Source organism: Pistacia vera, unplaced genomic scaffold (assembly GCF_008641045.1).
Source record: "Pistacia vera cultivar Batoury unplaced genomic scaffold, PisVer_v2 Contig198, whole genome shotgun sequence".
Taxonomy (NCBI): Eukaryota; Viridiplantae; Streptophyta; class Magnoliopsida; order Sapindales; family Anacardiaceae; genus Pistacia; species Pistacia vera.
The window spans coordinates 623,894-695,982 of NW_022195999.1; the positions used below are offsets into that span (position 1 = coordinate 623,894).

The following is a 72,089-nucleotide window of genomic DNA, read 5'->3' on the forward strand; positions in this document are numbered from 1 at the left end:
GTAGAAGAAGACGAAGAGGTTGTTGCTGCTGATGCTGAAGGTGTGTTGAATAATTTTGGAAGATAAGGAAATGGCTGAAGAGAATGATGGAGAGGGGGGATAGAGGTTATCAGTCCTGCTTTTATTTTGGGTGTATATAGGACATTTATTTTTTTGTATATAATGTTGTAATTTAATGTGATTAACACATTTCAGATTTGTACAAAAGAAATTTAGTATTTCTTTTCCTCTTTTGAGTTTGAGTTTATTTAGTATTCTTGTTACATGGCATTGATGTGTTCATGCAATTAGGTTGTCAAATTCAGAAGAAACTATGGAATTAATATGTGTTGGTGATTTTAGTTTGTCAAAATTCAAGAGAAAAGCTGGAAAAAAATATGTACTGCCCATGATTGCTTAATTGATATATAAGCAACTACATATATCGCTTAAGCGACAAAGGGTTTTCTATACAGGATTGCTTAAGTGAGACAATAAATTGCTTAGGTGATCGTGCATCTAGGAAGATCTTTATTCTGCCATGGACTTGATTGTTAAAGCTATCCAAAATCGCTTAAGCAACTAAGGGTAAAAATGAAGAATCGCTTAAGCGATACCATAAATCGCTTAAGCGATCGTGCATCTAGGCAGATCTTGATTATGCATTAAACTTGATCGCTTAAGTAATACCAAATCGCTTAAGTGATCAAGGGTAATAGAGAAGAATCGCCTAAGCGAGACCATGAATTGTTTAAGCGATCATGCACCTAGGCAAATCTTGATTCTGCCTTGGACTTGATCACTTAAGCAATACAAAATCGCTTAAGTGACCAAGGGTAAAAATGAAGAATCGCTTAAGCAAAACCATAAATTGCTTAAGTGATCGTGCATCTGGCTAGATCTTGATTCTGCCTCGGACTTGATCACTTAAGTGATTCAACCAAGGGTAAAGCGAGGAATCGCTTCAGCGAAACAGTAAATCGTTTAAGCAAAATAGTAAATCGCTTAAGCGATCGTGCATCTGGACAGATGTTGATTTTGTCTTGGACTTGATCACTTACGCAATTGTCGAATTGGTCGTCACGGCCACAAAATTAAACCTAAATACCGTAGTTAGCGGTAAGCAGGGTCGAATCCACAGAGAGCAAGACTAATGACCTAATGTATATTTGAGTTAATGAAAGAGAAATTGGCATAATGATTAATAAAAACTAAGGAAACTAATTACTCGCAGGAAATTAAAAAGCATCAAATAAATTACTAACTAAAACACAATATTAAAAGCGTTGCCGCTACGGGTTCGGTTTGACTCAAGACCAACTCTTACAATTCCTCTCCTCGCTCTTCAATTTCCTAAACCTACAAGGCTAGGCAAATCAATAAAAATATCTCCTGGAAATCTAGGTATAATCTATCATGTCTCCCCGTCGTCTTAGTTACAGATCGATTGGTTAAAGATTATCATCGACTAACCGAAAAAGGCTAAACCCTTAAACACCACTAGTTGGCACAACGTTAACAAGTACAACCTATCAACTTGTATCATCCTATCAACTAACTACACAACAAATGCATTCCTAGTAGAAATGATATTAAACGCTAATACAACTTGATTGCAATCAGTACCAAAGCAGTTTAAAGTCATGATAAACATTCAATAATCTCAAACCGACATTCAATTATGCGAAAAGTTATATATCAATAAACCTTCTCTATGGACATTATCAATTCAGCACGTTGGGCATCAAAATAATATTAAAGCATCACAAACAAACTGAAATGAAAACAAATATAATCTAAATACAAGAAACTTAACCAAATTTCCAACATTCGGGCTCATCCAACTAGTTGAGAGCTGATGAGGAGAGCAATGGAGTATATCTCGATCTCGCCTACACCGTAACTAGGGGTGTTTCGAGCCGAGCCGAGCCGAGTTTTCTGCTTAACGAGCTCAGCTCGTGAAAGAGAAAAGTCGAGTCATAAATTATAAGACTCGGCTCAGCTCGGTAATGATTTTAATATATTTCGAGCCGGCTCGCGAGCCAGCTTATCAAGCTGACTCGCGAGCTAACTCCAAATAATTCTGTTTTTTCTTTTTTTTTTTTTAAATTTGTTGGGCAACACTGCGCATTGATTGCTGAACTGCCATAAACCCAAATAAATGCCCTGACAACTTGCCCAATGCTCAAAGACTTTGGAATTCCTTTTACAGCTTGTACTTCTCCACTACACAGAAATGGGAGGCTTAATTTTAGGTTTCAACATTCAAATATAAACTCTCTTTAACTAATCATAGCAATAGAATAAACAAAACAAAGATGCAGACCTGTCAATGTTGATTAAGAAAAGAGAAGGTTGCCTCTTTCCCGCATAGGTCTCTCCCCAATCCTCCTCCCAATCACCTTGACCCTTCCAGGTACCATAATCCTTTCCCCCTACTCACCGATTAAAATCCCACGAAAATCAGACGAAGATGATTCAAATCCGACGAAGATTATTCAGATCTGATGAAGATGATTAAGATCTGACGAAGCTTGAACGAAGATGATGGAGATCCGACGAAGATCAAACGACGATGACGAAGATCCTACGAAGCTGACAAAGATCCGATGAAGATCCCATGAAAATGCAATGGAAATTTGTGTTGATGATAGAGAATAAAATCGTTAGTTTGGGAGAACAAATTTGATTCAAACTTTTACAGCAAGGGTTTTAATGGCGAAGGATTTTGACAATTTGGGGATTTTAATAACGGGGGCCCTTCTGTTATTTTTTAAAACTTGTATTGCATTATTTTTAATTAAATCCTAGTAGTTCAAAAATTCTCAAAAAAACACCTCGGTATTTCGAGCCAGGCTCGGCTCGCGAGCCTAACGAGCCAAGTCGAGTATGGCTCGAACTCGGCTCGTTCTGTCTCACGAACCGAGTAGAACCGACTCGTTATCAGACGAACCGAGCTGTTAACGAGCCAGACTCAAGCCGAGTCAAGCCGGCTCGCGAGCGGCTCAGTTCGTTAAACAGCCCTAACCGTAACAGACAACCAGGAACTCAGTCGCTCATGTTGGTGTCGACGGAGGCTGAAACGGTGGAAACGAAGCTGATCATGGCAGAGACGAAGTAACCGACAACGATATGGTGCGAAGAAGGAACGAAAATGACCAACAGACAGCCCGGAATACGAACAGTTGCACTCATCGGAAGACGTTAATTTTCCGACAGGTCTTCCAGAAAATGGTGGCGAAAATGGGATCCGAAGGTACCGATGGAAAACTCTAGTGATGGGGAGTTCATATCAAGTGCTGGGAAGATGAAAGGTCACCGGAAATGGGAGAGATTGCGGCTGGAAGGTGAAGAGGTGCGACGGCTAAATGGCAGATTCCGACGATTTTTGCGACAGCTAAAGCTTGCAAGTGATAGATCTGGCAGTGGGGAGGGAAGATCAGCCACCAGGAAGCCTAAGCGTCGCCAGAAAATGCCAAAATCACTACTTGAATGAGAAGAGTCACGGCTGAAAGATGAAACGTCGTGGCAGCGGCGATGGTTATCATGGTGGTGATCCGAGATGATGAAGATGATAAGTGCAAGTGGAATACAAAGTGTCGTCAGAGCTCGTCGAAATCTGATAGGAGAAGGTGAAGGGTTTTGGTGGGCGGCAGCCACCCAATTTGCGACCATGCACTGCATTTTTATACAAAATATGGTAAATTTCCATTTGGTCCCTACATGATTGAAAAGTGATAAAATCAACCTCTTGAAACATGACATTGTACCCCCTAAATAGCATAAATGAGACAAAATCACCCCTAATCCATAAACCACAACCTAATATCAACTCACACCATTTCCAAATTCATCCCAAATATGCTAAATTAGTAAGAACAACTCAAAATATGATTTTTATACATAAATTCATAATTTCTCTTAATTGTCTCAACATAACTTCAATTCAATTACATATGGGATCTTTTTATCAACAAAATAGAGTCACTTTTATGACTCTAACACACTCCCCAAGTTACTCTTTGCTCGTCCTCGAGTAAAGTCAAAGGAACTCTTTCAACATTCTCGCCAAACCATACACAACCATATTCATCAACACCCAAGGCATTCATCAAAAGGTAAAGTGAAGAATTTGAACACAACAAGCAAACAACACAATCCTAAATAAAGAACTAAAGTTTATGTCAAGATTTGCCTATCTCCATTCAAGTTTCTCAAACACACATTTCATATTCATATCACAATGTTAAAATGTCATACAAAACTCCCCAACTTATGTACATACAACATACTGCTCATTTTCCACACAAGATTTTGACATATAATTTCTTTTTCATTCATCACCTTTTTTTTAATTTATTTTTTTCTTATCTTAACTTCTTAAGCTTTCTAGAAGGTCCGTGTAACGGGCTTTAGGTCAATGACTCCCAAACCAAATGGCTATAGGGCACTAAATATAAAACACTCCTCGGACTTACTCACCCGAACCAACCAGGCTACAAGCCAAGACTTATATATATATATTTTTTTTAAATAAAGCTCATGATCTATATAATGACTTATTAAGCTTTCTAGAGGACCTATGTAACGAGCTTTAGGCCAACCGCTAGATAACTTCAGAGGATTAGGTGTAGAACACCCCTTGGGCATACTCACTTGAGTCAACTAGGCTACAAATCAAAACCAAATCATCAAGCAACATTTAAGCACTTTTAACACACGCAAGATAATAAATGAAACTTTGCTCCATGGGCATGTAAAGTATGTGGGAGACTTGCATAAACACTAAAACACATGACATTTACTCAAAACGATGTCTAACCACAATTATGGACAAATCTAGCACAAAATAGAACCAATAGTTCAATGTTTAAAACCATGTTGTAACACACCATTTTCAAAAACCTCACAAAACCTTTCAACTAGCACATCAATTGCTTCTAAAATGGTGATTATGCATGAATTCATGAAAAAATTTAAAAATAACTCACTTTAGTTCACTTTAACCACTTTTGGACTTACAAGAGTAAGATTCAACGTATTTTCAACAAAAAATATCATCATGCCACAAAAATATGATGCACAATCCATTCAACACACAATCTCCACAAAAACATCATCAACAACACTTCCTAACAATATTTTTCAACAACACTTCCCAAAAATAAGATCAACAACATACTCCACAAAAATAAAAATTAATCAACACTCCCCAACTTAAAATGACATTGTCCTCAATGACCCATAACTACAAACATCCTCCCCAACTTAGCATCAAATGATCTCGAATGACAATATGATCAATAACATTAAAATCGTCCAACATATTTGAGAAACAATAAATCTAACACTAACAGCATATAAGGTGGAGAGATAAAACATGCGGAATAATGGTGGGGTTGTCACCAGCGGAGTTTGTGGAGCATGCGTAAGCATAGCCTTAGACTAGTTAATGAGTTTCCAAACATGACAATTCCTGCAAAGACAAAAACAACAAGAACATAAAAGCAATAAAAACATATTTAAAAAGGTGGGTTGCCTCCCACCAGCACTAAGTTTTAAGTCTTCAGCCAGACTGAGTGCAAACATCAAGTTCAAGGTGGTTGAAACGTTGGTGGTGCCTTATATAACCCTCGCCATTCAGCAACAAGTAGGGTATCACGAGTTCCCAAGAAGGCATATTTGAATTTAATACGCCATTTGCATGTGCACAAATCTTTTAAGAACTTAGCATAGGCAGGTATGAGCTTCACGACATCAAGAAGTGGAATATCAATCAGCCCTTGTCTAAACAGCTCGACTATTTCCTCAATCCTAGTAGTTTTCTTAAAGTTGGATGCATTATTCGACTCTAGGTATTAAGGACAAGGTTCTATCGGCATGTTAAATACAGAGGATGGTTCTTTCTCCCCAACTTCCTCGTTTTTATGTCTCGGCACACCTAACTCTATGGTTGGTTCTCTTTCACTCATCTCGGCTTGGTTTCCCTCTAAGCTCTCTTTCTCTCCAAACTCAACATATAATTCCCTCTCAAGCCTAGCTTGTTCATGACACCCTGTTTGGTGAGGTGCACCATTGGGATTATCTACAAGTTGACTCAGCAAATGACCTTCCTCTCTCTTATAAACCACTTCAGCTATTTGACCAATTTGAGTCTCTAGCTTACAAATAGATTGGGAATGGGAATGTAATATTTGATAATGCTGCTCTAAGTCATTGAACCTAGCATTCATGTCATCTTTTTGTTCTTGCATGGTTTAGAGCATTTGAGCCATCATTGATTCCAATGAACTTGGCACTGGAGTAGGCTGCTAGACGGGGGGCGGGATTTTAGGTTGGGCAGTTAGTTGGACCAAATACATGTCCCAATAATTGCCCTGTTGATTGGAAGAACTATATGGCATATTATGGGAGACATTCTGATATTGTTCATGCTGCCATGCAAAATTAGGATGGTTATGCCACTCACTACCAAATGTGTTCGAATACGGATCATTCCGTCTTTGGAAACTTTGTGCATCTTGCACTTACTCCTCAAAAGTGTAGGGAGCTGGTTCCTCAAATATGTACTCAAAAGCTAAAAAGTCTGAAGGCATAGAAAAGACATCCTGACTTGGCCTACCGGAAGTGGTTGCCTAGAAGCTTGCCCTTGTATGGATATGAACGTGTCAAATTGATAGGCTAAAGACTCCAACTTGGAGTCTATATCGTCCAAAGGAGAAAACTCATAAATGCCACCATTCCTAGGCGGCTGCCCTATGATAGGAATCTTAGAAGCTAGATGGTTGTGCATGGGATACATATTATCATCCATCCTACGTGCTTTCTATTTTCAAATCCAAGGGTACTAAAATTGGTTGATACGACTATCTACCAAGCATTCATTACAAGTGTACCAAAGGTTCCACCAACAACCATAACATCAAAATTAAAAGAAAAAGAAAAAGAAAAATAACTAAAAGCAAATTCAAAAACCACACATAAAGAAAAGTAAAGCTAAATATGATAACACCCTAAAAAATAAAAAAAATAAAAAAAAAATAAAAAAATTATCCACACAATCAACATACTAAAACTAACAGTCAAATAAAAAGAAATTATTACTAAATCAAAAACTAAATCCTATGAATAAAAACAAAATATACAAAACTAATACAAATATGCAAACTGAATAAACACAGAAACATGCAAACATCACACAAATGATTAACAAGAACTAAAGCTAAAAAGATTAGAAAATATCACAATCAGGTCACGCTTAAACTTTGATGCACATGACACACTGCAGCATTTCCCCAATTGCGATCTTCCTGCAAAATAAAAACAAACACGAATGAAATTGTCCTAATGAAAACTAAAGAACGTAGAAAAATTAAAGTATTTACAAACCCAAACACACAAAAAGTCAAAAGCATGTTGCTCCTCGACAACGGCGTCAAAATTTTGTCGGACCGGTCATCAAGGCCACAAAATTAAACCTAAATACCGTAGTTAGCGGTAAGCAGGGTCAAATCCACAGAGAGCAAGACTAATGACCTAATTTATATTTGAGTTAGCGAAAGAGAAATTGGCAGAATGATTGATTAAAACTAAGGAAATTAATTACTTGCAGGAAATTAAAAAGCATCAAACAAATTGCTAACTAAAACACAATATTAAAAGCATTGCCGCTACGGGTTCGGTTTGACTCAAGACCAACTCTCACAATTCCTCTCCTCGCTCTTCAATTTCCTAAACCTACAAGGCTAGACAAATCAATAAAAATATCTCCTGGCAATCTAGGTATAATCTATCATGTCTCTTCGTCGTCTTAGTTACAGATCAATTGGTTAAAGATTATCATCAACTAACCGAAAAACGCTAAACCCTTAAACACCACTAGTTGGTACAACGTTAACAAATACAACCTATCAACTTGTATCATCCAATCAACTAACTACACAACAAATGCATTCCTAGTAGAAATGGTATTAAACGCTAATACAACTTGATTGCAATCAGTACTGAAGCAGTTTATAGTCATAATAAACATTCAATAATCTCAAACCGACATTCAATTATACGAAAAGTTATATATCAATAAACATTCTCTATGGACATTATCAATTCAGCACGTCGGGCATCAGAATAATATTAAAGTATCGCAAACAAACTGAAACGAAAACAAATATAATCTAAATACAAGAAACTTAAACAAGTTTCCAACATTCGGGCTCATCCAACTAGTTGAGAGCTGATGAGGAGAGCAATGGAGTATATCTCAATCTTGTTTACACCGTAACAGACAACCGGGAACTCAGTCGCTCATAGTGGTGTCAACGGAGGCTGAAACGATGGAAACAAAGCTGATCATGGCGGAGAGGAAGTAACCGACAGCAATATGATGCGAAGAAGGAGCGAAAACAACCAATGGACAGCCTGGAATACGAACAGTCGTACTCGTTGGAAAATGTTAATTTTTCGACGGGTCTTCCAGAAAATGGTGGCAGAAATGGGATCCGAAGGTACCGATGGAAAGCTCTAGTGATAGGAAGTTCAGATCATGTGTTGGGAAGATGAAAGGTCGCCGGAAATGGGAGAGATCACGGCTAGAAGGTGAAGAGGCGCGATAGCTAGATGGCGGATTCTGGCGGTTTTTGCGGCGACTGAAGCTTGTAAGTGCTAGATCCGGCCGTGGGGAGGGAAGATCAGCCACCAGGAGCCCAAGCATCGCCGAAAAATGCCAAAATCACGGCTGGAATGAGAAGAGTCGCGGCTGGAAGATGAAACGTCGCGGTGGCGATGATGGTTATCACGGTGGTGATATAAGACGATGTGATAGGTGCAAGTGGAATACGAAGGGTCGCCAGAGCTCGTCGGAATCTGATCGGAGAAGGTGAAGGATTTTGGTGGGCGACAGCCACCCAATTTGTGACCATGCGCTGCATTTTTATACAAAATATGGCAAATTTCCATTTGGTCCCTACATGATTGAAAAGTGATAAAATCAACCTCTTGAAACATGACATTTTACACCCTAAATAGCATAAATGAGACAAAATCACCCCTAATCCATAAACCATAACCTAATATCAACTCACACCATTTCCAAATTCATCTCAAATATGCTAAATTAGTAAGAGAAACTCAAAATATGATTTTTATACATAAATTCATAATTTCTCTTAATTGTCTCAATATAACTTCAATTCAATTACATATGGGATCTTTTTATCAACAAAATAGAGTCACTTTCATGACTCTAACAGCGATCCCAAATCGCTTAAGCGACCACGAGTAAAAGCGAATAATCGCTTAAGCGAGATAGTAAATTGCTTAAGCGATTGTGCATCTGGACAAATCTTGATTCTACCTTATATGTGATCACTTAAGCGACCAAGGTTAAAAGTGAAGTATCGCTTAAGTGATCTTGATTCTGTCTTGGACATGATTGCTTAAGCGACCAAGGGTAAAAGTAAAGCATCGCTTAAGTGATCTTGATTCTTGCTTGTACGTGATCGCTTAAGCGACTAAGGCTAAATACACAGGATCGCTTAAGCAAGAAATGAAATCTCTTAAGCAATCCAGTGTATTTGAATTATTTTTATTATGTCTTTCACAAGATCGCTTATAAATACTGGATCGCTTAAGTGATTCCCTTCTTTTTTTTTCTTTTTCTTTTTTTTGGAGTAGGTTGTCAACCCTATATTAAGTGACGTTAATGTGAACCTCGGACATTCACAACATCACATGATTATTAATGTTAATTTTAAGCGACATCGGTTAGTAACACTTGTTAAGGCCAATTAAGAAGGATTATTTGCGACCTAATTCCATCAAAACATATTAAGGTTATAACCGTATAATATATGGATAAATGTCATAGCGCACGAGCGTGACATGTTAGTAGAAACGTACATGATTTCATAAATATGGATGATGTATTTGAGAATGATTAGATTGAAATAAGCTTGAATTTTGATTGTATGATTAGTTCAATGGACCATGATCTGTCTTGTGTCAATTGATTTGATTATTTATATCACTTAATCGATTTTTTTTCAAAATTATATTTTAATTAAATTAATTCTTTTATGTCTGTACATAAACATGGAAAAGAAATATTAAAATATAGAATGATTCTATATAATACAAATTTTAATGTTTTTAAAGTACCAAAGTAAATTACCCTTAATCGCTTAAGCAATATATGGTTTCGCTTAAGCAACCCTGTCTATTTAGCTTTGGTCTTTTAAGCGATAATAAATCGCTTACGCGATCTTGTCAAAGGCAAAATAAAGGTCATCCGACTAGATGGGTCGCTTAAGCAATCCAGTATGTTCAGCCTTAATCACTTAAGCGATCACGTCCAGTCGCTTAAGCAATTCTTCACTTTTACCCTTGGTCGCTTAAGCGATCGTGATCATGTCCAAGGCAGAATCAAGATCGCTTAAGCGATTCTTTACTTTTGGTCTTGGTCACTGAAGCGATTCATGGATCGTTTAAGCAACCAAAGCCATTTTGCTTCTTATCTCGCTAATCTTTTGATATTGTGCACGTTTGAATGAGAAATTATATTTCGTATCATGGGTGAGCTCTATATTCAACCATAACCATCCACATTTGTGAAATGAGGTATGTTTCTACTAACATGCCACACTCGTGACTGATTCAGTAAATTGATTGATTGATTGTCTTGATATGACAATTATGTTGATAATATTTATTTTGCTTGTCTTACTTTTTTGGGCAGCAATCAGTGTCATACAGAGGTAATATGTGAAATTTTACTTACTTAAACCTTTTTTAAAATTGATGAAAATGAAAAATAATTAATTTGATTTAATACGTTATAAAGGATGAATTATTCAAGGTAAATATTAAATTTAAAACATAAAAATTTGAAAACAACTCCTCTTCAACGGTTGGCCTTTGCAAATCTCTCGATTTCACTCTTCTTCTTAATGACATAGCTACAAATACAGGGAAATAAAATCAATTTAATGCACCAAAAAAGAAAAACATATTAACTTCATCAGATAGCTTAAGCGATCTGCTTGTCAGATCTGCATATAAGAAAATATCGTTTTCGTTTAAGTGACCTTACGTCGCTTAAGTGATTTGGTGGTCACATATCAGATCTGAGCAGCAGATCGCTTAAGCAATCTAGTGTTCAGATCAGATATGAGCAGCAGATCATTTAAGCGATCTTAGGTCATTTAAGTGATCTGATGTTTAGATCTATAGATAAGAGCAGTTATCTACAGATCTGAACATTAGATTGCTTAAGCAACCTAAGATCGCTTAAAAGATATGTTGTTTAGATCTGTAGATAACAACCGATCGCTTAAGCGATCTTATGTCTCTTCAGCGATCTGATCTTATCTGCAGATTGCTTGCTTTCTTGCTACTGATCAATTCAAACCTAATTTTCTGGATCTGCATGTGATTGATTTTGGTAACTGCTTCTCTTGTGGCCATTTGCTTGCAAATTTAGCATTTATTCATCCTCCGGGGAACCTCACAGACTGATGGTATACTCTTAACTCTTTTCTCCAATTTTTTGTCTTCTTGAATGGTGGATGGATGATAATGTGAACCAACTCTGGCGACACCACCCACTGCTCTTCTGGAGGAACTGGATATATCGTTTCTGAATAAGCCAGCATGTAGTGATTTGCCATGTAAACAGGGGAGCAAAGTTCCATGTAAATTCTTGAACCAAAATCCAGCTTTCGTTGGTGTTTCAGTGCTACTAGTGCATGAGGACAAGGCAAACGTTGAATGTCAAGCACTTTATAGCTGCAAGTTTTACTAAGAAGGTTAACTAGAGCATCCAGACCATTGTCGTGTATAGTGAACTCTTGATTATTAAGAGGATAGGCAAATAGTGCATTTGACAGTTCCATGCATTCTCTGACGGAACAAGGGTTGTGGTAAAACTATCTGATTCCGTACGATACTCATGGAACCACCATGACAATGTCCTCTGGATTTCATAAAAAATGGCAACTATTGGAAATTCTCTTTCTATTAACAACTTCGAATTTATAGACTCGGCTATGTTCGTGGTCATGACATCAAACCTTCTTCTAAGAAAGTAAGCTCTATTCCATCACTCAAAACAACATCATGCTCAAGATATTTAGCAATTCTATCATCCTTGATTTGGATTTGCTGGAAGTGCTCCTCGAACTCATCAACTTGATAAGCTTTTACTGCCATGTAGTATGTATGAAGGAGGCCAACACACTTAAACTTTTATTTTATGTTCTCATCAAGGTGCCTCATACAGAATCTGTGATGTGCTTAAGGGTTAATAGTGGCAATCCCCTTCTTTATAAAGTTATGCTTATCGGATATTATGCACAACTCGTCACTGTCAGGCACTATCGTACGTAATTGCTAAAAAAACCAAGTCCATGACTTGTCGTTCTTAGAGTCAACCACACACCATACAACGGGATATGTGTGATTCTTGCTATCCTGTGCTGTGGCCACCAACAATGTACCTTCATACTTTCCCATCAAAGAGCAATCATAAACAGCCAACACCTTTCTCATGTTTACAAAACCCCTTATAGCAGCACCATAAGCAACAAAAAAAATATTTAAACCTCGTATTCTTGTCCCACTTCAAAACTATCTTGCTACCTTGGTTTGTCAACTCAAGCATATAACAGTACGCTTCTAATACTGCGTACCCATGCTTTGGCATGCCCCTCACAAAATCCTATGCATGTTGTCTCACTTTCCAGCATTTCCAATAACTAACAACGCATCCCCAACTCTATGCGCACAAATCTCTTAATGTCCTTAGGAGATAGACATTTCCCTTCAACAAATTGACTTTTGACAAATTGTCCAATAACATCAGTGGAGGCTTGTCAATGCTCACCTGAAATATGTCCCAAACCACATGTGTGCTCACGGGTATATGTGCTAACAATAAATTTTTTGGACTCTACCAAGCTTCTACAATAAACCTGCCACTTGCACCTTCGGTCACAACATGCAACCGTCACTACCGATGAATTAGACTTTTTGGTGATGAACTCAAAATTACCTCTCACGGCAACAAGTTTTAGCTTCCTCACCAGTGCCTCTTTGTTGTCAAATAAATAACCTATGTGCAAGTCTGATCCATCAATAAAAACATGAGTTGATTCACTACTACCTGCAATTGCCACCTCTGAACCTACATGAAGGACCATAATGTTCTTTTCCTCACAAACTACACCTTCTGCATAATCTGTATTTAAAGGAAACTCTACATCTGTGGGAACATGTACGGGGTCCTTTTCCTCAACATTTTCATTCTGCCGCACATGACTAACCTTTTCTATAGTGTCCTCTTCACCACCCAAATCACTGCCTACTCTTGATTTTTCAACTAAGAAATCAATGCCCTCGTAGTTCAAATTAAAACCAGCATTCTCTCCACCAACTTCCTCGCTATCCCTTTCCTTTAAACCAACTTCCAATGGTTTATCTACAAAAGAAACCCTTAAAATCGGCCTCGAACCATTATCACCCACATCAATCATATATAACTTCATACCTTCATCCGACTTTAATATAGCAGGAGGTATCTTATAATGTTCAGGAACTCTGCTTAAAACATACTTCACAACTATATCACTACGTGAGCAACTCAAATCACCTCTTCTAATTATTTCATCAATCAACTCATCAAAACTAACCTTTGTGTTCACATCAATTGGTATAACTTCTTTGCTCTTCCCAATCCACTTCCAACAACTTTCTTCCTCTGCCTACTCACCAAAATATTCAACACCCAAAACAACGTGTCACATGTCTAATAATAGCCAAGTACCTATAATGCAAGAAAAAAAAATATTATTAACTGATGTATTAAGGGTTGAAAGATTTTAAAAAGCATTTGCAGAGTCGCTTGAGCGATCTGGTGTATCGCTTAAGCGATCTGGTATATCACTTAAGCGATCTGGTATATCGCTTAAGCGATCTGGTATATCGCTTACTAGATCACTTAAGCGATCTAATATAAACAAGTCTGTTCGCTTAAGTGATCTTCTGTCATTTACTTGATTGCTTAAGCGATATGCTACCATACACTAGACTTATAGCAGATCTCTTAAGCGATCTTCTGCCATATACCTGATAGCTTAAGCGATTTACGATCTGTTGCATTATACCAGACATATCAAATCGCTTAAGCGATCCATCATATCTAGAACAGATTTTTAGTCATCTCCACCTACAATCGGTGCTACCACCCCCAGCTATCCACAATGTAAGAAAATATTCAACAAATTTCACTCCTTTCAACTTGCATTACATCAAACACAACCCAACAACCTAAACAACTAAATCAAAATCATAACTCAAACCTAATCCATCATTAAATCTTTGTAATCAAAATATAAAATGGAAAAGGGAGATACACATACCTGGACGAAATGTCAAGAGGAGGAGGAGGAGGGAGATCTATGGCAAAGAAGATGTCAATGGCGAGAAGAAGAAGATGTAGACGAAGCTTAGAATAAACAGCAACCAGGGGAGGGATGCGTTAATGGCAGGAGGAAGAAGATGAAGATGAAGATGTTATGTTTGGATTTGTTTGCAAGAATTTCAAGTTTTTTGGGATATATTTAATTTTTAAAAGATTACACAATACTTCATTAATCCTAATTAAGTCATGATTAGTGTTTAATTGTCATTAGTTTGCCTTAATAAAAAATAAGATCATTCAGTAAAGACTAAAAAACTAGATGGCCTTTTAGTTAAATTTAAAGCCAATATGGCCTTTTTAGTTTTTAGTCATTTGCCCCCCGTATTATGGAAGCTGCACAATTAACTATGGAAGGCGAACGCGAAAACCCGATAAACTCCACAACTAACGGAAACATTCTTAGAAGAACGCTTATTAAGGTTAAGTGGTTAAGACTTAAGAGAAGCCACAGGAGGGTATTTTGTTATTTGAAAAGTATAAAATTTATTATTCCTAACAATTAAATTACTTATAAAATAATCATTAATATTATTTTGTATGTAGAATTACAACACAACTTCAATAAGATATACTACAAATTCATTCTTTTATGATATTTGATGTTTGAAAATAATAATTAAATTATACAACGTAAACATCCAATAATATAAATATTTCGTTCATTATTAAATGAACTTCCCAAAATGCCCCTAAAAGAAAAAGAAAAACACAAGTACATATTTTGAGTGATATTATTTGTCCCCATCTTTTATCTAATAAAACTCCAATTCTAAAAATATTTGATGTATTATAATTTTATCCTTATCCTTATATGAAATTACTTTAAAGTCAAATACCTTGAGGTATAAAAAAGAAAAAAGAAAACAATTCATACCAGAAATATTAATTCCCTTTATAAGCTTCAACTCTAGGTTAATACTTGATTTGAAATAAATTTCAAAATTTTAGAAGGTATATGAAGTAATGGAAATAAAAGTATATCATAAATTGATGAGGATAAAGATTAGAAATAAAATTATAATCATAATTTTGTCAATTTTTTTTGGTTTTAAATAATTTAACTTTAATAACCATGCAATCAAAAAAAATTAGTTTAAATGGCAAGTTGGCAACTATCTACTCCACCCTACAAATTCAAATGTTCTTAATAACATATACTTTATTATAAACATAATTAAAATTTTGAAACAAAATATGTATTAAAAAGAAAAGAGTAAAAGGGTAATGCTTGAATGAATTGGGGTATAAAAATAAGTTAGAAAATTTTAAAAATTCTTAGTGCATTATATTTATTAAAAAAAAAAACCCATATATTTTTTCTTTTTCACATCTAATCAAACACAATGATTATGTAGTTATATATATATATATATATATGGAGAGATAAATTTACAAGTTCAGTAAAACAAATTAGGTCATACTATATTTACTTAAATGATTTTAATATTATAATTAATTAGTAATATAAGATTTTATCAAAACAAATATCTAATGAGAGTCAGCTATCAAAAATTTCTCCCAAGTTCAAAAGTTTATGCCATGAAAGAATTCAAGTTCAACTAAGATTGAAGAGCTTCCGAATTTATCTATAGAGATGTGCATGTACAATGCCTTTACACTCTAAAATTCTACAGGATTTACTTTTCCAGGGCTGCGTGGAACCTTAATATATCAAAACTTGACCAAAATTCTAGCTAATTTAACGGAGAGATTTTGGAGATTATATTTTACTAATGAGAAGTAGTAACATTCAACTTCTATTCTTCATGGAGACTTCCACTTTCTTTGAAATTCCTGAACAAAACAACTTCTGTTAAGCTAGAAAACTAGTTCAATCTCAATACTCCAAAGTTTTCTTTATATGTGATCCGGCTTTTATACTTTTTGTATTGATATCGTAAATAACTCAACACAGAGTGGTAGAAATGGAGCTCTGGAGGATTTGCAGGCTGTTTCTGCTTGCTGCTTTGGTTTCAGGAATTTGTATTTTGGGTTGTGAGGGAGAGGATTCAGATTATATGTCAGCTCTTGGAGATCCTGGAATGAAAAGAGATAGTCTTAGGGTCGCCATTGAGTCCTGGAATCAATGCAATGAAGTCGGTGAAGAAGCTCCGAACTCGGGAAGTCCCAGAATGGCAGATTGCTTTAACCTTATTGATCAAGGTCAGACAATTTATCCTGTAACACCTTAGGATTTGTCTCTTACCCCACCTCAAATAGTGGGCTCAAAGCACGTCCCCCTTATTCATTGAGACGAGTACTAATATCTACTTTTGATTCATTTTCAATGATGAGTCAAAGGGACACTCTATAAGTTAGAGAGAAATCCGAAGACAATATCTTGGGACGGGATGTTATATATATTTTCCTGTAAATTACAATATTCTTTTTCTTTTGGTTGCTAAACTTATTTGTCTTTATTCCTGCAGTCGAGGTGAAGCATTTGGTGGATGAGAAAGACAACAGGCTTGGAATATTGAACGTCTCCTATGCAGGAATAAAGACAAAAAGTGTTGATAGATATGCTGCAAAGAAAGAAATCTACTTGGGAAACAAATGTCAAGTGGACGACAGGCCGAGGCCATGGCAATTTTGGATGGTGATGCTCAAGAGTGGTAACACAGACACATATGCTTCAAGGTGCCCCAAAAATGGAGAGAGATATGGGCCATTTCCAATGGAATCTCGGTTTCCGTGCTTCGGCGATGGCTGCATGAACATGCCATTGATGTATCACAACTATACCCGTCTGATAGGGGACAATAACAGTAGCTTAAAGGGTAGTTTTTATGGGACATGGGATTTGGATGCTAATGTTACTGATGGAGTGTTACCCGGAAATGGCACTTCTTATTATAGTGTCACTTGGGAGAAGGATATTGGGAAAGGGAGTTGGATTTATCACCATTTGTTGAAGACATCACCAAAATATCCATGGCTGATGCTTTACTTGAGGGCTGATGCCACTACAGGATTCTCTGGAGGTTACCATTACCAGACCAGGGGAATGCTGAAAATAGTAAGATTCCTTAAAAAAAAAAATTGAACCTTTTTTTGGTCAAATTTGTTGCATAACATCAGACCATTGTTTCAGGTTCCACAGTCACCCAACTTCAAGGTGAAATTCAGATTAGACATAAAGCAAGGAGGGGGTCCACATAGCCAATTTTACCTGATGGACATCGGAAGCTGTTGGAAGAACAATGGCCAGCCTTGTGATGGGAATGTGACTTCAGATGTTACTCGTTACAGTGAGATGATTATAAATCCTGAAGTAGGATATTCCTGGTGCAAACCTGATGATTTTAAACACTGTCCACCTTATCACACGCTTCCGAACAGGACCCGCATCAATCGGACAGATGTGGAAAACTTCCCATATGATGCTTATCATGTTTACTGCTCTCCAGGAAATGCTGAGTATCCTGAGGAGCCATTCAATCTCTGTGATGCATTTAGCAATCCTCAACCTCAGGAAATCCTGCAGATTCTGCCACACCCGGTTTGGGGCAACTACGGATACCCAACAAAGAGAGGCGAGGGTTGGATCGGTGATCCGAGGACCTGGGAGCTTGATGTTGGAAGATTATCTCAATCACTTTACTTCTATCAGGATCCTGGTGCAGAACCTCTAAAGAGACACTGGCCATCAATAGACTTGGGGACTGAAATTTATGTTAGTAGTCAGGAACAAGTTGCAGAATGGACTGTTAGTGATTTTGATGTTTTAGTACCAAAAGAATGAACAGTTGAGAGTTTCATTGTCAAATTAGTAGGATTCGGAAAAGATTTTTTTAGGTTGTTAAACATTCTCTAGCCACAAGGAAGTCAATAGTAATAATATTGTTCTGATCTTCTCTAGAACTTCAATCTTCAGAAGTCCATCTTCAGAAAGGATGATAAAAATAGTGAACTTCTTTCACTTTGGAGCAATGGAAATTTCTAAAGCAATGAGAAACAAATTATTTGCATTTCTAAATTCAATGGATATAACATATAATTACACAAGGACATAAATAGTCTCTTCCAAAGAAGAGAACCCAATAACCCCCAAGAATCCCCATTCCCAACCTAAGGGCCTCTCATCATATTAGCAATGGCATGACACGTTCTAACATTAACATAATACTCAGCTAAGACAATCCATATTGCACGGTTCCCACATTCCTATGTGCAGCTACAGCAACAGCAGCAGCACCGACTGCGCCAAACTGGGATTGAGCCTGTAGCAACTTTGCGTCGATGGTGATTCGATCAGTCAATTGATCTACTTTGGCTTGTGGTTGGTGATATGGATTGGTGTTTACGTCAACCGGCATGCCAGGAACTGGTTTGGCAGCCATTATGTACTGTTGGGGTTCTGCTTTAACATGGGAAGAACCCCTACCAGCCTCAACTCCAGACTTCTCTTGATTCAAGCTGTTGGTCCGGAAGAAACAATGAGGTGAGACAGTTTGCGGAGGAAGGACTGCATTTCTGTAAACTGTCCTTGCATCATAGGTATCTTTAACATTTCTGCCACTCTCATATGGTACAACCGAACCTACAACTCTCCCCGGTTTTGCTGTAAAGAAATAGGAAAGGAAGTGTTAGGAAGGAAGATGCAAGAGCAAACCAAGGAAAAACCAAGTCTAGCAGGATAAAAAATGCTACTCCAGTTCCAAGCCTCATCATCCCAAAACGGGTTTCTATATAGTGGCACATACTAGTAATTTATTATTACACCAAAGGAATGAAAGTGTTGACTACCTAGCTAATACCCAAACAAGTCAAAATGCTAGAAGTCTAGCAGAATAGTTTCTATGACCCAATGAAAAAGACAATCCCAAATTGCGTTCCTGTAGGGCATATCTAGTGGTTTTGGTAACCAAACCCAAACCCAAATGGTTCCCACTCAGGAACCAGCTCCACACACATAAACATGATAAGATGGTGAGTGGTTATAGAGACCTGATATGGAAACTTGCCTAGTGGATACTAATAGGTTTTCAACTGCTACAAACTAAATAAACTGACAAACCCCAATATTTCACAAGTATGAGCTGTTTACTCCAATTAACTGCCAATACTGTCTGACTTAAAGCTAGCATAAGCCAGAAAGATCATATGCAAAAGGAAGAAAGCTGAGAGAAAGAAAGAGCAAGCCCTTCACACCTGTTGGAACTCTAGGTGGAGGCCGTAAAACCTTGGACTGTGTTCCGGACATCGCATCTGTTACTCTAAAATTTCTAGAAGCTTCATTAGTCATTTGGCGGTTGTCAGTGGAAGCCGCATGCTGCTGTATGTTAGGAGGGACTGTACTTGAGTGAACCGTAGACCTGGAAACAACAGACAGTTAAAATAATTGCATCCACTAGAACATAAGTGACACAAAGTTTAACTCTGTAGCAATTAAACTGTTTCATCATTGGTTTTGAAATTCATACATAAATGTATTAACTGTATGCATTCTTTTGGCTTCCCCTCTAGCCTAATCAAAAGAAATAACTAAGGAGAGATGTAGAAAATTCACATTCAATTGGAAAAACTAATAACATAAAGACCATGATATTTGACTGCTAGCATTACCGTGGAAGTGAGACATGCTTTCGTTCTGGAGGAATCACTGGGCCACTTCTGCCACTATTTTCCTCAAGATATGCAAATTGCTTTCTGAATTGGCCTATGGCACTGCAATAATAGATACATTAAATTGTCAACAAGAGCTAAAAAAGAAATACAAAACAAAATTTAAAAAATGAAGAAACAATTAAGGCTTTAAGTAGAAAGCAATAGAACCTGGGATAGAGAAAATTTGTGCCTTCAGTTCCATTCAGGTAATCTTTGAGCAGCTGAGGATGGTATTCTAGTATCTCCCGNAATAGTAATAATATTGTTCTGATCTTCTCTAGAACTTCAATCTTCAGAAGTCCATCTTCAGAAAGGATGATAAAAATAGTGAACTTCTTTCATTTTGGAGCAATGGAAATTTCTAAAGCAATGAGAAACAAATTATTTGCATTTCTAAATTCAATGGATATAACATATAATTACACAAGGACATAAATAGTCTCTTCCAAAGAAGAGAACCCAATAACCCCCAAGAATCCCCATTCCCAACCTAAGGGCCTCTCATCATATTAGCAATGGCATGACACGTTCTAACATTAACATAATACTCAGCTAAGACAACCCATATTGCACGGTTCCCACATTCCTATGTGCAGCTACAGCAACAGCAGCAGCACCGACTGCGCCAAACTGGGATTGAGCCTGTAGCAACTTTGCATCAATGGTGATTCGATCGGTCAATTGATCTACTTTGGCTTGTGGTTGGTGATATGGATTGGTGTTTACGTCAACCGGCATGCCAGGAACTGGTTTGGCAGCCATTATGTACTGTTGGGGTTCTGCTTTAACATGGGAAGAACCCCTACCAGCCTCAACTCCAGACTTCTCTTGATTCAAGCTGTTGGTCCGGAAGAAACAATGAGGTGAGACAGTTTGCGGAGGAAGGACTGCATTTCTGTAAACTGTCCTTGCATCATAGGTATCTTTAACATTTCTGCCACTCTCATATGGTACAACCGAACCTACAACTCTCCCCGGTTTTGCTGTAAAGAAATAGGAAAGGAAGTGTTAGGAAGGAAGATGCAAGAGCAAACCAAGGAAAAACCAAGTCTAGCAGGATAAAAAATGCTACTCCAGTTCCAAGCCTCATCATCCCAAAACGGGTTTCTATATAGTGGCACATACTAGTAATTTATTATTACACCAAAGGAATGAAAGTGTTGACTACCTAGCTAATACCCAAACAAGTCAAAATGCTAGAAGTCTAGCAGAATAGTTTCTATGACCCAATGAAAAAGACAATCCCAAATTGCGTTCCTGTAGGGCATATCTAGTGGTTTTGGTAACCAAACCCAAACCTAAATGGTTCCCACTCAGGAACCAGCTCCACACACATAAACATGATAAGATAGTGAGTGGTGATAGCGACCTGATATGGAAACTTGCCTAGTGGATACTAATAGGTTTTCAACTGCTACAAACTAAATAAACTGACAAACCCCAATATTTCACAAGTATGAGCTGTTTACTCCAATTAACTGCCAATACTGTCTGACTTAAAGCTAGCATAAGCCAGAAAGATCATATGCAAAAGGAAGAAAGCTGAGAGAAAGAAAGAGCAAGCCCTTCACACCTGTTGGAACTCTAGGTGGAGGCCGTAAAACCTTGGACTGTGTTCCGGACATCGCATCTGTTACTCTAAAATTTCTAGAAGCTTCATTAGTCATTTGGCGGTTGTCAGTGGAAGCCGCATGCTGCTGTATGTTAGGAGGGACTGTACTTGAGTGAACCGTAGACCTGGAAACAACAGACAGTTAAAATAATTGCATCCACTAGAACATAAGTGACACAAAGTTTAACTCTGTAGCAATTAAACTGTTTCATCATTGGTTTTGAAATTCATACATAAATGTATTAACTGTATGCATTCTTTTGGCTTCCCCTCTAGCCTTATCAAAAGAAATAACTAAGGAGAGATGTAGAAAATTCACATTCAATTGGAAAAACTAATAACATAAAGACCGTGATACTTGACTTCTAGTATTACCGTGGAAGTGAGACATGCTTTCGTTCTGGAGGAATCACTGGGCCACTTCTGCCACTATTTTCCTCAAGATATGCAAATTGCTTTCTGAATTGGCCTATGGCACTGCAACAATAGATACATTAAATTGTCAACAAGAGCTAAAAAAGAAATACAAAACAAAATTTAAAAAATGAAGAAACAATTAAGGCTTTAAGTAGAAAGCAATAGAACCTGGGATAGAGAAAATTTGTGCCTTCAGTTCCATTCAGGTAATCTTTGAGCAGCTGAGGATGGTATTCTAGTATCTCCCGGTATATTAGTTCCCTAATGTCCTCCTTTGTCACCCTTCGCCTCTCAAATTCAAATTCCAACTTTGAGATAGGCTGACAAGAAGGTTCTCTCTCAATTTTGGACAGGCCTTTAAAGTAGGGATCAGCCAGTGCCTGTTTAATCAAAAAATTGAAAAGCCTAAATATTATGCAGAAATAAGGTGTATGCCCTAAAGCTCCACTTATTAGCAGGTCCAATAAATCATTGTAGTGACATTCCTATTGCAATAAATAGTGCAAAAGACAAACCTCTCCAGCAGTAGGCCGATCCTTCGGGTCAAATGCTATCAACCTTTGCAATAGCCTAAGTGCTGAAGGATCTAGATTTGGGAACTTCTGTGCTAATGGCACGGGAGGTTTCTTTCGCATTTCTGTCAAGTATTTCCTTGCTTTATCATTTCGAACCTGCATTTGTTCAAAATAAAATTTACTATCAAGAAGTTGGGAAAATAAAAATAAAAATAAAAAAATGGCACCATAACAAACTATCAAGAAAAAAAATTGAAATAGAAAAACAAAAAAGAAACGAGAGATGTATCATACTCCGGCAATGGTTTCAGGTGAAGGTGTTCCAAGAAGATCAGTGATCACATCTAATTGATGGACAACACTTTTACCAGGAAATAATGGCTTCCCAGTCAATACCTCTGCAAATATGCAGCCAATACTCCAAATATCAATTGCAGGTGTATACTGCCATGAAGAAAGTAATACAAGTCAATGAGTATTAAACCAAAATCAGAAAATTGACACTGCAAGGAAACCGCTCCAGAGATACAGATATAACCTGACACAATTACCTGAATGACAGACATTTCAACTTCCAGGAGAGTTCATAGTCCTCCCTGAACAACAATTATTTTAATCTAGCATTACTGCTTACTATAAAGCACTCAAGCAGTTCATAGAGAAATAAATGTGTTGCTTCAGTACTATGCCATAGCTCATAACAGAGACACATGCTAGCAGTTTCAAATACATCTCACTGGTTATCACTCATTCAAGTTAAAATAAAAAACAGATCTTGTGTAAATCCGGGAGATGCTACAGAGATCCATCTTCGTATGGGTAAGTAGTGAATTGAACAACAGAACTATACCAAATTAACCCATTGTACAACTATCCAAGCTCCAGTCAATTCTAATATAATCTAAAGAAGGGAGATAAGCCAGAAGATGACACATTTTGGGCTAGCCATACCTTTGAAAAGAATGATCCACACAGCTCTGGAGCCCTATACCATCTTGTAGCGACATAATCCTGTGAGGCACATAAGGAAAATACAAATAGCATTAAAGACAATTTCGTAAACACTCCCAGAATCAACAAACTCCAAATTACACAATACATTGACATACAATAAGATTGCAGATGAATCTACTGTAAGTACATACCGTCCAAAAAACTGTACTTGGAGTGTCACTAAATGCAACTCTTGCAAGTCCAAAATCACAAACTTTGAGTTTGCAATTGGCATTTGCCAATATATTTTTTGGTTTAAGATCACGATGGTACACATTAGCTGCAACCAAACAACAAAGAATCAGAAAAAAGTCTGCAAACACTTTGAGAAACACCCCTCCTGTCCAGAAAATAATTCTAGACATGAAACTGACTGATCATATCAACCATAATACAAAGAATTTTTTTTTTCTTTTTTTTTTTGGGGGGGCGGGGGGCGGGCGAATCAGAAAGGATTACAATATGTAAGGGCGGCTGCTAGCAACAACAAGAAGTTATTAACACATGCACAAAATAGAATTAATTGCAGAATGAAGAGAACAAATTAACTCAATTAACACAAACAAGGGGAAAAGATAACCTGTATGCATATACTTAAGTGCACGTAGCATCTGGTAAAGAAAAAATTGATGGTGTTCACGGGTCAAGTCATCATTAGCTTTGATGACTTGATGAAGATCAGACTCCATGAGCTCAAATACCACATATATGTCTTTAAACTCCCTCTTCGATGGTGGCAACATGATGCGCTTTATTTCAACAATATCAGGATGCCGTAAAAGCCTAAGTAACTTGACTTCACGCAGGATACGAATGGCATCAGAAATATGCTCAAAAACATCATGTATCTTCTTGATTGCCACTTTCTCTCCAGTATGCGTGTCAATCGCAGCACAAACAACTCCATAGCTTCCCTTCCCAATAACTTCCAGAATTTTGTATCTGTTGGCATCACCGTACTCAGTGAAAAAATCCTTGTCTTTCAAGTCCTGAAGCATTAACAGAAATGGAAACAAAAAATCAGACTTCAAAATAAATGAACAAGAACACATGCAAGCAAATGTGGGTATAGAGACAGAACCAAACCCTAACTATGCAAAAATCCAACACCGAAATTCCTAACTTTCTAAAACACGAAGACCCTTGAATTCATCAGATGAAGAATGACAGTTAAGACGATGAACAAACCCGAATAATAGAAGCTTAAAGTTTCAAGAACAAATTCATGTACAAAGAATCATAATAGCTTAACAATATTTGCCATCAAGAAATCAAGCATAGAATTTAATGAACTCCAGTTATTCCCTCAAATTACCAGTAGAATCTGAATCGCGGTAGCACTTCCTATTCAACCATACAAATAATAACAATTGTTACCCATAGATTTACAACAACATTGCAAATAATGTTCAGAATTATGAGCTATGTTAACTTCATCCAAAATTTAACTGTTAACGAACCATGAAAACAAGACTGAGAAAAACATTAACACATTTGCAGAGAAACTAAGTATAACAAGAATTTCTAGTTTCTATCTGGTCTACTTTTAGGATCCCAACAAAAAAACAGAAAAATAGTCCAGATAAAATAAAAATTTAGGCTAAGTGAAGAATTCATGTTTGTTTTTTATCAACTTCCTCGGGGATTCAACAGAGGAAAACCCATAAACCAGATCTAATCATCCTCTAACTTTGTCGGCAACCAAACAGACCCAATAGAGAAAGAGAGAGAAAGTAACCTTCTTCGGCTGATCTTGCTGCATCTTTGACCCAAAGATCTCTTCTTTCTCCCAAATTTCTTCAAGCAAAGACTAAAACTTCTGGGAAAAGCAAAAACTTTCTTGGAAACCAAACGAAGTTGAGTAAATTTGAAAAATTAACCGCACTTGCCCCAATGAGACCTGCTTCGGATCACAAGCCCTGATTCGAATTTCCTTCTTGAAACAACAACAACCTCCTCGCTCATTCAATCACACAACACCCAGTGAAGATATCTCCAAAATAATGGTTTAAGATGACTAGAAGATAGTGAATTGTGCAAGATCTGAATATAAAGAAGGAGAGAGGACGAGAAAGAGAGTATAAATGTTGTGGGGGTGTAGGTACTATTACTAATATATATAGGGAATTAATATTTTTTTCTTTTTTCTTTTTTTCGGGGGTGGGGTTTTGTGGTAGTACCTTAGTGGGTACGGAGACTGTGAAGGAAATACGAGAGTGCCCTTTTTGGTAATTTCCCTGGTCACCGAGCCTGCTGAGTGCTTTCTACCTAATTTTTATTTTTATTTTTTTATAATCTTTATTGAGCTTCTTTATAAAATAATTGAAAATTATTTATGGCTATAAATTTATCCACGTAATCGAAATTTTGAAAAAAAAATATATAAGTTATTGGACTTGATTATTTTAAATTAATGAAGTTTAATATTGTCTAAGCCTACCTTGAGTTTAATTAATTAAATTGATTAATGAAGATTGACTTAGACTCTTTCATCTCAACATAACAAGTTCAAATTAGTAAGTTAAAACGTGACTATCATATTTAGATCTTTTCAAAATCAAAATATATTTATTTATTTAGATTATATATATTAATTAATATTTAATTAACCTTTATAAGTCTTCGAAATTTTCAAATAGTTTCCAGCTCAAATTTATTCTAATTGACAAAATAATTAAATATTTCAAAAGAATTTCATAAAATATACTTATGCTACTCAATAATGAAGAATTAGGATGAATTTATTAAGGCTTTTTTTAAAAACAAAAAAAAAAAAATCATTGTTTACTTTATATATACTTGTTTTATTTACTAATTTCATTTTCTGAAACATAGAACAGAATTCAATAACGTGTTTTTATGGTTTTCATTTTAAAAAATAATAATAATGAAAATATGTTTAAATTTTGAACATATAAAATCAAACTTCTTATTTTCATTCTCGATTTCCTTTTTTTTCTAAGAAATAAATAAATTATAGAATATTAAATATTTAAAGTTTGAGCATATAAAATCAAACTTTTTATCTTCATTTTCGACTTCGTTCTTTCTAAAAAATAAATAAATAAATACAATATTTAAATTTTGAACATTTAAAATCAAACTTATGAATTCGATCGTACAGGATCTAAAAACAACATCGAATTCTACCTTTAAAATGCTGAAGAAACGTAAAGCATAGTAATATATCTAAATTGACCAAATATACCTACTAAGATTGATGGATTATGTATATATTTAAAGTATTACCTAACACAACCTAATTTATACTGTATATAGTTTGGGCGTTTGATTGCAAAAAGTATTGGTTTAGGGATTTATAGGAAAAGATATGGATGATGAAATGTCGAGTTCCCAAACAGCAAGGATGTAACTCTCAACGTGACAACCCCAATTGCTCTATTCTACCAAGCTTCATTTATATTTATTTTATTTATTGAGGCATGAGTGGAAGAATAATATAATTAAATATTAATATGCTTAAGTTAGGTGTAAAGCAATTTCCTTTTTAATAAAGATTATGCATAATCTTTTCTATACATTAATAATTAATTAAGCTACCACTAACTCAAGACTATTTTCTGCATTTATGCTATTAGAATATTCCATAAAAGTGCATTCCAACATTCTTTCATTTATATTAATATATAACATTAAAAACTTCAAGAGGATCGTATTCAATAATTTCTTCATATATATTAGCATTTCTCTTAAATGAAGATTTTTTTATTTTTAAATAAGAACCTGGTTAGATGGTATTGATAAACAGTTTATTATTTTGTTAACATTTATAAACAAATAATCTTTCTATTTGTTTGTATCAATATACACCAATTTGTAATGTTTTGTCTTTATAGAAACCATGTCATATGATAGTGTAATATCAATTTACATAAATTGAGGTTGTTCTCCATATTTATTTTATTCGTATTGGCATTACATTAAAGGTAATAATTACTCTTAACAGTAATAATTTTTCAGAACCACGCCTGATGGTAAAAGAGTAAAGTGGTCTAACATAAATTCATGAGTTCAAGTCTTCTAGGTATTAATAGAGGTGACTATTGAAAGAATTTAACCAATCGTTTTCTTTAGGATCCCAAAAGATTAGTTGAGGTGCACGCAAACAGACCCTGATCACCAAAAAGGAGTTGGAATAATGAAAAATAGATATTTGAAAACCATTTCAAGTTCCTTAATCTTGAAAATAAAAAGATTATTCAAGAATAAAATTATAAAATAAAGGCTTAAAGTAATATGTTAATTTTATGAAAATGATTTATAACATAGTTTGTGAAAGTTTGTATACGTAAGAAATAGAAATGATAGAATACGCAGAAGGAATTTGCATCGTTGAAATGAACAAGTTGAGGAAACAATAATTTAATTTTGTGGGGCAGTCAATATCTGCAATTATGCCCACACATTTAAAGCGCAAACGTCTCAATCTCGGCAATTTGCTTTCTCAATGGAGGAAAATCATGATTTAATATTGAAAAATTATATAAGTTTTATGTAGTGCTCATTCATTTGAAAACTGTTATGTATAATCAAATCAATTTCATCCATCAAAGTCCTTTGAAATTATTTATCAGAATCGAGACCTTATAACCAACTATCTTTATCAAGAGATATTATAAGTTGATATTGCATTCAACTTGAATTCTGTCATATTTGCTACAGTTTTATCAATTTGGTCGGTCGCCTTCCCCATTTTATCATTAATAATCTAACAGACCACTGCTTTTTCTTATATCTTCTACTGGCTCGTTCAAGATTTGCATTAAACTTTGGGTAGTTAAATGAGTAAACCATTTTTTTCCCACCCAACCCACAAGAATTTTAAAATACTATTTTATTATTCAAATTTATGTTCAATTTTCAATTTTAACATCATTACGATCCCACAACATCATCATTCTCTTTCTTGATTATCACTCACCAAAAACTCTCAAACCCTACTCCCGTCGACTAGGGTTTGTACAACCGCTTCTCCTAAATCAAATTTCGATAACTCTTAATCACTAAAATCTAACATTCTATCACCAAAAGACTCAATGACATCCCCTCTTCAAAAGCCCAACAGCTTGGATCAAGTTTACTCTCTCTTTACCATCGAATTTGGATAATAAAATGGTATTTTAAAAGTCTATGAGTGAAAAAGTATTATTAAACTATTATTTGGGTGGAAAAAAATAGTTAACTCTAATTAAATTAAAATATTATTATGTCTTCAAGGCATGAATTAAAAACAACCCAATAATAAGAATCACAAGTTGAGAAAAAAAGAACTTTTATTTATTCCAACCAAATAATACAAACTGATCAATGGAAAAAATAAGGCAGACCATAAGAAAGCAGCTGCCCAAACTGATCCACCGTTGCAAGAGGCATGGCCTCATTCTGGTCAACAAAATCTGCAATAGAAATTTGATCTGTGTCTGCAGAAGAGAAAAAATGAAGATTTTTGTTTTCATATTCATCAAACATGGCCTGTAGATTCTCAGAATCGTTTTGGTCAAAATAAGCTTCAGGATTGGAAATAGATGTCACCATTGCCCCAAATTCAACTCCCTGGTTAATTGTCTCTCCACCCAGAAAATTCTCACTAGGATAAACTGCATTAGAACTTGAAGCATTGTTGATTCCAACATCAAAATTGGCATTGAAAAAACTATTGTTCCCAATTTTCCCAGGAAAATCAGGATTGAAAACGGAGTTGTTATCACCATTCATAAGAATCTGATCAAGATGGGAAAATTCCGAAGCCAAAGCAGCGTTAATTCCATTACTAAAATCAGTATTGTGAACATGAATGTCGCCAAAAATTCCTGACGCAAAGTCGTTTGAAGACAGCAACTCACTTAATCTCATCAACGCATTGTCTTTCAAATTCTCCATCTTTTCTTCCACAACAAGTAACTCATCAATGGACTTCAAATTTTTCTCCATGTCTTCAAAATCATTCAACAACCCATCAATTTTTTCCTCTCCATTCTTCCGTTCTTTCTCAAGTTCCTTAATTTCATTATAGAGAGAAACGGCTGACCGTTTGATTGCATCATCCACTGGTGGAGGAACACGATTGTGACGAAAAGCGTCAAACACTGAATAGACGGAAGGGTGTCCGAAAGAGAAGATGTTTTGTTTCGAACAAGGTGAAGAAACCGCCATGGCGATTTTAGCTCCAGAAAGAATGCATAATTCGGCAGCTTTGTTGAATAATCCGTAACGTCTTTTAGAGAAAGTGACGGCTCTTTTGGCTCTGGTTTCACGTTTCTTCATTGGGATTTTTCTGCTTGCGGGCGCCATTGTTGATTAGCTACTTAATTTTGATTGAAGCTAGTACTGTTTGTGTTTGTTTATATAAGGTTGATTCATGGGTTTGAACTGAATCCAAGTTGTGAATGGAGTTGGAGTAGCAGGTCCTTAATGGAGGAGAATTTTGTTCATTAATGACAAATATTTCAAGAGATCTTTCGTGGGTTGTCAAAATAGGAATGTTAATAATTACAGAAATAACAAACTCAAATATTATAACATGTTAAGCACATGAACATGATAACTAAACGACGCCGCACTACCCAGCCTACGCCCCCGCAATTATTAACGGGCAAAATTATATTTAAAAATGCTTTATGTCACCACAGATTTTATAACACGTGTTTCTTAAAAGCACTTTTAAAAAAGCAAGCACAGCAACAAAAGAACTTTTTTCAGAATTGTACGAATTTGCTTTTAATAATTTCAGTCTTTTCTTCTGTTCAACTTTTTTTTAATAATTATTGGATCAACAAAAGCATTTTTTTTTTTTTGAAAAACATTGCAATAATTGTGTATTGGCTTTATTTAATGAAGTTCACATATAAATTAACTGAATTTTAGTTTGATATCAGAATTCCTTTTTTATTTAGAGTTGATTGAATTTTTTTTCTTTTAAGTATCACTAAATATGTTTAAATGGGTAAAATGTGAGGGAGAAAATTATATAATAGAACCTTTCATAGTGATACTCTATATAGAAATAATCTTCGTATAGTCATAAAAAATTATGGTCTCAACTTAGACCAGTTATAAATAAGAATAAATTTCATATAATAATAAGTTATAATTTTTCTAGGTCTTGTTTTAAGGAGTTTGCCTCTACATAGTAATAATTATATGTATATTACAAAAAATATATGTTATATTACATCAAATGTTTAAAATAAAATAAAATATTTATTTAAAGTTGTTTGATAATGATTTATACTATAAAGTTATTACCACATTTTTTATCTTGCAGGTTCATAATAAGTCGCCAATATAGACACCTTCTTATTGAAGCTAAAATATTTCTAACTTTTCAAGTATGTTTAGAGTTTCTTGACACGAAACTTTTGGTATTTTCGTACTATCATCTTCAAGATTATCTCCTTCCTCTTTTTGTCTAAGTTTAGTAATGTTTTTTCTTTAAGTAAAACATACATGACTTGTTACTCATTTGGATGATTGAGACACATTAATATTCACTTGATTAGTGTAACGAAGTTGTTGAATTTGAACACTCAATTCTATAATAACTCTTTGATATCCTATGCTACTAAAACAATGAATTGAAATCTTAATATTACTAAAACATGAATGAAAATCATAATACTACTAAAACATAAATTATAAAATAAGATTTTTTTTAAATAAAAAAATAATTATTATAACTATAATTTTATTAAATTATAACCTCCTCATAGTAATAAATTTAGTTGGTCTTAACATTATGACTATAGAGAGGTTCTACTGTAATTAATTTTCTTTTAAGTAAAAATGTTGCTAACTTAACCAACATTGGGTAGTTCAATAGTAAAAGAGTAATGGGGGATGTAATATGATTTTTCAAGTTCAAATCCCTTTAATAATAAAAGAGTAAGAAGATGATCTAATATGGTTTCTTGAGTTTAAGTCCTTACACCTGTTAATATGGATAGTCACTGGAGCTTGTACCCACTTAGTAATTTCAGTTCCTCATAAATTAGTTGAGGTATATACAACCGAACACCCGACCATAAAAAAATAAAATAAAAATAAATAAAAAGATGTTTGCAACTTTAACTTTAGAAAAAGCAAGATTGAAATTAAGCGAAAGATTTTAGCAGATTTAGCTATTCAATGAAGTAACCCTTTGATATCTACGTGCCCTCTGGTCAAAGAAAACATACTCATCGCTAGCTGTCACCTTCTTACGAATCTTTCACAGTAATATTTTACATATGAAAATATGAAAATAATTAATTAATTAATCATGTTTATTAAGACAAGTGAGAAATTCTTAATTAATACACTCATTATATTTAATTATTTAATGGGCACAAGTTAAAAGACTAATTAAATATAATTAATGAGATGATGATGATCATAATGAAACCTATAATTAATCATGTGTTAATGATTGATTATAACAATAATAATATAATAGACACTGAGAAAAAAAAAATCTACTGCATTCTCGGGTAGCTTGCAGCTAAAGATAAATTATTGGAGAGAAGCAAATAAGATGAAGTTATGGATTTGGCAAACTCGTTTTCCATTTGCGTTGAGGAAGAGAATTGCTGATGGGATTGGGTCCTGAATGTACTTCATGCAAGTATTTCCTCTTGACTTGATCGTCGTCACCTTCAACAACTGACTGAAATTAAAACAACAAAGATTAAACTAAACTGATGTATATACATACATATACGTTTGCCTGAAAGAAGAAGAGATGATTACCGGGTTTTCTTGTATTGATGAATATTTTCTCACTTTCTGAATCCCATAATCTAATAAAATCAACAAGTAATCAGAATTTAAGTACCACAATCATTCTGGATAAGCAAAAAAGAAACAAGAAAACAGGTGTTAGAGAGAGAGAGAGAGAGGACCTTCAAGTTTGGTGATGGTGGTGGGTGAAGATGAATGAGAGAATGAGATAGATACTAGTAATAGAATGAGGAGAAAACATAAAGGGAAGTTCATTATAACTTTGTTCAGGAAATTTAAGAAAGAGTAGCTATACAATATATCTTTAGTACTGGAGATGAACAGAAGAGCTAGGATTAATTCAAAGTGATTTGGGTTTTGATTGGGAAAAAAACAAAGAATATAGTACAATTTGATCAATAATAGAGAAGGTTATGGATAAGCAAACCAGTTTATCATCAATTATTTATCATCTCATCTAAAACAAAGACAATAAAATACCCATGTAAACTCTTTCTGATTTTAACCCAAATTATTGCAACCTAATTAATTAGATTTATGTGAAACATGTAAGAAAATATTATCATTTTTTATATTGAAGGTTATAACCATCATTGGATGGTCAAGTGGTCAATTAAGGCTTTTGAATATATTACTCAAAAGGTTTTAAGTTTGATTAACCTCAAACTCTAATAAGGGTCACCACTAGAAGCTTACTCGATAGTTAACTTCAAGGTCTCAAAGATTAGTTGAGGTGTGTATAATGAGCTCGGACACTCCTAGTAAAAAAAAAAAAAAAAAAATATGGAAGACTATTAATATAATGTTTAACTCTTATAACTTTAATATGAGTGGTGTTATTCAAACCTCAGCTAAACTGTTTGTAAGTTCCGATATTGATTTAAAAAAATTATCCACTTAATCATTTTATGGAGGAGAAATAACAAAATAGTCAAGCGAGAAATAACAAAATAAATAATAAGATTTCATTGAAAAAGAAATTATCATTATACTTTTACTCTCTTTTTTTTTAATGTGATTATTTGTTAAGAATTATTTATATAAATAGTAATTTTTGGTAATTTTGTGTATATAATATATTTTTAAATTATATATATATATATATAAACTAATTACGGGGCTTATTTTGGGCCATGGCATCCACCAAATGTATTTCCCCGCCCTACATTGCTTGACATTATTTTTAGGCTTGGGCCGCCCAATGGGTTTCTCCTTGAAGTTGCGGTTGTTTGTAATTGTAGACATGGTGAAGTTTTAATGTATGAAACACAAAAGAGTGATGCAACCCTGATCTTGAGTTCACAAACATTTTTTTAGCACAGTAGATCATATACCCCCTCTTCTTCGTGGCATAATATGTTAGGATCCCAAATCTACTAATTACTAATTATGGAACTAGCTAATTCCAAATATCGTCTTGACGGTTAAGAAAGTTTACTCATTTTATTGATTTTTTTTGTTCGAATCTTGTAATTATTTATCACATTTGTAACTTATTTTAAAACATTGAGTTTACAGGACATTCAATGAACTTTATAGATTATCAAAACACATATAAATTGATTTAGATATCTCGATTACAAAAAAAAAAAAAAAACTAATAAATGATTTATTTAAAACTAATTTTAAAGGTGTAGTCTACCTGATAGATAATATCAGGAGCAAGCCACCACAATCGCTGTTAATGCCCGCTACGGAAATCGGCAAGTTGAGAGTTAAAAAATTTGCATGAGCAAAGGCTATGAGAAGTGCTCCTCGTTTCCTAATTTGGTCAATTTGAAGCAACCAATTGGGAACTTTTTGGACTGCCGATTCTTACCAGGATTACTCGAACTATTATAAAGTCTGACAAGCCATTAAAAGGTTAAACCAGGTTTTATTAACTAATTAATAAAACTTATGTCTACTTTCAAGAAGCTTTTGAAGAAATTGGAGCTACTGAATTAAAGTTTCAACTTTCAATAAAAAGTCAATAAATTCTTTATTGAAAAGTACAATAATGACTGTTATGTCTTGTCAATCCACTTTACACCCACGATTCTCCATAAGAACATTATTTCCCTCGAGGTTTTTAAACTAACATTTACACCCTTCAGGGATTAATAAGGTTTTTGTAATAAACTTGAATAAATCTACTCTTCTATCTTCTAAACTCTAATACAATATCACGATTACACTGTAGTCAAGTGCAATCTTGATCAGTGTTACTCAACACGATCACTTGAACTTATGTTGTAGTTAGACCTGGCAAACGGGCGGGTTGGGCGGGTATGGTCCGGGTAGCAATAGGGTCGCGGGTGGAACAGGTGAAAAAATCTCACGGGTCGATATTTTCATGATCCGTACTCACTCGTGTGGGTACGGGTCACCCGCAGGTCACCCGTGAAAATGGCAGCAGCCTTTTACATTTTACACCTTTTTCACCAATCACGAGCTTTACTGATAACAAGAACAAAATCTTGATCAGGGAAGATTGAGTTGACGGTGATAAAGAGGAGAATGAACCCGTCATTCAATTCATGCCAAAAGTTTCCAGTGTACCTGCCTGCACTAAATACTAAAGCTGGAACATGGTGCTGCACTTCACATTTTGAACTTTTTGGGCTTGATGTTATGGTGAGTTATTTGATTCTGTTCATCATAAACTTCTCCCATTTTCGAGGGTAAGGCCTAATTTTTTCAACAATTGAATGCGACATTGAGATGGAAGAGTCGATAAGGAACAAAATAGATGTTGTGGAGTCAAGAACTGTAGGACCCGATGATTGCGCATAAATCATAATTATGGTGAGATCTGTCGCAGTTGATTTGTGGGGATTGAGAAGGTGGCCGAGGAAGTTGGTCCAACTTGCTTGTTGATTTCAGTTCTAAGTCCTTTTTTTCTGCAACCATAGAAATACTATATCAATTTTGGACGAAAGTAACATTTTATTCTTCATATCAGTAATTATTCCTGACTCTTGATATCATTTCACATGTTTCAGTTCATTTTTATTTACTTTTCCAATTTTTCGGTCAACTCATTTTTTTAATAATAACTTATAGAGTTCTTATGAGAGCTTATATATTTATTGACAAGTGAGAGGAGATCTGCTGCTGTTGTGCTAGGAGATCTGCTGCTGCAGTGCTGGTGCTGCCGTGAGAGGAGATCTGCTGCTGCCGTGACCTGCTGTTGCTGCCGTGACCTGCTGCTGTTGGCATCTGCTGCTATCGTGAGAGAAGTCAGAGAATGAGGGAGAGTGAAGCTGTAGTGAGAGTGAGAGAGTGAGGGAGTGGAGCTGCTGTGAGAGGACTGAGGAGTGGTCGTGGAGCTGCTGTGGCCTGTGAGAGAAGAGAATGAGCTGCTGCGTTTTTTGTTTTTTTCACTGATAAGTTTTGCTGTTTTGATTTAGATTAGGGTTTGAGTTGAGAGTGAGACGAGTGATAAGTTTTTTTTTTTTTTTTTTTTTAAATTTCAAATTTGCGGGTCCACGGGTAGTACCCGATCCATCTTCAAAAGTCATGGGCGGGCCGTGTACGGGTCAGATTCTCACAGGTCAAAATATGTGTTACCTGTATCCGCCTGTTGGGTATGGGTACCCGTTGACCCGCGAGTACACCCGCCTATTTGCCAAGTCTAATTGTAGTGGTGTTCTCGATAATTCAACTACAATCCCTCTAAAATATTAATTAATTTTATATAGTTTGCAGAAGATTACATTTTGAAAATTGGTAAATTTTATATTTTATATTTGACTTTATCAATTAAATTATTGTTATTAAAAGCAAGTGTCTAGCCTAATCGTTGGGACATTGTATGCATATGTTCTATTCCTCATTAATACCAAGGGTAATTCGGTAATTGTATTAACAATGTTTTATTTCTAATATATAACAAGGGCATTTAACTTTGTCTTATGGTCTTATTTTATTAACGTATGGGGGTGTAGTTGTTATTTTTCAAACATGGGGGAATCCATTTTCTTTTCCCGATAGATTCTGTAAAAATATTGGCAAGCGAAATGTGGGATCTCGGGATCGGGTTCAACAGTGTCTTTGAGACTACTTTTTTAGTAGAAGTTGTAGAGAAGCAGAAGAGTTCTTGTCTGAAACTAGAGACCCCCCAAAATGATGCAGTTTTATGAGCTCAGAAACAATGGCAGCACCTAGCTGAACTGGGAGATCACACTGGGGACTACTTCAAGTTCTGGGTACGTAAAGACTAGAGATATAGTTTATTTCATTTTATTTTTTCAAGTGGATTTAAGGGTAAGCAATGGGGACTTGAACTTAAAATAGACCTATAAGTTTTAGGGAGATAAGTTTGTTTCTGTATCTGGGTATGTTTTTATAGATTTGATCCACTCACATTTTGTTTGTATTTTTTATATTTTGTGAGGGCTTTGACTTTTGAGTTGTTTGACTTGAATATATATTTTGCAGGCATTTGTGTGCTTTCTTGATTTGAGTTTACCAGAGGTTTGAAAAGGCATTTTTTTTTCCGTGTTTGGTCCTTAATTCTAGTGTTTATAGCGATTCGCCGAATATGGTTATGGATGCTTTGTTATCAGAAAATGATCAAGATTGTGAAAACAAAGATGATCTGATAAGTGGACTCCCAGATGTGGTTCTTGCTCAGATATTATCTTTTCTTCCATCAAAAGTTGCTGCAAGGACTAGCGTCCTTGCGCGTCGCTGGAAGGATGTGTGGAGATGTGTCCCTGATATTGAGTTAACTTGCCATCCAGATCAGAGTGCTAGTGAATCGATGGCATTTTTCGCCACGGTGAACCATGTACTCAGTCATCGCACCACGGCTCAAATTAGAAAATTCAAGCTCTCATTTTATAGTGCTGGAGTGACTGAGTTGTATTGCATTTATTGCTGGATACAGCATGCAATTTGGCGAAAGGTTCGCGAAATCGATCTTAATGTCATGGATGTTCGACCTTTTATGTTACCCCCTGAACTTTTTACTTGCAAAACACTAGTATCCTTAAAGCTGCAATCAGGATTGACTTTCTGTGTCCCCAGCTTGATCGAGTTTCCTTCTCTCAAAGTCCTCCATGTTATAGGTAATGTAACTGAAGAAATAGCGGAGAGACTCTTTTCTTGCTGCCCGGTGCTTGAAGAGTTGCTAATTGAAGGATACAAAGAAGATCATGTAGCTGTGAATTTAAATATTGTTGCTCCTGTTTTGAAGAAACTAAATATATTTTTAGAATCTCATATCGGGGACCAGATTGTTATTGATGCCCCTGAATGTAAATATATCTGCCTTCAGTTCACTGCTAAACTTGTGGTTAAGAGCCTAAGCTCTGTAATTGATGCCTATATTTGCCTTGGTAACTGCTTTGGACGTCCTGGTGGACACAAACCGGATTACTCAGAATATGTATATCAGCTTTTTAGAGAGATATCTCAAGTTCAGATTCTAACTCTCTCTGCTATTACCATGTTTGTAAGTTAACTTGAACTCATTTAGTTTAATTCATGTTAAGGTTTTTAAGGGTCTCATCATTATCTTTGAGATTCTCGTTATTTAATTAGATATGATTGTTTATTTGTTTGATTCACCATAATCGTCATGATTTTGGTGAAGACTATTAGATTTGCTCTTCATCAGAATCTGTCTCCATTTCCTAATTTGATCGAGTTGTCGCTGAATGTTGAGCACTGTGAGGACTGGCAATTCTTGCCAGTATTACTCAACAACTTACCCAATTTGCGGTCTCTTAACCTTCAGAAAGTGAGTTAAGATACGCCTATGTGAAGTTTTAGCAAAGTAAACTATGTCAGCTTTAGTTTTTTTTTTTTGCCTGAAATTTATCTTTCACTCTTGATTTATATAATTCTCTAGAATACTCTCTGCGATCATGAAAGGGACTACGATTGGTGTTCACCAGAAAGTGTGCCGCAGTGTTTACTGTCAACGCTGATGTACGTCTACTTTCAGGGGCTCAATATGCGGGAAGATGAGTTAAAAATGATATAGAGTTTCTCTTGAAGAATGGTGAGGTTCTGAAACAGCTGACAGTAATGCCTATTCACTTAGCTTTGGAAGATGCAGAAGTGCTCGCCAACAGACTTGTCATGCTTCCAAGGGCTTCAGAGTCGTGTGATGTTGAGTGTTGTAAAGATTACTGTACTTCTCCATGACCAAGATGATATCAGGAGCTCATTTGCTTTGTATCTATTCTTGTAGTTTCATATAACTCTAGCAGTCTTGCTCTGGTTCTTCAGAAATGAGAGTATTCATATATAATGACTTTCTCCTGTTGATTTGTAAATGCATTGATCAAACATTAAGTCTTCTTGGCACAACATAGATTATAAACTACAAGCTCTCTACTATGGCACTGGACTTTGTTAATTTATTTTGCGTTAGGTTTTGGGTACAGGATGAAGTTGAGCTGAATGTTTAGTGATCTAGACTCAAGTAGTTTGAGTGGTTCATGAGAAAAATCCAGGATATTTTGATCCTGGGGGATCCTGAAACTGCTAGTTTTTAGATAAAAGATGTCCATCCTGGTCACTTAGATTATCAGGCCATGGACTCCTGTTACAATATTGAATTTAACCGAAAAAAGCATATGTTTATTCAGTGTTCCCAGCTTGGTTTGGCTTGCTTGAATCAAGATTCTTCATTTTCAAAATTCTTCAACTAATGAAATAGCAGAGCTCTTTTCTTGTAACCCTGTATTTTATGGGGGTTTAATTTTTGCCACATCTGAATAATGCATCTAATCAATTGGAAGAAAATCTAAATGACCTGAAGCATGTTTTATTTTCAGATCATAGCCTCATTGGTATGGACATTTACAAGATAAACAAGTGTCAACCTCTTTATGAAATGTATAAAGATTCTTGTGCTAATCAGAGCCTTCATACAAAATAAATGGAGAGACCAAAAAGTTTCACTACACAAGAAGCTACAATCCAAGCATTGAACAAGATAAGGATGCTATCTTAATCTGAGTTTTTATCTTATCAATGAATCATTAATATCCACATGGCTATAAAACTGAAAGTAAAATTAGATCAATAAGAGATCCTGATTCAAACTATAGATGTTTTGTAATAGTAAGTTCATCCACAATATCAGTGTTCTTAGTTCCATCCTGAAGAACTATTAACTGCACAGTAACTCAAGGACTATGTACACAGTTATTGAAAATAAAGAGCTAACAAAAGTGCCAATCAAGTTCCTACTTTCGGCCCTATAAACTTTAAGATTAATCTTGAACCTTATCGCGCGTTCTAAACATCAAAAAACAGTTTCATTAGACCATCCAACAATCTAAGACAGCAGAACCCAGAAGAGGTATGCAAAATGCAGATCAGTCACCAAGAAGCTGCAGCCAGACTTTCAAAATCAAGCTGGGCATTCTGAATATCCTGGTTACAAACTTCCAAATCTGTTTTCAGTTCAGTAATCTTCGAATCATTTTCTTGCATAAGTAACATAATCTTTCTCTTCTTTTCTTCTAATAACTTCATTCCCTCAACAACTTCAGCAAACTCTGCATTGATTTTCATTTGCTCATGAGTGCGTTCTAAGATCTGATGTTCAAATTCTTTCGACACTTCTTGAAGCTGTTCTTGTCTATCTTTCATTAACTGCAGCTCAGTCAGACGATTCCGTATAGGCTGAACATCAAAGCCATGCAATTCTAAGTCTTGAAGAGTTTCAGAAATGCTATCAAAGATGCTCTTTGGGTCATTGACTTGTAACTCAGATGTCCGCTTTACCACTTTGGCAAAAGTTATCATGTAACCAAATGCTAATCCATCGCGAAACATCTCTTTGCATCGTTTTAAAGGATGGAAGTGAGGCTTCTGTGGCATTGTTTCCAATACTTCTACAGACTCGATAAAAGTTTTCCGCATTGATGAAGGCTCCATACCAGGGAAGCACTGATGCTCATCTCTTACTCCATCACTGACTGAGTCGTTTGCAGTAGATTCCTTTACAATTTCAATTAGTTTTCCTTCAGCCTTATTCCTCTGGTTCTGGTAGAAAGTCCTACCACAGAGAAACCCTGGACAAGAAAAACCAAAACCAATTTATCAAGCCAACTATAACAAGTGGGACTAGATTAAAACTCACATCAGCTTACTTGAGTCGATCACTATTTTTCGATTGCATAACTCATCAAACCACATCGATATAGGTTTAGCAGCAGTATCCACGTCGCCCGTTAACTGTACAATGGCCATCTCAGCTTCTCTTGTACTGCAACCTGTATCAGAAATGTTAGCTGCTTGTTCTGCTGATGCATCTTTAGAACCTGAAAAATCCATGAAAGGAGTTAAGATCCAAAACGAGAAAAGTCCAAACAAAAGAAGAAATAGACCATATGCTAAACAAAAGGATAAGAAACCAAGGCCCAACTATTTTATTTCAATATGTCTCCCAGCTCAAAGAAAATGAAATGCTTGGCTTTGATTATGATTAGCAATTTAGCACAATATCTAGGATGTGCAACATCAGAACTTATCTCATCTTTCCTTTCATGGTAATCATTCTCAGGATAGGTCAAGCCTCCCACAAACATCAATTTTTATGAGAAAGGAGATGGTATTTCATTTCACTAATTACAAAAGTTTTCATCCCACATATGCGTTAATTGTGTAAATGTTGCACAATAGCCGAGGAAACATGTAAACAAACTAGTGGACTGCTGTAGCTGATATTCAAAGATGTTTCACAAAAGATGCAACAAACATGTTCAACTAGTAATTTAAGAACACCTAGTGTCTAAGTCTGACATTACAAAAAAGAAGAAAAATAGATCAATCATTAACATTTTTCTTCCGTAGTATTATTTTCTACAGCATATGCTTGTCAAGTTCATCGCTGAATGCTGGTGCAACTTTTAGATATGGCCTTTTTTTCTCCAATGATAATGCACCATGATTTTGTAGCTATTTTAGTTTGCTTTATGGTTTATTCAAGATCTGCTTTGAAGTAGAATAAGCTCCATACCTTTAGACTCTCCAGTGATTTTAGAAGATTCAACACCACTACTAGCACAATCCTGTAAGTTCATTTTATTAACAGCTACTCCAGCTCCATCACACTTCTCATCTGAAAAATCATAATACTTCTTTATGTGTAAGAAAATGTAAATCTGAAGACATAACAGTAGCATCAAGTTATCACATACCATTCACTTGAGTTTTTTTACCTTTAGATTCTGCTGTATTTGTTAGTGATTCAGCATCAATAATCACAGGATATTTTAAAACCATATTATCAGCATCACCTCCAGCTCCATCATTCTTTGTACCTTCAGAATCTCCTGTTTTTTTAGCCGACTCAGCATCAATTGCATGATCCTTGAAAGCGAATTTTTTAACAGAACTTCCAGCTCCATCATGCTTTCTAACTTTAGATTCTTCCATGTTTTCTCTTGATAATCCATCATCAATCTCGTGATACTTTAATACCAATTTATCAACATCATCTCCGGCTCCATCAAGTTTTGTACGTTTAAACTCTCCAGTGCTTATGGGTGATTCAGCATCAATACTATCATAGTCCTTTATAAAAAGTACATCAACAGTATCACTGGATCCGTCACACTTTTGACCTGCAAGGCATAATGCATATTTATAGAAGAATGAAAAGAATTTATGAATCTGAAGACAAATTTGTTGCTCCAAGTATACCACTAGAGTTTGTGTACCTTTAGCCAACGTTTTTTGTCTCTCTCCTCTCCTTCTTTTCAAACAGCGAGGTCGACCTTTCTTCTTTGCTATCTGGTTCAAAAGCAAGATTAAACATCATGCATGAGACGGAGTTAAGGTCAAATGAAATTCAGGAGAACAAAATTTCACACTGATCTTAGCTGATATTCTTGGATAAGTAAAGCAATATTTGCACTTACTGATTTTAGTTTCTTGCAATTTGCCACAATATCAGTTTCTTCAGGATTAGCAGTGCCGCTGCAGGGTGACTTTTTTTCATACTGCATGCCATCAAAGACATCCAGAAACAATGTGATTAGATTGACATAAAGGAGTGCTATTTTGTTTATTCTATTTCAGGGATTTATTGTTATAGATATTAAAAATATTCGAATCAATGAACACAGACACTAGTTGAGTTGGAACAGCTGAATCCATTTCGGAAACTAATACACCTAAAACAGATTAGAATTTGCAAGGGGATGAAGGAAAAATCAAATCTGGGGACGATGATAAAAATTTTATTTAATAAATAAAAATGAAAATGAAAATCCTAATTTTTAGTTAACTCCATTGTTTTATTCACACTCAGAAAATGTACGGCACATGATGGAGCATTTCTACTTTCCATATGAAACTAAATAACTACAATGAAGAACAATAAAATAGAGAACGCTTAAGAAGAAAACAGAGAGAAACCAACTTCATTTATAGACTTCACACCTAAAAAGTTATCAGCTTTAAGAATTTTCTTTTCATTCTTTGCATAAAATCTGAAAAAGTTGACACCTTTGACTCAAAAATCAAATAAATTAACCACCATACTCAGAAAGCACTTCATTTATAAACTTCACCAACCAAAAGCTATCGGGTTTACTATTTTTAATTACCTTCTCTGAATAAGATTTTAAAAATATGGCACCTTTGACTCAGAACTCAAACAAATCATCTAACATACTCATAAAAACAAAAACTCTATGTAACCAACTTACATGAAACAAACTTAAAGAACTTGAATACCTTAAAACGGCGCAGAGCCCGACTAATGATCTCGGCCTCCTGCTTTTGGGGTCGGATCCACTTGCCTCCTTCCCAATCCCAGTGAGCCCTCAACTCATGACGCTTAAAATGAAGCAACTCAGGTGGATTCTCAAAGTACACAGAGTAAATCTTTGACTCCTGGTTTATTTCCACAAGCACGCCAACCCACCACCCATCAAGATGCATCGCATCAACAAAATCATTGACTTGAAGGTCATGCTCATCGTTTGGAGGCAAAGGCCTCACAAAAGAGGACTTAATGTTTTCAGTTAATGCCTTTCCAGAGTCGTCATCAGATAGCAAAGTTTGGTACTCTACATGCAAAACTCCAACATTTTTAGTCCTTTTGTTGGGAGGAGAAGGAGGAAATCGTGGTTTTGGTGGCTCCAATACTTTCGCCACGTACCAAACACCTTGAAACCCATCTGAATTACTTTTCACTTCAACTAAAGAGCCTTTTTTGAAGAAGGATTTGTCATCACCGCTGGGCATTTTCAGTTCCATTTTTTATCCTAACACACAATGTATGAAGAAAATATCAACGGCTATGTATAAAGAAAATCAAAGGGTTTCTAGAGGTTTCTTGAGCAATAAAACACAGAGAGAGAGAGAGAGAGAAGGAGGTGCTTTATGGTTTTGTTTTGTATCCTAAATTAGAATGGGACTGCAACAGAGGCAGTCGGGAACGATTCGTTTTCCTTATGCAGTGATACATTGTGCTGTTGACTCACTACAATAAATAAGGAATTCAATAGAGAGAAATTGAACGAAGTTTTGTTTTGAAGAATATTAACGGTGAAGTTTTGGAAAAGGAAAAGGAAAAGGTTGAGTCTTAGAAGTCCGTCTGTTTAATAGAGGTTTTGGACTTCGGAGAATGAGGAAGCACTTCTAGAAAAGCCCCATATGCAGTTATGTTACAGTGACATGTGTTTCCCATGAGGCCATGACTTTCCTAGTTAATATATTATATTCATCAACTCATTTTAGGTTAAATTTTTTATTAGATAATTTGTATTTATTTGATTGTGTAATGTAATTATCAATTAAAAGAGTAATAATTTGAAAAGCTCCTTTTGTTTAATCTAAAAAGGCTTATGTTATCATGTTAATGTTAATATATTATTTTTTTAAGATTATAATTAACATATGTTTTAATTTTAACAGTTTTGGTTCCAAATAATTAACATTTTTTTCGTTAAAAATAATTTATTGTCAGTTTCTTCCAATTCAAAACTCAAAAGTGCTTGATTGACAGACTTATGTGTCGTTTTCCCGTAAAAAATTATTTCTAATTTAATTATATCAAGTCTATTTTACCCTTAAATTAAAAATTAACAAAATTTAAAATCAAATAAACTATTAAATAAATGTTTTTAAAATAATCATTCTTCCTACATATCCGCCAAAGTTTCCTCTTCGTTTACATCTTCTTATGGAAAGTAGAAACCGTAGCCTGTGCATATATTTTTTCCTTTTTCTCAATTCGTCCATTGTATTATTGATGGATTCATCCTTAGATAACCATCAAGAATGTGACAATGGAAAGGACCTGATAAGTGAACTACCAAATGGTATTCTTTCCGACATACTTTCTTTTCTTCCATTAAAATTATCTGGAAGGACCAGCATCCTATCACGTAGGTGGCTGGACATTAATCCCTGATCTTGAATTAACTTCTCATCTAAATTAGACTGCAAAGTGAAGCAGAAGCTTTTGTTAGCAAGTTAGATCCAACTACTCAGTCTTTGCGGCACAACACATATTAGAAAACTGAAGCTCTCTTTCTATAGAAATAGACCGACTGGTTTGTCTTGCGTTATGTCCTGTATACGGTATGCAGTTCAGCATAATGTTTGCGAACAAGTAACAACGATGTTATTGTACCACCTAAGACTCCTTTCTGCATTTTCAGTCTTCCAAGCTTGATCTCAAGGCCCTTCATGCTATAGGTTGTATATCTAAAGAAGCGGCAGAGAGGCTCTTTTGTAGCTGCTCAGTACTTGAAGAATTGCGAAGGATATGTGAAAGTGAAAGATACTATTGCTAATTTCACAATTGTTGAACCTGCTTTGAAGAAGCTATTTATATTATTCAGAACATCGTATGAACACCTTCTTCTGATTCATGCCACAGCTAAGCTTGTAGTTACGAGCCTGAGCTCTGTGGTTGAGGCTTATATTAACTTCGGAAGCTGCTTTAAACATCATGGTGGACAGAATTCAGATTGCCCAGGATATGCGTTTCAGCTTCTGAGAAAGAAACCTGATGTTCCTTGAATTCGTTTCTATTTCTTGATCCTCATCGTGCTTTTTTTAAGTGCTTTCTGCTTTTTAATTGGTACTTTCTAATTCAATGTTCCTTAATCTTGGTGAAGGTTATTAAATGCGCTCATGATCACAAGGTTCTTGTCCTGGAAAGTTAAGTTATACATATTAATATGAAGTTCTAGGAAGCTGCTATAAGCGCTTTGATTGCAATTTTTCTGAAATTTCTCTTTGGTTATTTGAGGTGCAAGATTCAAAGGGAGTATGATTGGAATTCACGTCAAAGGTGTGGCGAAATTTTTGCTTTCAAGCCGGAATTCCATCTGCATTCCGAGCTTCAATGGGCGGAAAGATGAGCTATAGTTTTTCTTGAAGGATGGTCAGGTTTTGAAAAAGCTGACAATAAAACCTCTTGGTTTAGTTTTGGAAGATGAGAAAGTGGGGGTGTTTGGATTATATAATGTTTTATTATAGGGATATTATATTAACAGAAAAAAAGATTACCTTTTAGGGGGCATTTGGTTCAAGAATGTTAGATTACTGGGAATGTTGGATTACTAGAAAGATAGATTATCTTGGAAGATTAATAGGAATCTTTAGGAAAATGTGTTTGGTTAGTTGGAATAAATTGGTGGTATGTTTTATTAATATGTTTGGTTAGAAGGAATAAATTGGTGGGTATATTGTTTAAATTACTGAATTGTCCTTTAATTAAATATTATTATTATAATATTATTTAGATTATTATAACTCCCTATATTTAAAAACTTAGCAAAAACAACCCCATAATAAAAGTTTGGAAAATGAACAATACACCCCCACTAACCCAGCCACTGTTGGCCGTCGGCAACCACTGCCGACCGCCAGAAGCCAGCAACGTAATAGCTCATGGACAGCCAGTTGCCGGCTTTTGGTGAGATTTATGATGGATTTAACAGTCCTGATGCTCCTGATTATTTGCTTTCTAATTTATACTCTGTTGTTCATAAGGAACTCAAAGGGTTGATATGGAATGATAAGTTTGAATCTGCCGAGAATTCGTTGAGTTCAAGTGAGGCATCGTCTTTATTTGATGAATTAAATCAATTTCATATTGATAAGGAGAACAATCATCCTATGGGAAATGGTGTTATAGATGAGACTTCGAAACCAAAGAAGAAAAAGAATGCGAAAGGTGTGGCGAAGAAACGGGAGGAGAATCAAAAGAGGTGGAGGTGTGAATGGGATAGGGAAAGGCTAGAGCTTGATAGGAAGTTGAAGGAAAAATTAAACTGTGAAGTGTCAAACGGGGTCAACCATTCGGATGTCCTGAAGGCGCTTTCACTTGCCTTAAAGAAGACAAAGGACTCGTATTTAGAGGTTGCAGATTTGATGGTGAGGGAGATTCCTGAATTGGCTTTGATGGGTTCTTGTGTTTTGGCGATGTTGATGAAGGGAGAGGATGTGTATTTGATGAATGTTGGGGATAGTCGGGCAGTTTTAGCGAAGAAACTTGAGCCAAATATCATATTAGGGAGGGCGCGGAAGGACTTAAAAAGAATTAAAGAGGAAACTATGCATGACGTTGAAGCATTTGATGATGGCGAAATCGACAGACTAAATAACTTGACATCTGTTTAGCTGACTGTTGATCACAACACTTATGTGGAGGAGGTGATTTTCTTTAACTCAGACTAATACTTTGTAATTGTTCTCTGTTTTTTATGATTCATTTATTTTACTTTACATGAACTGAAATGGCATTTTGATATTGCAGGAAGTCTTGAGAATTAAGAAAGAACATCCAAATGATGATTCTGTAGTAATGAATGACAGAGTGAGTGACAACACTTATCTTCTTTTTTATGCGGGAATTTTTTAAATGTTGTCGTTGGTGTTCTACTAGTGAGGTGCTGCAGTTTTTTTTTTTAGCCGGCAACTGCAGTTTTTTTTTGAGCTAACAACTACTATTTTTGTAGTGTTTGTGGGCAACAACTATTTTGCTTATTGGTTTTTTTTGTTGTTCTTGTATAAGGGTTGGCTGTCTTTTTTTTACAGCAGCCTAGGTGGTTCTTTTGCTGTTCTTAAGGGTTGGCTATTTTGCTTATTGGTTTTTTTGTTGTTCTTGTATAAGTAATCAGTTTATCACTTGATTATCTGTTCCATTTCATTACCACCATTACACTTTGTCATGCATTTATCTGAACCAATGTAACAACAAATGAAAATATTTAGAACAAGATTATAGCATCCAACACAACCAACATATCTAACACACCCAACTGAAAGCAACATAGAAGCAATAACTCATAAACATTAAACTTAGTACAGATTTTTACAAGAACAGAACAAAAAGCAGAGTGCTTGAAGTTTTGATTTTAGTTTAGCTGGAGCTCAACAATGAGTGGATCAAACTGTGATCAATCATGCCTTCATTCTTTCCTTTTGCCTGCCAATAAAGATAATCCAATAAGAAGTTGCAACAATAAAAATCATGCCTTTAAGAATTACTCACCGTGACAAAAGATGTCTTCACACTTCGGCTGTCTTCAATGGACACTTCAAATGCTTTGGTTACTAACTTTGGACTTCTTCCATTCGTGTTCAATTACAAAAGCCCTCCTTGATGTTGCTTTCCTTTTACTGGCGGGTGATCGACAAAATATACATCTACTGCCCATGTGGGAACCTAAACCCATTACCATTTTAGTAACAAACACATCAAAAACATCTAAAGATTTATATGTCCTTAGACAAGACAGCATAGACTTAATTACGAGTCAAAAATATTTATAACCCTGTCAACTTGATTGTGTCAAGGGCTAAAAGGTGGGCGGTAGACATTACTTTCATTTAGTATGCGCAAGACATATGTCCTCTTAAGTGACTCCGGTAACCCCATGAAAACATCTATCTTGTGCTAATCCTTGCACATTACCTCCAAAACATCTATCGTAACTGTTGGGGTTAAAAGTCCCAATTCTTCAATTTCTGCAAACAAACGTTGACTTCTATCCTCCAATTTGTCAAAAGCTGCAGCCAACTTTTCCATCCCTCGGGAAGCAAGCAACCTCATACGTATCCCTCAACTTCTTCATTTGGTCCACCATTTCAGAGATGCCATCGTCATTTCTTTTTCTTTTGTTGCTACTAGATCTCCTACGAGTTCCACAAGCTCCAAAGGCAGCCACATCATCCTTGTCTGGAACATTACTTCCTTTATTAGCATCAACATCAACATCAACATCCATTGATTCATTGTTGTTTTTGGGAATTTCTGAATTAAGATTTTCAACAGCATCAGCTGGGGTCTTCGCTCTAGCTCCAGTTGCCCGGTCCCTACCGAAAACAATGGCTAATGTGTCATAGTGGGGGAAAGGTTTGTTCCTTAATCCTTGTGCAGTTGGATGGCTCTGTCAAAGAAAAGAAATGATAGATGACATTTAGAATTAATATACTGATAAAATTTACTGATGCATTGAAGATAGAAAAAACCTTACCTTCACCCACTCCTCAAACACATCATTGCTTACAATTATGCATTTATCTTCATCATTCCACCCAAAGCCACTGTCGTGATTTAACATATCTGAAATGGCAGCATACTGCCTTTTCCATAGCTTGTATCGTGATTCAATATGTGGTGTTGCCTTCAACCCAGAAGATGGAATTCTTTCTGCCATCATCTTTTCTAGTTGGACAAGAAACCCAGTTTTGAAAGTACCATTGTCAACACCCAATGACATCATTCCTTCAAAGTAAGTAGACAATTAGCTAAAATGACATCCTCCTCTTTTGTCCATTGTCTTTTCCTTCCAGTTCCACTGGCTTTTTTCTTCCCTTTATTACTGATGCGTGGGTCATACATTGTCAAAGGCATATCCTGACTTCCACTAGCTGTTGCCGACTTATCCATTGTTGAATAAACTGTTAAGAAAAAGAAATGAAACATTTATTAGGCAAATAATTAAATCTTGAATGATACTACCCCTTACTAAATAATAAAAGTCAGGAATATTTTTATACAGTAGAAGATTCATAAACGAAAAATATATAGTCCAAGACAAATAGATGTCAATAATACAGAGTCATAATTTGGTCCAAGTGGAAAATCTTTATGGAATTCCTCAATAACAAACACTGATTGGCTTCTCACTCTTCCTATATGCTGCTATTCCAACAAGTAAATTTCATTAAAGAGGCATCCTCCTATTTCCTAGGTTACAACGACATGCAGAAAACTTAGATACCTCATAAGGAAAGAAAGATTTAAAGCAGGCAAAAACGCCAAGCCCCTTAGCACAAAGTTGTAGGACTATTTGATAAACATGAGACTTTAACCACTAATCTCCTAATTAATAGAGTTATTAAAGACTAATTTTAACCAAAAAAAAGCAAGTTAAACCACTGCTATTCTGCCATAATTCTTTAATAATACGAGAAAAGGTATAGTGTACAACTTATTTTTCCTGTAGAACAATCATGAGCATCACTGTTATCAACAGAATATAAAGTGACTTTTGAATTACTATTATTGATAGATTTGCAAACTGTGTATAGTTTTTGACTCTACAAAAGGACAAACTTTCACTGACATAAACGAGAATGGAATCAAACAGAGCTCAATAATAAATGTACAAGAATCATTTCTAATGATAATACGGAAATTAAAAATTGATAGATGGATAAAAGAAGAATCCTAAGTATTGATCTTATGAAAATTATTTAATCAATAATACAAAGTTATGGAAAAATAGCATGATAAACTTCACAAGCCTATGCAACGAAGCAAAACATTTCATATTCACACTTTTAAGAAAATTGATCAAGCATTTTGAAAAGGAATAACAATGTAATCCCAAATCTGAAGCTGTATAAAAGATGAGATAAAACAAAAGAAAAAAAACTTGAAGCAATTTGTATCTTCAATAAATTCACTCTTTTTTGAGAAACATATTCGATGCAAAAAAAATTCCACCAAAACTTTGCTACTAGTGAAAGCTACCTGATACTAATGAAAGCAGCATTAACTAGCTTACGAGTCAATATCATAAACGAAAAAGCAAAAGAGAAACTTCAATCAAATTAGATAACAACCGTAAAGCTTCCCAAGTCTAAAATAGTCCACCCCATGCAATTTTGAATATGAAGAAAAAATTATTATTCACCTGCAAATATCACTCACAACAACAACTACCCAGAACCACTTCCACAACCACACACACAGAGTCAAACAGCACAGAACTCCAAAATACCCCAGATTAATCCAAGAACAAGCAAATACTGAATTATATCAATTCATATATAAACAGAACTACAACAGTACACCAAGTTAGTTCCAGCAACAGCCATAGACCAACATAAGAAGAAAATAACTAGAACCATAAAACAAGAGCTACAATAAGAACAAAATAGCAAAAACTACTAGCTAGTCCTCACTTATCGGTGCCTGTAACTCTTTCAAATGAGTTGTCTGGATTTAGAAATTCTAAAGTACATTTCTTCCTATAGGCATTCCATCCCAAGTAAAATTTACAATGGTCATAAACATTATCAACCTAACAGTAGCTTATGTTGATATGGAAGATTTTGGCCAACAGTACTTTCCTTTCTTTACCTTTATTTTCTTTCTTTGATTAGATAATTGTCCATAAAAAACCATCACTTTTTCATGTAAAAAACTTGAATTATTAAATGATACAACCCTTCAATAAATAATAAAAGGCAAGAATATATTTATACAATAGAAGAATCAAAAATGAAAAACATATAATCCAAGACAAATAACTTACATTCAAACATCAAAAGTCATTATGCCATGCAAATTGCAATATATATATACATATTACAAAGTACAAAACAGCATAAGTATTGCAACCAAAGAAAAAACAACCTAAACTAATTACAATTGCCTAGATTGTTGCAAAGTTTCAAACATCTTATATGCTAGATTATCCCTCCATGCAGTCCATGCATCATTGGGCTCCACATGGCTTATAAATTCAGGTTCGGGATTAGCTTCCGGTGATGTATTGTTCATCTCACCAACCTCACTTTCCATAGGGTCAATGGCCATCTCAGACCTAATGTAGTTATGTAACAGGAAACAAGCGGATATTATTCTGCACTACGTTTTGATAGGGTAGAAAGATTTCTCACTTAGAATCTTCCAACTAGCTTTCAAGATGCCGAAATATCTCTCAATGCAATTTCTTGCTCGGGAGTGTTTCATGTTGAAAAATTCTTGAGGTGTCGTTGGTTGGTAACCATCTCTCCACTCATTCAAATGGTATATTTGCCCTCTATAAGGTGCCAAAAACCTTTCCCAATTGGTGTAACCCACATCACATAAATAGTAAAAACCTAGCATGACAATAAAAATGTCAATTACGGATACTCATCTAATCATTCACCATTACTGTAATGAACTTGGAAAATTGTATAGAAACTATACCTTGAGGGACTTTTAATCCATTTCTCCTACTAATTACATCTCTAAGGACTCTACTATCAGTAGCTGAACCTTCCCTCCCAGGGAGAATATAAATGAATTGCATTTTTGGTGTGCAAACAGCAATAACATTCGTCGCAATTTCATTTTTCCGAGTGTGATACCTAAGTTTATCATGGGCGCGAACTTGAACCCTAATATGTGTTCCATCTAATGCACTCAAACAATTCTACCGAAAGGATAACACAAATGTAATAAATTAGTGTTGTACTAAAAAGAAACCTACATAAAAACTGCCATAATATAATGTTTAGGTTTTTCATTATGTACCTTGAACCATTTTCAACGTTCATCTGTTGAGTCCTCCATGATAGGCTCAGGTTCTTTTAGTAAAATTGTATGCATTCTTAAAACAGCATTCAACACTGCATGAAAATTTCTACTAACTATCTCACCGAACCTAGCTATCTGGCGACTAAAGACTCTGTTCTTGATATGGTGTGCACAAATGTGAAGAAAACTACACACCATTTCCTCTACAGATGTATTTCTACTTGATTTTAACCCCCCTTCATGTTGAAGTAACGCACATAATTTTTCAAAAGTTGTTATATTCATTCTACAGTTCACTACAAATTGGTTATCATCTTGAAAAATCATTTTCCGTAAATTGAGGGTCCTAATGGTATGGTTACTGCAAAAGTTACCCGCATATGATATGCCTCGTCTATGTCTATTCCTATTCTTCAGTAGCAAGGCAATCGTCGTAAAAACTAGTATGGCATTTAGAGTGTCCATCAAATGAAAATACATCATCATAAGTGACACCAAATGCTTCTGCCTTTTACTTAAACGAGCCATTGTTGTCCACAAAGGAACATTGGATTATTGTCATATTTGAGGGAAGAGGACATAACATACATAAATTTCAAACAACTCCAACATCTTGAAACTAGATTTCAATTCAACACCAAAACATCAGGCTTAAAATTAACAGAATACTAGAACAACATATGATGTAACGATTACTTGTTATCAAGCCAACTTTGTAAAAAATAAGAGAAACAAATATGCGCTTTTACCATGTTCAAACTAGTACAGACATGCATTTAATTTGAGAAGCAAAACGCAGGTGCAGTAGTGGGTTCAAAAACAAAAATTATACCTATTCAAAATGATGGGCAGGAATCCGAATATTCAGAGCAGGAACAAATGAAAGCCTGATGTTCTCTTTCTTCAAACAAGAGTGTTGAAAAATAACAGCAACAAACCAAAACCTTATTAATTACAATGGGTTGGTACAAAGAAAGAGACAAGGAACTTAAATTTCTGCTAGAAAATTTACCAAGTTCAGACAAAATGTAAATAGTTGTATGATTTATGGAGAGCTGAACAGGTTTGTCGTAATGCTACCAAAAAAGTAATAAAGATTAATACTAATTGCCCAATTTTATATAAATAATGAATAACAAGAAACTTAGGATAACACAGTAATAAAATGTGTGAATATAATCTATAAATTATATATTATTTCACAAATGTATACAAGAATACATCCAGACCAACACAGCCAGCCAGGATGCCTATACAAATCATCAAAGAAAAAACGGTTGGACAGAAATCATAAACGGTCAAGCCAAACAGAAACCAGCAGGAAACAAAACCTCCCCAGCACAAAACAACTAACAAAACTCCAAGATCCAGCCTACACCTCTGTAAACATCACACCAAGCACCAAAGGCAGTGGACACTTGGGAAAACTCCCCAATAAAGAATGCAACCACTTTACCTTCAGCAAAGACATCACAACAGCAAAGATTCAAGGAACAACGACGATTCAAAAATGCAACCCAAACATAAATGCATTACTGTATAACAGTCGATCAACTCTACCCCTTTTTTTTTACTAACAGAAATCCAAACTTTGACACCTAAGATTCCGTAAGGAGTAGATACTTCCGTAGGAGCATAATCGATTTTCTGGTTAAATACATTACTAGATGTTTTTCCTTACTTTCCGCATTCAGTTCTAGCTATTTCTTCGCCTTCTAATCGACCTGAACAACATATACAGATCCCCTCAACCCCTTTATTCATTACTAATGGAATATCCTTCACTATTTGACTAAAAATGGAACGAAATGATCTTGTTTTGTTCCTCAGTTGAAAAGATATGTCTTGAGCAATCGGAGAAGCACTTTGATAAACAGAGTTGATCTTGACCGACTCAAATAAATAACAATACACCCAACCAAAACGAACGAATTAGGGCTCAATTTGCATTTTCACTAACATAGTTACGGATCTGAAGCTGAAAACTAGATGATTACCTCAATTCGCCGGGAGAAGATGACACAGATTCAAGGAACACTCGACGATTTCCTAGAAGTGAAGACGAGAAATTCGCAGAAGATGCACTCACTCCACTTGATTTGAAGATGAAAGGAAGCTCAAGTTAAATGTAAATGGGTTTGTGTTCAACTGTGGAAAAAATAGGTAATTAATTTGGTAGTTAAGGATTTAATTCGGTAGATGAAGAATAAAGGAGTTAGGTTTTTGGGATTTCACGCAGTAATCAAGTTGGGAATTTTTAATTTTGTTAAAGTTGGAGGGTATAAACTGGTTTAAATTTTTGTGTATAAGGTTAAAAATGTCCATAACTTTTTTGTAAATTGTTTAAATAACAAGGGCATTATTATCCTATAATTTTATTAATAAGGGATACAATTATAACAAAAAAAGATTACCCTGGTAATCTTAGAATACCTAAGAAAATTGAGGTAATCAAATTACCTTATATATTACCAATAGTAACTACTATTGGTATTTGAGGATTACCAGAATCTTATATTACTTTGACAACCAAACATGGTAATCAAGTAATATAAGATGACATTACCCTAATAATCCCACATAACCCCCAACCAAATGCCCCCTAAAGATTACTAAGAATGTTTAGAAAATATGTTTGGCTGGTTTGAATAAATTGGTGAATAATATGTTTGGTTGAGAGGATAAATGGGTGGATATGTTATATAGATTACTGAATTGCCCTCCTTTTTAAATATTAATATAATAGTATTTTTTATTATTATTTTTTGAATAATCTTTTAACCCCCTACTTTTCAGATTTAGCAAAAACACCCTAACAACTAAAAACATTTTAAATTTAACAAAAACACATCTACCCACCCCAAGCCACTGTCGGCAGTCAGCCACCATTGCCAGGGACCGCCGGTAGTGTCACAGATCTGGCCATGACGCTGACAATGCCACATATCTGGCCGTTTCACAGGGAGATCTATGGCCACATCACAACCAAAAATGTGGCTGTGAAATGACCATAGATTTCACCGTGAAACGGCCAAGTCTCACCGTTTCCAACTATAGATCTGTGATCCATGGTCGAAAAATGTCTCACGGATGCATGGTCGACCATATACGGTCGGTCTTACACCATTATGGCGACTTTTGACAGCTTCCAACAGCGGTCAACGATGGCTGGCGGTGGTGGCCAGTTTTGGGTACAATAGCATTTCTGTAAATAATGACAATAATAAGGGTAATGTCATCCAGAAAAATCAAAAAGTGAGGACAAAAGGGTCTGCATGAGTGAATTGGGTGTTTTGTAAATCTTAACAAATATAAGGGTAATTTGGACTAAATGCTTAACTGTTTAGGGGCAACATGAGACAGAAAATATGATTACCTAGGGTTAGTTTTAAATAATAGCCCCCTCAGGGGGCATTTAGATCATATAATGTTTTTATTATAGGGGGCGTTTGGATCATATAATGTTTATTATAAGGGTATATTATATTAACGGAAAGAAAGATCACCTTAAAGATTACTGGGATTGTTTAGAAAATGTGTTTGGTTGGTTCGAATAAATTGGTGAATAATATGTTTGGTTGGGAGGATAAATGGATGGGTCTGTTATATAGATTACTAAATTGCCCTCCTTTTTAAATATGAATATAATAGTATTTATTATTATTATTTTTATTATCATATCTTTTAACCCTCCACATTTAAAATTTTGCTAAAACACCCCAGCCATATAAAACTTTAATCTATAACAAAATCACCCCTATCCATCCCAAGTTACTACCGGCAGTCAGCCACCACCCACCAACCACCGTTGACAGTTAACAGAATGGTGCACGACTGGCCGTATATGGCTGGTCGTGCACCAGAAAATCCAGAAATGGCCATGGATCACAAATCCATGGTCTTTTCATGGCCAAAGATGTGGCTGTGAAACGGCCACAGATCTAGCAGTGAAAAGGCTAGATCTTTGGCCTTGAAATGTCATAGCCAAAGATCTGGCCTTTTCATGTCTAGATCTGTGGTCGTTTCACGGCCACATCTTTTGCCGTGAAACGGCCATAGAAACGCCAAATCTGGTCGTTTTCGACCATACCAACACACGATTGGCCAAATCCCATCAGTCGTGCACCATTACAACGACTGACGACGACGACCAACAGTGGTGAGTCACGGCCGGTGGTGGTCTTGGGTGGCTAGAGGTATTTTGTTAACTTTTAAACTTTTTTGTGGTTGGGGTGTTTTAGCTAATTTCTCAAATGTTGGAAGGCTGGGTAATTGTTATTTGGTAGACATTTGAGGGCAATTGTGTCTGAAATGGTTTTTAATTAAGGGCAAAATGGGAAGAAAAAACATATTACCTCGGTAACGTTTTAATAACAGCCTCTAGCAAGGTAATAAGATTACCCCCCACATTACCAATAGTAACCACTATTTGCAATAAAAGATTATCATAATATTTTATTACTTGCAAACCAAACACAAGAATCTTGCAAAATAAACGAATATTACCCCCGGTATCTTATTTACCCTGATCCAAACGACCCCTCAAGGTAATAATATTCTCGACAACTTACCCTCCCAAATGCCACTGTTTGTCATAAAAGATTCCGAGAATAATTTTTTACAAATCAACCGAACATCGTCATCTACTCAATTTAAAAAATATTACTCTAGTTATCTAATATTCTCCCATTCAAATAGGCCATTTGAGATAAAGCACTTCTACTTCCAAGGGCTTCAGAAACTTGTGATGTTTATATTAGAGTCATTACCCTCATGTGATCATGAGCTCAATTCTCCTTTTACTTCTTGTTCTAGACTTGTAGTTTCAGCCAACTTCGGCCATATATATAATTCATTTTGGGTATTGTATGCTAGTAAATATTTATGTTATAAATTTTAGTTTGTTTCTATTTTAAGTTTAACGTTACTGTATAAAACCCCCTTTAAAAATCTAGAATACCACGGTCATATTACATCATCTATAAATCTAGAATATCACAGTCTTATTACATCATCTATACCACTATTATGTTAATTTATATTATTTGTGAAATTTTCACTCTCATTTATCTTTATATTGAATGTAATTGATAGTCACTAAATATAAAAATTACTTGGTATGCAAACATTGACTCGGATGCCACATCATCAATTCCACCCTCTTCTTTGTGGCATAATACCTTAGGATCCCACATCTACCCAATTATGGAACTAGAGAATGGTTTATTTACAAACCAATGAGCAAATGACTATTTCCCACCCAAGGTTTGCCTTACTGACATTTTTCCCACCCAAAATGTTTTAAAATACTAAATTACCACCCGAATGTCATGCTCCTTTAATAAATTCCGTCAAATAAAGTGATTTTAACTGTAAAGACAGAAATGCCCTTAATAGTTTGACTGGTTTTTTTTTTTTTTAATTAGTATATGTCATGTCAATGCAATCAATTACAATATACCCTTTTTTTAATGGTGTAATTACTGATATACCCCAACTATGTGTAAAGATTGAATTACCAATTCCTCTAATACTAAAAATCAATCAGTAACCGTTGAGATTTTAAAATTTTGAAGCAGTTAATATTACCATCCCTATGTTTGATGCAAAATAAACTCACATTTATATAATTAATTTTATCAATTAAAACCCAACAAGAGTGTAAATTTCAAAATCACCATGCAATTCCTTGAATTGAAACCCAAAAAAAAAAAAAGAAATTAGGAATGCAATACAAATATCTTCAATCTGCTAAATAAAAAAGTAGGTTTTGAAGGGGGAGAAGACAAAATGGAGTTAAAATTAATTCATTGTCATTGTCACAAATCTCATTAAAAAATATTAAAGCCAATTAATTGTCATTGTCACAATTCTCACTCAAAAATACCAAAGCCAATTCAGTCTCCATCTCCCTACATGCCACCATCATAAATCTATGATCAATAATATATACATAGAGCAAAAATATGACTAGTATTCGACCTATCCTGGGTGACAAACATGGTTAATGAACATGAGGCTTTAATTTTGGTGCTTCATGTACTCCAAACCCTTGATGATCTTCAAGGGTTATGTATCTAAAACAGATTAACCCAATAATTTCCCCTCAGAATTTTCACAAACTTATAATACACACAGTATACAAATAATTAACCAGCTTTACACCAAAAAAAAAAAAATTTTCAACAAAAACAAGTAAAAAACAAGAAATTTTTCAATCAGCCAATCCCAATCCCATCCAAAATAGTTATATAGTCTTATTGACTATCCAATCAAAGATTATTATTATTTTTGCCTAACCCTTACAGCAAGGTCACTACAGAGTAACCAAAATAGAAGAGTTTACATTCAGAACCAGAACATTGCCATCAATATAAATAACTCAAGTAGCTGAAACTTGAAATTAAGATGAAATGAGTTGCTTCAAGGAAATTGATATGCCATCAAAAGAAAAATTATATTGTCTATATATACTGCCTATATAGTTGCAAATTCAAGAAATTCAATTGCAAACCATTATTTCAAATTTCAGCAATATCATGCAACTAGCAACAAACAATGATTACCCAGAATTCATGCTCCATGGAAGCAATTGACATAATTCATTCACACACATATCGAAGATTCACTAAGCATATCCAAGGCTCATAAAAAGAGCTCAACATCAGTAATACAACAAAACAAGTGTAAAATGCATGGCACAACTAGGACAAACTACTTCACCTTGAAACAAATTAAGTTAGCAGATTCATCTTCGAGAAATCTGTTCATAAAATACACAAGACAAAGGAATGTGTCAAGACTTATACCTTATTTTGAGAAAATTTCTTCTTCACGCAGTAGTGATGAATTCAAACGAGGCAACCTTTGGTTTGGCACAATTCTCCGTGTCAAATATAATTAGAATAAAGTATCAATGGAGTCAGTAAACAACAATTTAGCAACTCAGCTTAAAACTATGCCTAATCCATCAGTTTGATGTTTAAATCATTAAGTTCTTTGGTAAATTGCAAGAACTAGGCATTATATTTTATCTCTGATACTATGCATATCAACATATCTTTAAATATATCTTAACCTCCAACTACTTGACCCGTATAATAACTATATTAGTTGGAAGCGTTACAAACTTAATTATGTTTTTTGATAAAGCATCAAGAACAACCTAAAAAGAACTTCCTTTAAGGATATCAAATAAGCTAATTGGGTAAAATAATCATATGGACTAATCAAATTAAAAACAAAAACAAAACTTTGCACTAAACAAACATCAATCAGATCTGGAAAGTAGAGCGGCAAAGAAACAATTGAATACAACCTTCAATGCAGCTTCATTGCACTCTTCACAGGAAGGAACATCCAGATTGCAGAACCAACTCCGCAAATCAAGGCAAGACCTGACACCAAGTCCTATTTTACCATCTTCTATGTAACAAAGCCACTTGTCCTGCACCAGCTCATCCGAAGTTTTTTCCTTCTAAGACATTGTGAAATTTCTGAATGCAACAGGAACATGAACAACATTTTGTGACCATGATTTCGTACCAGCAAGAACCTGAAAATGTACCATGAGAATCATAAAGCACTAACCCTATGTACAAGAAAACAACAAACAAATCTTCCTGTCATTAACCCATTCGCAAACGAAAAGAACAAAACAAAAACCACATTTTTTCCCATACAACCTCCAGTAAACGAAAACAACAAAGGTGCAAAAAAAGATGACCACCACTAGTCCTCCACAAGTTCAACTACTCGCAAAAGTAAACCTTATCGTTACCAACCTCAACGATGAACGACTCAAAAGCCGTAAGTCAGCAAACCAACTGTCAGTGGAAGCCACTAAAGAACTTGTCGTTCGCCTAAAAAACAAGTCCTTTGCCGAAAAAACTTGCCGATAACAACCCCAAACCTTTATCGTCAACACTGTAAACGAACCCAAAACTCCACCCCGCCAGTCTACCTTGTCATTAACACTCACCGGTCGCCGTAAACAATCACCACAATGCCGTTGAGGCCGTCAGCCAAAACCCAAAAGTCGCCGCTTCCAGAAAACACAAAAGGCACGTGTCTTTGCTTTTCTTTCTAGTGTCAACTATCTTGGACATGTGTCAACCTCCCAGCCCGCCACTACAAATTTAAATTTAAAAAATAAAATAACGATCCTGCCTTCACTTATAAATGAATTTTGACCATTATACCCTTCTTCATAACTAAATTTACTGACAAAAATACGCTGTGAGTAATAATTTGATATTTTGAAATTTTTTGAATAGAAAAGAATCATTAAGACAAACCTTAGATGGGAAATAATCATTTAATCTAAACCAATTTTAAAGGTGAAATATACCTAGTAGACAACAATTGTTATCAGAGCAAACCATCATAATTGCTGTGAATGTCTGTTACGAAAACGTGAGTTTTTAAGACAACACAAATTACCAACTTGAGAGTCACAAATTTGCATGACCAAGGGCTATGAGAACTGATCTTCATTTCCTAATTTGCTCAATTTGAAGAAACCAAATGGGAACTGTTTGCTCAAGGATATTAGGATTCCAACCACAGTGATGTTATCAGGCAAATGAGTGTTACGTCTGCCAATAAAAGTTTCAACTTTCAATAGGAAATCAATAAATTCCTTGTTAAAAAGGACAATAATGAGTGTTATGTCTCAATTCTCCATACAAACATCATTGCCCTCAAGGTTTTAAACTAACATTTACACCCTTCATTTAAATGGGATGAGCATGGGTAGCGGATATAATCGGAACCAACGGATAGAATCAAAACTGGAACCAAAACCAAAATTGAAATCAAAACCGAATCGGAACTGACACTGTGCAAGTAGGTTCTGGTTCCAATTTTTGGAATCGACGCTGTGTGGGTCCGGTTTCAATTCTTACATGTGCAGGAACAGAATCGAAACCTAGGATGGGAACCGATGGGGGGTACCTGGGATAGAACCTACTTGGAACCAATGGTGGGTACCCGTTATGGAACCTACTTCGAACCGAGGGTAGGTACCCAAGTTGGAACCCGCTTAGAACCTATCTTACATATAAAAAATTTAAAATGGGATTAAAACACGAGTGTGTGTGTGTGTGTGTGTGTGTGTGTGGACTGTGGAGGCCTCCGCTTGGTTGGTGTAGATTATATTAAATAATAAATATTATATATTTTTCTTAATTTTTTTTAAAATATATATTATAATATTAAAGTTTTGATTAATTAAGTGTATAATTGGAATTATGATACAATTAAAAATGTTTTAATGTTATTAAAATAATTATTTTTGAATAAAATAGCATATTTAATTGAATAATATGTAGTTATTTACTTTAATTATCAAGTTCTAACTTCTAAGTATATCTATAGTAAATTAGTAATTAATTAATTATATAGGTGCATTTGAATCGGGGGCATAATACGATAACGGGTGAAATCTTCATTTATTTGCAAGATTCCAGTGTTTGGTTTACAAGTAATAAAATATTACGGGAATATTTTATTACAAATAGGATACGTTTGGTTCGGGGAATGTTTTATTGTTGAAAATGTAGGACTACCTTCGAGAGAGATTACCTTGAAGATTAGTGGGGAATGTTATACCGATATGTTTGGTTAGATTAGTAGGTATAAATAATTAAGATGTTTGGTTGTGAATAATAAAATATTATCGACGGAGGCTTTTACTGAATTGTTCTTCCTTTTTAATATATTATTATTATTATTATTATTATTATTATTATTATTATTCAAATAAATTCCTTTAACCCCCTATATTTGAGAATTTAGCTAGAACACCCCCAACAACAAAGTTTAAATTTTAACAAAATACCCCCAGCCACCCAAGACCATCGCCGACCATTGACCATCGACGTCAGTCACCAAAATAGCAAACGACCAGCGAGATCAGGCTAGTCGTGCACCGTTTTGGCTGTTTTCGTCTAGATTGAGGGTCGAAAACTGCTAAATCCACAATGATATGGTTGTTTCCAGCTAGATCCATGCTCTGTTTTCAGCCAGATAAAAGGCCAAAAATAGCCAAATTGCCGTGGATCTGGTCGAAAACGGCCACAAATGGCCAATTTCTTATGGCTGTTTTCGGCTAGATCCATGACGATCTGGCCAAAAACAGCCAGATCGTCGCACGGCTGGCCAAATCCTGCCGATCGTACCTCAAGATGGTGACTATTGTCGGTGGGCGATAGTGGTGGCTGGCGGTGGTCTTTGGTGGCTAGGGGTATTTTGTTAACTTTTAGACTTTTTCTAGCTGTGGTGTTTTAGCTAAATTCTAAAATGTAGGGGGTCTAATTTATTGTTATTTGACAGACATTTGAGGGCAATTGTGTCCAGAATGATATTTAATTGAGGAAAAAATAGGTATAAAATTAAGATTACCCCCGGTAATCTTTAAATATCACGCCTTGAGGAGGTAATCTGATTACCCCCTATTTAACCGACAGTAATCACTATTGGTATTAAAAGATTACCAAAATCTTTTATTACTTGACAACCAAACAAGCGAATGTCCAGAATTAAAGATAGATTACCGTAGTTATCTTTCCAAAGCTCTAACCAAACACACCCATAGTGTTTGCTGTTGGTAATGTGGGGGATACCCTCCCCCACCCCTGAGATTAAAACATAATCGGGGTGTAATCTAATTTTTACACCTATTTTTCCCTTAATCAAATTCTATTTCGGACACAACTGCCCTTAAATGTCTACCAAATAAAAATTACCTAGCCCCTCGACATTTGAGAAATTAGCTAAAACACCCCAGCCACAAAAAAAGTTTAAAAGTTAACAAAATACTCCTGGCCACCCAAGACCACCACCAATCGTTACTCAACACAGTTAGTCGCCAACGTCACTCACTGTAATGGTACACAACCGACGGGATCTTGCAGTCGTTTGTCAGTAAGGTCAGATCCATGGCCGAAAACGACAAATCTGGTCGTTTCTATGACGTTTCATGGCTAAAGATGTGATCATTTCATAGCCACAGATTTTGCTGTTTCACAGCCACATCTTTGGCCATGAAATGGCCATAGATCTGGCCATGAAACAGCCATGGATTTGTGATCCATGGCCAAAATGGCTTTGTTGGAACATGACTGGCCATATGCAGCTAGTCGTGCACCATTCCGTTGACTGTTGGTGGCGGCTGACGGTGGTGGCTAATTGCCGGCAGTGGCTTGGGGTTGGGGTGGGTGGGGGTGATTTTGCTATAAATTAAAGTTTTATATGGTTGGGGTGTTTTAGCAAAATTTCAAATGTAAGGGGTTAAAAGAGATGATTCAAAAGATAATATTATATCAACATTTAAAAAAGAAGGCAATTTAATAATCTATATAACATATCTACCAATTTATCCTCCCAACCAAACATATTATTCACCAATTTATTCGAGCCAACCAAACACATTTTCTAAACATTCCCAGTAATCTTTATGGTGATCTATCTTTCTGTTAATATAACATCAACTTATAATAAAAACATTATATGATCCAAACGCTTCCTATATGATAAATTGAAAAACATTACTACATTATTTATTACTGAATTAAATGATTAGAGATTTAATTAATTATAACATTATATTATAGTATGACAAGTCATGCAGTTATGCCTTATGAGTCATGTTATATTAAGAAATGTAGGTGTTTAATTAAAGATTCATAAAATATATTAATATTAATATTTAATTTTATTCTTTTGTCACAAATTCACAATTAATGTTAATTTAACTTATGAGCAAATTTAAAAAGTTCATTTTCACTCTAGTAATTATAATATTATATAAATTGTTTTTATTTATTCATAAGTAATTAAGTATGAATCGAAGTTCAATGAGTATCAAAGATAAATGATTAGTCATTAATTTATTAAAATACAAAAATCAGAACCACCTGCTAATTGTGTATGAAACTTTTTCCAAAATAATTTAATTATAGTAATTATATTTTATTTCTCTATTAAAAAAAAAAGATATTATAATGTTAAAGTTTTGAGGGCATGTGATTAAAACTTAAGAGAACTAAAATAGATTAGATTCATTAATTATTTGATTGGAATTAGGATCCAATTAAAAGTGTTTTAATATTATTAAAAGAATTATTTTTGAATAAAAATAGTATATTTGATTGAATAATATTTTGTTATTTACTTTAATTATCAAGTTATAAGTATATCTATAGTAAATTAGTAATTAATTAATTATATATGATAAATTGATAAACATTAGTACATTACTTGATTAAATTATTAGAAATTTAATTAATTATAAAATTACATTATAGTATAACAACTCATGCCTCATGAGTCATGGTATATTAAGAAATCATAAAACAAACTTAGAGTCATACAAATTATTTAATTAAAGATTCATAAATCATATTGAGTTAATATTTAATTTTATTCTTTTGTCACAAATTCGCAATTAATGTTAATTTTGAGATAGTGTTAAATCTGCTGCTTACTTGTTTGCTTTAGTTGTTCTCTCATTTTTCTTTTTCTTATTTCAATAATCGTTTGTGTTTTGGTTTTGATTAAGAAATTTGGTGTGAATTGATTGAATTCTAGTATTGCCTAGAGATTAGAAGATTTGTGAGTCACATTGGACACAAATGAATGAGTAATGAAAAGTTGAAAACTACTAAATGCAAGTTTACTTAATTTGTTAGGCGTGTATTTGTAAAATTTTAAGGTATGTTTGTCATTTTTTAAACTAATAGGGGGGTAATTTTTTTTTACAGGGTACTCAAGTTAAGAACTAGCACCTGCATTTCAGGTTTCGGTTCCAAGAATCAAAGAAACGGAATGGTCGGTTAACTGACCGGTTCCGATTCCCCCAAAAGTCGTAGGATATCCGGAATTGCTCACCCCTATTCATTTTTTTAAATTAATTATTTAATTTTAAGGGTTTTGTAAAAAACATAAATAAATCTACTCTTCTATCTTCTAAAATCTAATACAACATCACTATTACACTGTAATTGAGTGCGATCTTGATCGGTGTTACTCAACACGATTACCTAAACTTATGTCGTAGTGGTGTTTTCAGTAATTCAACTACAATCCCTCTAAAACATTAATTAGTTTTATATAGTTTTAATTCTAATAGGATTAAATTTTGGAAATTGGTAAATTTTTATTTTATATTTGATTATATCAATTTCAGCTATTGTTATTAAAAGTAAAAATGTCTAGCCTAATTGTTGGGACATTGTATGCGTATGTTCTATTTCTCGTCAATACCAAGGGTAATTTGGTAATTGTATCAACAATGTTTTATTTCTCATGTATAACGAGGGCATTTAACTTTAACTGTCTTATGGTTTTATTTTGAGTAAACGACTTTTTCCCACCCAAGGTTTGTCTTAATGACACTTTTCCACCTAAAAAGTTTCAAAATACCATTTTCTCAACCAAAGTTTATATTCTGTTAATACCCAAAAACACTTCATTTTCTCAACCAATGTTCGACGAGTTGCCAGGAGCTAGGGTAAAAGGGTTTTTATAGAGTGGAGGTTGATGGATAGAATAGTGGTGATCAATTAAATATTCGTTGCAAGAAATCAATTAAGAAGTACAATAAACCCTAGCTTTGCGGTGACCGGCAATCGATGAGAAATCAAGTGTTAGAGTGAGAGGGGTTTTATAGATAAGAGACCAAAGATTTAAATGGTAGTGACGAAATGAATTTTTGGCATCAAAATCAGCTTTGAATAGTAATGAAATATTAACTTTAGGTGGAAAAGTGGTATTTTGAAACTTTTTGGGTGAGAAAGTATTATTAAAGCAAACCTTGTGTGGGAAAAAGTCGTTTAATCTTTTATTTTATTAACGTACAGGGGTGTGGTTGTTGTTTTTTAAACACGAGGGAAGCCGTGTTCTTTTCCGATAGATTCAGTAAAAATATCCGCAAGCGAAATGTGGGATCTCGGGATTGGGTTCAACACAGTGTCTTTGAGACTTCTTTTTTAGAAGTTGTAGAGAAGCAGAAGAGTTCTTGTCTGAAACTAGAGACCCCCCAAAATGATGCAGCTTTATGAGCTCAGAAACCATGGCACCACCTAGCTGAACTGGGAGATCACACTAGGGACTACTCCAAGTTCTAGGTACGTAAAGACTAGAGATATATTTTATTTCATTTTATTTTTTCAAGTGGATTTAAGGGTAAGCAATGGGGACTTAAACTTAAAGTAGAGTTATAAGTTTTAGGGAGATAAGTTTGTTTCTATATCTGGATATGTGTGTATAGCTTGATCCACTCACATTTTGTTTGTATTTTTTATATTTTATGAGGTTTTGACTTTTCAGTTACTTGGCTTCTTCTTTGTTTGACTTGAACATATATTTTGCAGGCATTTGTGTGATTCTTGGTTTGAGTTTACCAGAGGTTTGAAAAGGCATTAATGAGTAAGGGTGTTTGGTTTTGGGTACCCTACATTTTTTGAAGGAACTGAAACCAAAATTGACGGTTCCTTGAATTTTGGAACAGGAATCAGAACCAAAGGTTCCGGTTCCTAGATACACAGAACCAGAACCTGTAACAACGGTTCCAGTTCTGGTTCCGGCTCTGAGTACCCTATAAAATTGAAAAGTATGTATATTCACAAATTAAAACACTTATGCTTTGAAACAGAAACACGTTTTTAATAGAGCACAAAGATACATTGTAGATTCACATATATAGATTGTAGATTCAAGTCTATCTTCTTCACATATATAGATTCAAGTCCATTGCAATCACATTTATCCATAACACATAAATGAAGAACCAAAATCCATATAAAAACTTTCTATTGAGCATTATATCGAACACATTGTGTCTGCATATTACTGAAACTGAAGAAATTTAGTGTTAAGAGTTGAAATATATTTAAGAAATGCCAACAATGCAATGCCTGAACATAATCTTCGTTGCCACAAAATTAACTTAAAAAGTTGTAATTACAAAATTGAAATAGCACAAGCGACAAGATCAACAATGGCATACAAAACAATTCCCTACAATTTCAAGAACAAAAAATCAAAAGAACCACACTCCAAGATAATGTTAAAACCACATTTTTGTTTCAAAAAACAAACCAACTTAAACTTCAAACACTAACAAACCTCACTTCCCATTTCAACATCAACATCTCCAAAGGAAGAAACTTTCTACTCATTAGCCATAAAGAACAAGAACCCACTAAGAAAATACAAAAACAAAACAGAAAAAGAATTAAAAAAAAGAAAAATCTGACATGAGTATGTGAGTAAAAGAGGTGAAAAGTGAATTGAAGTGAAGTTCGAGAATAGTGTGGTAGTGGGTAAGTGAGGGGTTAGGGTTCTGAGTTAAAAGGGAAAAATTTTGAAGGTGAGTTGAGTTTGAGAGGAGTCTTTTGTATGTGCGTGAATGTTGTTTGAGTAAGAGAAAGAGCGACATAGACGTGAGTGAACAGAGAGAAAGAGCAACATAAACAAAGAGAACTGGAAAGGGAAGAAAGAAACAATGAAAATTTTTGCCCTAATTTGAAGTTTTTATATGTGGCCATTAAATTACAACCCCCCCCCCCCCCCCCCCCCCCCCCCCCCCTCTCACTCCTAATAATATTTCGTTTCAGTCTCGGTTCTCGGTTCTGGTTCTTGACTGTAGGAACCGAAACCGAAACCGTACAGTGTCGTTCCAGATTTTTGGAACCAGAACCACCCTTCACGATCTGTTCTGGGTAGTAACCAGAACCAAACCCCGGGTACCACACGACTCCGGTTTTCAACAGTTCTTTTGAACATATATTTTGCAGGCATTTGCGTCTTGTCAATCCACTTTACACCCACGAAACCCTCAAGGTTTTTAAACTAACATTCTCTTCATTTTTGTAAATGAATTATTTAATTTAAAGGAATTTAAGGTTTTTGTAATAAACTTAAATAAATCTACTCTTCTATCTTCTAAACTCTAATACACCCACAACATATATTAAATCAATTAATCTTTAACAACAAAAATGTCAATTTGTAAACAGTTGAAAGTATGAAAATGATGTAAGAAACTTATCTGCAATCTAAACATAAATACAAAGAATACAATGTTCTTAGACTATAAACCAAGAATCAAGGATTACCTCCAGCCATTGAAACAAACTCACGAAGCTGCATTTTGGCTCTTCTAAGCTCTCAAGACACTCTAATATTGATGGTGTATTTTGTTTTTGTTGAGTACTTGAGCTTAGGACGAAAACATTATATATATAGCCAAGCTTCTATCAAGCTCTTAATGGCATTGCTTAATGGCTGCCATAAATCCCAATCAATGGTTAAACAAAAAACGTTTGGAAAACTGAAGCAACAAATGTGGATCATTAATCTTTAAAACTGATTTATATTTAAAGAAAATCAATTATCAACGTTACATGAGTAACGTAAGTTTTACATTCTCCCACTTGGTCCACATTTTTAACCATTATTTCATTAAGAAACAAATACACGAATCATGGCGACAAGTCCTCAAAATAAAAAGGAGTATTATCTTCCATGTATTACAATGCATTTGATTTCTTAAGCTTACTTTATATATGACAACCTTACTTAATGAATAAACCCTATGTTTATTCTTGGTCCTATAGATCAATTTTCTCAAATGAAATTAAGGTGCACATGAATATGAGAAAACATCACAGTAAATAAGAGTTTTATTCAAACATTGTATATACAACTACATAGTAGAATGAAGTCTCATTTTTTCTACATGATCCTTGAATTTCAATGGTGGCATGCCTTTGGCCAAAGGATCAGCGATCATCAATTCAGTACTTATGTGCTCAATGACCACTTTCTTTTCCTTAATATGCTCTCTAATGGCTAAGTACTTAATGTCAATGTGTTTACTTTGACTTCCACTTTTATTGTTCTTAGCCATAAAGACAGCAGTTGAATTGTCACAATATATTCTCAATGGTTTAGAAATGGAATCCATAATTTTAAGCCCAAATATGAAACTCTTTAACCATACACCATGTGAAGTAGCCTCAAAACAAGAAACGAACTCAGCTTCCATAGTAGAAGTAATAGTCAAGAACTGCTTGACACTTCTCCAAGATACAGCTCCACCAGCCATTATGAAAATATATCCTGATGTTGATTTGCGTGAATCAGCACAACCAATAAAGTCTGAATCTGAATGACCGATTACATCTAAACTGTCTGTCCGTCTGTCTATACATAAGCATGTAGTTTTTGGTTCCTTGAAGGTACCTCATCACTTTCTTTGCAACTTTCCAGTGGTCTATATCTGGATTACTTTGATATTGTCCCAACATTCCAACAACAAATGCAATGTTCAGCCTTGTACAGACCTGAGCATACATCAGGCTTCCGACAGCAGAAGCATATGGAATGTTCTTCATTTGTTCCCTTTCAAAATCGTTCTTTGGGCATTGGTTCAAATTGAACTTATCACCCTTCACAACGGAAGCCACACTTGGTGAACAATCTTTCATTCGAAATCTCTCTAAAACCTTATTGATATAGGTTTCTTGAGACATACCCAAGATACCTTGTAGTCTGTCTCTATGGATCTTGATGCCAATGACATAAGATGCCTCACCTATATCCTTCATATCAAAATTTTTAGAGAGGAATTGTTTTACCTCATATAGCAAACCTTTATCATTGGTTGCAAGTAAAATATCATCTACATATAAAAAAAGAAAGCATATCTTACTCCCACTAACCTTCTGGTATATACAATGATCCTTGGGTTTTCAACAAAACCGAATGAAGTAATTACCCCATGGAATTTAAAATACCATTGGCGGGATGCTTGTTATAGACCATATATAGATTTCTTGAGCTTACAAACCAAGTGCTCACCATCAGTAGAGGAAAATCCTTCAGGTTGTTTCATATAAACCTCCTCCTCTAGGTCTCCATTGAGAAATGTTGTTTTTACATCCATTTATTGCAACTCAAGGTCAAAATGGGCTACTAATGCCAATATGATGCATAAGGAATCTTTCTTAGATATAGGAGAAAAAGTATCTGTATAGTCGATTCCTTCCTTTTGAGTGAATCCCTTAACAACAAGTCTCACCTTGTATCTCTCTATGTTGCCTAATGAGTCTTTCTTTGTCTTAAAGACCCATTTACATCCAATGGCTTTTACACCATCAGGCAACTTAACAAGATCCCAAACTTCGTTACTCTTCATGGAACTCATCTCTTCCTTCATGGCACTGTACCATAATTCTAACTCTTTGCAACTCATGGCCTGTGAAAAAGACTCGGGATCACTTTCAGCTCCAATATTATAGTCAGATTCTTGTAGGTACACTACATAATCACTAGGAATAGCTGACCTCTTAGTTCTAGTGGATCTCCTTAATATTGTACCATTATCTTCATGAGAAGCTTGTGGTTCAACTAGATGTTCAAAAGGTTCAATTCCTAAACTACTTGATCCATTGGAACATTGTCAGCAGCTTGTGGAACTTCAATGATTGGTTGTTCAACATCGGTTTGTACTTGAGGGGTGCTATGAACTATGACCAATCTATCACTTGAGGTGGAAGGTTGAGAATTTGAATTTTCATGTTCAGGAACATTGTTTCTAATTTGATCATTCACACTAATCAAGTCATACTCAAGAAACTTGGCGTTTCTTGATTCCACAATCCTAGTGTTGTGAGATGGACAATAAAATATGTACCCCTTAGACCTTTCAGCATATCCAATGAAATACCCACTAAAGGTCCTTGGGTCTAACTTTTTTTCTTGTGGATTATAAATTCTCACCTCAGACGGGCATCCCCAAACGTGCATATGTCGCAAACTCGATTTCCAACCTTTCAATAATTCAAACGGTGTCTTTGGGACAGCCTTGGTTGGAACTCAGTTTAATATATACACAACCGTTTTAAGTGTTTCAGTCCACAAGGACTTAGGAAGATTGGAGCTGCTAAGCATACTCCTCACCATGTCCAATAATGTTCGATTTCTTTTTTCCGCCACACCATTTTAGTTCAGTTAACCAAGCATGGTATATTGGGAAACTATCCTGTGTTCTTGAAGAAATTTAGCGTTCACTCTCAGTGTATTTACCATAATACTTACCACCTCTATCTGATCTCACTATCTTAATTTGTTTTCCGCATTGTTTCTCTACTTCAGCCTTAAAGGTTTTAAACGTATCTAATGGTTCATTCTTGTTATGAAGTAAGTAGAGATACATATATCATGAGTAATCATCAATAAAGGTGATGAAGTGTCTCTGACCATGTGAGTCCATGTCTGGACTACATATATCAGTATGTATGATTTCTAATATGTCTAAACTCCTATTGGCACATTTCTTAGACTTGTTGGTCTGCTTTCCCTTATTGCAGTCCACACATGTTTCAAAATCAGCGAAATCTAGAGTACTAAGTACACCATCATTCACTAATCTCTTAATTCTATCTATGGAGATTTGTCCTAATCTTCGATGCCATAACATAGAGGAGTCCTCGTTAATAATACACTGCTTAGACCCAATGTGGACATGCATTGAATTATAAGTGATATTGTCTTGTAAATTAATACGATAAAGACCATAAGACAAATTATCATTCCCAACACAATCCAAATTATAAAATAAACTAAATAATGTGTTTGAAAAATTAAAGGAATAACCCAAAAGTACAAGTCGGGAAACTGAAATCAAGTTTCGTGAAAAACTTGGAACATAGAATGTCCTATCTAATTCTAATACGAAACCATTACTTAAAGTTAAAACACATGTTCCTATGGCCTCCACATGTGAGCCCATCTTGTTTCCAGATAAGATGCTTTGCTCACTTCCCATTGGTTTCCTTAGATTTTGCATACCCTGCAAGGAGTTTGCAATATGGATTGCAGATACAGAGTTAATCCACTACGTGTTAATATTAACATTAACCATATTAGATTCATAACAAACAAACGAGGTTGGATTACCTTTATCCTGAAGCCATTTCTAAAATTTGGGGCATTCTTTCTTCA

At 35.0% G+C, this 72,089-nt stretch overlaps 7 protein-coding genes across 8 annotated transcripts; 3 read left to right on the forward strand and 4 right to left on the reverse strand.

Annotated features, from left to right (window-relative positions):
• Nucleotides 1-16,377: 16,377 nt before the first annotated feature.
• Nucleotides 16,378-18,197, forward strand: LOC116128262. The gene is made up of 3 exons (XM_031413978.1): nt 16,378-16,632; nt 16,887-17,471; nt 17,547-18,197. Exons 1-3 carry the CDS (start codon nt 16,378-16,380, stop codon nt 18,195-18,197), a joined length of 1,491 nt encoding a protein of 496 aa, XP_031269838.1.
• A 185-nt stretch (nt 18,198-18,382) lies between these two features.
• LOC116128212 (mitogen-activated protein kinase 19-like) lies at nt 18,383-25,585 on the reverse strand. Of its 2 annotated transcripts, XM_031413906.1 has the most exons (11): nt 25,338-25,585; nt 24,180-24,588; nt 23,752-23,879; nt 23,558-23,617; nt 22,901-23,050; nt 22,607-22,762; nt 22,334-22,471; nt 20,231-20,304; nt 20,021-20,122; nt 19,607-19,770; nt 18,383-19,016 (listed from the first exon to the last, which is right to left on the reverse strand). In XM_031413906.1, exons 1-11 carry the CDS (start codon nt 25,359-25,361, stop codon nt 18,586-18,588), a joined length of 1,836 nt encoding a protein of 611 aa, XP_031269766.1. In that variant the 5' UTR covers nt 25,362-25,585; the 3' UTR covers nt 18,383-18,585. The 2 variants fall into 2 exon arrangements, with proteins under 2 accessions (XP_031269766.1, XP_031269764.1); XM_031413904.1 differs by lacking the exons at nt 18,383-19,016; nt 19,607-19,770; nt 20,021-20,122; nt 20,231-20,304 and adding exons at nt 20,420-21,045; nt 21,636-21,799; nt 22,050-22,151 and having other exon boundaries at nt 22,260-22,471.
• Nucleotides 25,586-28,909: 3,324 nt separating this feature from the next.
• Nucleotides 28,910-30,085, reverse strand: LOC116128269 (agamous-like MADS-box protein AGL62). The gene has a single exon (XM_031413985.1). It carries the CDS (start codon nt 29,909-29,911, stop codon nt 28,925-28,927), a length of 987 nt encoding a protein of 328 aa, XP_031269845.1. The 5' UTR covers nt 29,912-30,085; the 3' UTR covers nt 28,910-28,924.
• Nucleotides 30,086-36,353: 6,268 nt separating this feature from the next.
• Nucleotides 36,354-38,692, forward strand: LOC116128230 (putative F-box/FBD/LRR-repeat protein At1g66290). Its single transcript, XM_031413952.1, is given in 6 exon segments — nt 36,354-36,525; nt 36,758-37,484; nt 37,599-37,775; nt 37,917-38,063; nt 38,175-38,303; nt 38,306-38,692. Coding segments are annotated over 5 exon segments (1,245 nt in total). The 5' UTR covers nt 36,354-36,525; nt 36,758-36,860; the 3' UTR covers nt 38,474-38,692.
• A 775-nt stretch (nt 38,693-39,467) lies between these two features.
• Nucleotides 39,468-43,552, reverse strand: LOC116128263 (DUF724 domain-containing protein 1-like). The gene is made up of 7 exons (XM_031413979.1): nt 43,028-43,552; nt 42,208-42,288; nt 42,007-42,079; nt 41,506-41,910; nt 41,304-41,405; nt 40,435-40,605; nt 39,468-40,356 (listed from the first exon to the last, which is right to left on the reverse strand). The coding sequence occupies exons 1-7, from the start codon at nt 43,550-43,552 to the stop codon at nt 39,659-39,661; spliced, it is 2,055 nt and encodes a 684-aa protein (XP_031269839.1). The 3' UTR covers nt 39,468-39,658.
• A 2,649-nt stretch (nt 43,553-46,201) lies between these two features.
• Nucleotides 46,202-46,933, forward strand: LOC116128264 (probable protein phosphatase 2C 23). Its single transcript, XM_031413980.1, has one exon. It carries the CDS (start codon nt 46,202-46,204, stop codon nt 46,931-46,933), a length of 732 nt encoding a protein of 243 aa, XP_031269840.1.
• A 1,385-nt stretch (nt 46,934-48,318) lies between these two features.
• On the reverse strand, nt 48,319-49,038 carry LOC116128266. Its single transcript, XM_031413981.1, has 2 exons — nt 48,793-49,038; nt 48,319-48,705 (listed from the first exon to the last, which is right to left on the reverse strand). The coding sequence occupies exons 1-2, from the start codon at nt 49,036-49,038 to the stop codon at nt 48,319-48,321; spliced, it is 633 nt and encodes a 210-aa protein (XP_031269841.1).
• Nucleotides 49,039-72,089: the final 23,051 nt, after the last annotated feature.

What these genes read in the sequence shown, in the direction of transcription:
- LOC116128262 (XM_031413978.1), top strand. Translation starts at nt 16,378, where the DNA reads ATGGAGCTCTGGAGGATTTGCAGGCTGTTTCTGCTTGCTGCTTTGGTT. An exon ending in AAGGTCAGACAATTTATCCT is followed by an intron (nt 16,633 to 16,886) that starts GTAACACCTTAG and finishes CCTGCAGTCGAG; the next exon opens with GTGAAGCATTTGGTGGATGA. An exon ending in CCAGGGGAATGCTGAAAATA is followed by an intron (nt 17,472 to 17,546) that starts GTAAGATTCCTT and finishes CCATTGTTTCAG; the next exon opens with GTTCCACAGTCACCCAACTT.
- LOC116128266 (XM_031413981.1), bottom strand. Translation starts at nt 49,038, where the DNA reads ATGTCATTGGGTGTTGACAATGGTACTTTCAAAACTGGGTTTCTTGTC. An exon ending in TGTTTGAGGAGTGGGTGAAG is followed by an intron (nt 48,706 to 48,792) that starts GTAAGGTTTTTT and finishes TTTCTTTGACAG; the next exon opens with AGCCATCCAACTGCACAAGG.
- LOC116128263 (XM_031413979.1), bottom strand. Translation starts at nt 43,552, where the DNA reads ATGGAACTGAAAATGCCCAGCGGTGATGACAAATCCTTCTTCAAAAAA. An exon ending in GGGCTCTGCGCCGTTTTAAG is followed by an intron (nt 42,289 to 43,027) that starts GTATTCAAGTTC and finishes GATGGCATGCAG; the next exon opens with TATGAAAAAAAGTCACCCTG. An exon ending in ATTGCAAGAAACTAAAATCA is followed by an intron (nt 42,080 to 42,207) that starts GTAAGTGCAAAT and finishes CTTTTGAACCAG; the next exon opens with ATAGCAAAGAAGAAAGGTCG.
- LOC116128269 (XM_031413985.1), bottom strand. Translation starts at nt 29,911, where the DNA reads ATGGCGCCCGCAAGCAGAAAAATCCCAATGAAGAAACGTGAAACCAGA.
- LOC116128212 (XM_031413906.1), bottom strand. Translation starts at nt 25,361, where the DNA reads ATGCAGCAAGATCAGCCGAAGAAG. An exon ending in AGCAAGATCAGCCGAAGAAG is followed by an intron (nt 24,589 to 25,337) that starts GTTACTTTCTCT and finishes TTAATGCTTCAG; the next exon opens with GACTTGAAAGACAAGGATTT. An exon ending in CAAGTACAGTTTTTTGGACG is followed by an intron (nt 23,618 to 23,751) that starts GTATGTACTTAC and finishes TGTGCCTCACAG; the next exon opens with GATTATGTCGCTACAAGATG.
- LOC116128264 (XM_031413980.1), top strand. Translation starts at nt 46,202, where the DNA reads ATGGACAGCCAGTTGCCGGCTTTTGGTGAGATTTATGATGGATTTAAC.